Below are 68834 nucleotides of genomic sequence, written 5' to 3'. Positions count from 1 at the left end.
CTTCTTGGCCGCCCGTCGCTGCTAGGCCGACGTTTCCCGTCTGCACTACCGGAGCCGAAGTCTGACCGCCCGTCGCTGCTGAGACCGGAGCCGAAGACTGACCGCCCTGCGTCTGGTGGTCCGATGGTCCAGTACCGGAATTACCACCGGTCTCAAAAACCCTCCGTGCTCGCTGTTGCCTCGCTCGGATTGCGGTGGTCAACTGCGGAACCGCTTCCGCAATGATGTCGAAGAGATCATGTATCTCGGTGAGCTCCTGCTTCTGGGCCACTTGCTCATGCCTGAGACTGGTGATCTCAGCATTGGCTGTAGCAAGCTCCTGGCGAAGCTGCGGATCCTGCATGCGGAATCCGGAAGCCGTGGCGGCAGGACAGTCTCTAATAGAGCCCATCCCTAAGGTTCGGCCCTTCTTCTTCGGAGCAACCTACAAATGGAAAATAAAAACGTTAATTATTTATTAAGTAATTATAAATATAATAAATTTTTAAAAAATTGAAATAGATATCATACCTCTTCAAAAATCTGGTCTTGCTCAGCGACGGTCAACGGTACTTGGATAGTACCGTCAGGTGTGGCCTGGGTCTCCCGCTCGGCGATCCGCTGCATAGCGGCATTGTAGATCTCCTCGGACCGAGCGTCGACAAAGCTCCCGTCCTTCTTCCGGTGAGTGGTCTCGAAGAGCTTCGTCATTGGAGGTAGTTCTCCTCTGTTCTCCTCGGCCTACCAATTAATAAACATTATTAGTCAAAAATATTTAATTAATTCTAGCAATAAATAAAATTAAAATAATAATGAAATAATTTATATTTAATTACTTACCATCATGAGACGTCTTCCCGCAAAAGATATTTGGCCAGAAGTGTGCGGGGTCACTAACTTCTCACCAGTCACCGGATCGACCCGGTTTCGGACGGCCGAACACTTAGCAGCGGTGGTTTGGGCATGCGGGTCCATCCAATACGCCTTCAACCCGTTCCAACACCAAGTGGACATGGAGCTCGGCTTTGCGTCGTCGCCGTCAGTCTCCCATTTCCGCTTCCAATCGGAAACGGTGTTGACTAGGCGTTTCTTCGCCTTTTCCTCGAAAGCTTCGCGGACCGTCTCGTCGATCCCGATGTCCCAGTTCCACCGTTGCTGCAAAAGAAAACAAAAAATTAGATAAACATATAAAAGTAAGATTAATTAAATTTAAAACAATTTAAAATGATATAAATAAGATTTTAAAAATATTACCGCGAAGCACTTGTACCAGGTGTCGCACGTCTCTTGCGACACCTTGCTCCAATTGACGTGCGACTCCACGAAATGACTCTTAATTGTGTCAGAAACGCTCCGCCCGACACAATTATCCAAAGTAAACCTATGAAACCAAAAAAAAAATTATTACATTAATATTTAAGTAAATTAAAGCGTTAATTTAAAAACTATAAAAAACAAAAAAGTTTACTTACCAATAAGAGCCTGGTTCCGCTTTTCCGGGAACCAGACGTCGTAAAGCCCCCCGTCCCGGTAAGGCTAGTAAATCCTCAACCGTAAACTGGGCATACGGATGAGGAGGGGCGGGTACCGGTTCGGCAGCTGGGGCGGGTACCGGTTCGACAGCCGGCGGTGGAGGTGGTGGTGGAGGCGGTGGTGGAGACGGCTCCGCGGTATTCGGAACCTGGGAGGCTCCGGAAGATGAAGGGACATCGGTCCCGGTGTTTCCCGAGGCAGACGCCCGGGAAGAATGTCCGTCCGCCATGAAATTGATGTAATGCGTCCTCCGTCGAGTCATCGTCTGCAAAACCGAAAAAAATTTATTTTTCAAATTAATTACAATTAATTTTTAATTACGATCCTAAATCTAACAAATTCCGATCCTAAATCTAACAAATTCCGAGCCTAAACTAATTCCCGACCTAAACCGTTTGAATTTCTAAACTATTTAAAATTATTATAATTTTAAGTAATTAAAAAAAATTATTTATCTTTTTTTTTTGCGTCAAAAGGAGGAGGTGGGAAGGAGGAAGCAGAGATAAACTATTTAAAATTATTATAATTTTAAGTAATTAAAAAAAATTATTTATCTTTTTTTTTTGCGTCAAAAGGAGGAGGTGGGAAGGAGGAAGCAGAGAGAGAGGAAGGAGAGATGAGCGACGAAATGAGGAAGGGGTGAGGTCCTATATATAGAATTTATATTCGTCGTAAATTCGTCGCAAAGGTCCCACCGTACAACAAAGCGAGTAAGACAAACACACGTGGCTGTATCTGGGCTTTGCGACGAGTTTACGATGATCCGTGCTATTCGTCGTAAAATCGTCGTAATGTTACGACGATTTTACGACGAATCGTATAAATCATAAAAATTAAGACGGCTGTGTATCCACAAATCGTCGTAAATTCGTCGTAACATTACGACGAATTTACGACGAATTATACCAAAACTGATGAAATTCAAAAATTGAAACATCCATAAGCACATACAAGCATGTCTATTCATGATGAATGTGGTCTGTATAACTTTCTAGCATGTTTACATAACTTAATGAAGAATTTAGTAAGATGTAAGATAAATCCATACAATTGTGTAAATGTATATAACACCTTAAGATTACTTGATAAACACATATATGTCAAATTTTGAATTTTTTTTTTTTTGTTTAGAAAGTTGTTTTACCTTATGAGATGGTAAGCCATTTCATTCTCCTCATCAAAATCCCCCCTGAACCCCATAAAAGATTGATTATAAGATTTAGGGGTTACATTTCATCGTATTTTCGATGGTATATTACGACGAATTTACGACGATCACTCCCATTCGTCGTAAATTCGTCGTAATAAAAACCACATTTCTACAAGTTCCTGAACCTTATACTACATACTCTTATATAATACATCAGTTTACTTAGGAAAATGAACCCAAAAACCATTCTGTAAGTTGGGAAAGCTAAACCCTATAGGGTTTAGGGTTTGCATATTACGACGAATTTACGACGATTTCTAAATAATCGTCGTAAATTTGTCGTAATAGTCAACATATGTCCAAGTCAACACTTAAACAAATTTTCATCAACATTTAATTAGTCTTCATTAATTGGCTTTAATTTTTCAAAAATTTAAATTTGACAAATGTTACATTGAAACGTTCAAAGCATGCAATTAAATGTCAAAATATTTAATTAGTCTTCATCAACATTTTCCTCGGTGTCCTCATCATCATTGTCATCATCATCACTGCTTGTTTGAAATTCGTCAGCACCTTCTTCAGTTTCGTCCCCATGTAGATCTTCAACTTGTCGATTACGTGGATCAATTAAAAGAACATTTTCTTCAACATCCGGTTCTGTAATGTCGACACAATCATCTTGTTGCATTGGCGGGAGATCTACACCATCAATTATACCCCTTGGAGCAACTTTGACAACCGCCAGCCATGAAATTCCCGTATTCCGAACTCGAGGATATGGAACAAAGGTGACTTGTTCTGCTTGAGATGCAAGTATAAATGGCTCGAACTTATTGTATCGCCGAGATGCGTTTACATCTACCACTCCAAATTTGTTAATTCGCACTCCACGACCTACCGTAGGATCAAACCAATCACATTTGAATAGAACAGTTTTCATTCTGACTAATCCGGGGTATTCCACTTCAATTATCTCTTTGATGATCCCATAAAAGTTTACTTCACCTCGTACACAAACTCCATAGTTTGTAGTTGCCCGTTGAGTGCCATGACTATAAGTATGAAAAACATAGCCACGTGTGAAATACATAGCTGCAGTAGTTATCTTCGAAATAGGACCTAGGAGCAACTCATGAAACCATACTGCATATGTCATGTCATCATGCTCGACTTGACCTTTTAACCACAATGCATAATGTTGGTCTTTTCGCTTGTTAATTTCATCTTCTGAAACACCGTCAATGCATTCTCGGACTTGACTGACGAAAGTGCTGAAATTTTAAAACATTGTTAAGGATATTTCGTATGTTCAATCAAATTTTAATCACACATGGTTATAATTATGTACCTCTCGTAAGGTGCCAATTCCTCGCAATTCAGAAGTATATATGTATGTGCGCTGTGGTAGTCTTGTTCGTTTGACCAACAAGTTTCTTTTAGTTTCCCACTTAGACGTCCAATTGGTGAGAATATATCAGGCACACCTTCTACTGCGTAACTTTGTCCTACACCCCCATCGTCGTAACGTCTTGGAGCCCGTTTGCGTGTACGAACCTTTGGAGCAAAGTGATAAGACGTGAAATGAGAAGTCTCTTCTGTCAGACTTCCCGCCACGATAGACCCTTCAACTTTTGCTAAGTTTTTGGCATTACCCTTCAAATGCTTCATAAATCGTTCAAACGGATACATCCACCTAAACTGAACAGGTCCTCCCAACTCTGCTTCATGAGGGAGGTGTATAGGTAAATGTTCCATAACATCGAAGAAAGCAGGTGGGAATATTTTCTCTAAATTGCACAACAATATTGGAATATTTGTAGACAGTTGTGCAACTACATCTTCTGATAATGTCCTTGTACTTAGATCACGGAAGAAAGCTCCAATGCCTCCTAGTGCCTCATGGACATGTCCCGGTAGGAGTTCAGCAAACGCAAAAGGAAGTAACCGTTGCATAAACACATGACAATCATGACTTTTCATCCCTGAAAACTTTTGTCCTTTATCCACAGATTTAGCCAGATTAGATACATATCCATCAGGAAATTTCACGGCTGATGATATCCAATTAAACAATGCTGTTTTTTGTTCAGCACCCAACCGAAATACAGGAACAGGTGCTTTCCCATTACTCACCATATGCAACTCAATTCTGTTACATATATCGGGTAAGTCCATCCGTGATTTAACGCTGTCTTTGGTTCTTCCTTGGACGTTCAAAACAGTATGCATGATGTTATCGAAAAAATTCTTCTCAATGTGCATAACATCAAGATTATGTCTAAGCAAATGATCTTTCCAGTAAGGCAGATCCCAAAATATACTTTTATGTGCCAATTATGATGAACCCCATATCCGTCAGGCATATTCGCAGGAGTGTGCCAATTTCCTCCAAGGGGGACCGTTTCAAGTCCACCCCAATGATCTATTTGCGCTTCAAGCTCTACTCCAGTTAGGTACACTGGTGGAGGGAGACGAACCAATTTGTTCTTTATAAACAAACGCCTATTTCTTCTATATTGATGGTTTGGTGGTAAAAACCGACGGTGGCAATCAAACCAACAGGTTTTCCTATCATGTTTAAGCTGAAATGCATCAGTCCTATGAAGACAATAAGGACATGATAACCTCCCATGCATTGTCCAACCTGATAGCATTCCGTATGCCGGGAAATCGCTTATTGTCCACATAAGCACCGCTCGCATCGTAAAATTTTTACCACTCGAACAGTCATATGTTCGTACTCCAACATGCCATAACTGGTTTAACTCATGTATGAGTGGTTGCAAAAAAATATCAAGGGCCCGCTTCGGGTGATTTGGACCAGGGACTAATATACTTAGAAACAAAAACTCTCTTTCCATGCACATATCTGGAGGAAGGTTATATGGCGTAAGAATCACAGGCCATAATGAATATTGCCTACCAGACATACCAAATGGACTAAAACCGTCAGTGCAAAGACCAAGATAAACATTTCGCTTAGACCTAGCAAAGTCTGGATGTACGGTGTTAAAATGTTTCCAAGATTTCTCGTCAGACGGGTGAGTCATTTTGCCATCTGTTTGTGAATGTTCCGCATGCCATCTCATCGACGCAGCTGTCCGTTCGGATTGATATAGTCTTTTTAACCTATCAGTGATAGGAAGATACCACATTCGTTGGTAAGGAATCTTCTTACGCCCAGCAATTTGCGGTCTATATCTTAGCTTTTGGCAGAAACGACATTCTTCAAGCTTCTCATCATCTCTCCAAAAAAGCATACAATTATCAACACAAACATCAATCATCTCAGAAGGCAATCCAAGACTAAAAACCAGCTTCTGAATTTCATAATACGTTTCAGCAGCCAAATTATCATCTGGCAAATACTCTTTAATAAGACCTGCCCAATCGTTCATGCAAACTTCAGATAGATTGTGATCTGTTTTTATTGTCATCATCCGAGCTGCCAATGATAATTTTGATAAACCTTCCCTACATCCCTCGTACAGAGGCTGTTTTGCTGCGTTTAACATATCATAAAAGCGTTTCGCATCTGCATTGGGCTCCTCAACAGTATCAGCATGTGTTTCATGAAATGCATCAGTAATCATTTCATGCATCCTATCATGATCTTCACCCTGAACTTGACTACTTTGATAATCATTGGACGCTTCAAAATCCACATGTTCTTGATGATTACTACTACTCCGTGCAGCCATCTGACCACTACTTTGACCATATCCCTCTCCATGCTGATACCAAATAAAGTATTGGGGCATGAACCCTCTATTCAATAAATGCTGCCAGACAGTGTCAATAAGAATATGTTTCCTATTTTTGCATTTCACACAAGGACAATACATTTTGCCGCTTTCAATTACAGTTTCCAGAAGGCCGGCTTGGTACATGAATATTTCCAATCCGTTTTTGAAGTCTTCAGTCAACGACCCATCACCATTTTTGGGCGTATACATCCACTTTCGTAGATCGTATATAGACATTTCAAAAACAAATATTTGACTTTTTGTTTCTGAAATTTGATAGAAATTTCAACTACTAAAAATTTTACTTAAACATTCAAAGACTCAAAAAATTTGTGTCCTTATATGTTTTTTTGGGATGATGGAATAATGAGAGAAGAAAGGGTATATATAGAATTTTTTGTTTGGTTACTAACATATTACCATTGCATATTTACATCAAATTTACGTCGAAATAAAATTTACATCACATTTACATCGATTTTACGTCAATTACAAGATAGAGGACAATTCGTCGTATTATCGATGTAAATATTACGACAAGATTACGACGAAATAAAATTCGTTCTTTATTCGTCGTAAAATCGTCGTAACATTACGACGATTTTACGAGGGTTATTTTTTACGTCGAATTTACGACGAAATTTTTGATCGTCGTAAATACGATGTAATGTCGTCGTAAATTTACGACGACTACAAATCGTCGTAAATAATTCGACGGAAAAGCCCCTCTTTCTTGTAGTGGTTACTTGATTGAGATCATTTTAATCTCAAAACCCAGTCCCAAGCCAAATGAATTCACTTGATTTGCATGAACATGATCCACTTGAAACTTTAAAAGAATGTCAAAAGGTTGAGGTTAGGAATGCTTGTGAAGGTTTGTGCTTGATTTTGGTTCATTTGGTGACAAGTATGGCTAATTTTTATGAGTAAACCAGTTTGCATTGCAGTCTAGAATTGGTAACTTGAATAATGAGCTTTGAATTCTTTTAATGATGATCTCTCTTTAAAGAAATATGAACTCCCATGCATTCAACCTCTCTCTCCCATTTGTTCTTGTTTGCTTGAGGACAAGCAAAGGACAAGTGTGGGGGAGTTGATATACTCATATTTTGTCATGTTTAGGATTGCATTTTTGTCCAAATATTGAGTCTCATGCATACATTTAGGTAGTTTTACATATATTTGTCTTTGCTTTTGTCTTTAGTTAGGAATTGCATTAGGTCCTAGAGGGTCCTGCATTTTTGGAGTGTTCTCAGGTCATTTGGAGACTTTTGGGAGCAACTTGGAGCTGGGATCATGGAGGAACCCTCACCTGTGTACAGCAACTCGGACAGATGGTTTGGTGCAGACAAAACCCTCACTTTGATCGCATGGGACGAAGGACTTGCAATGCGACTCAACCTCCGGTTTCTTCATAAAGAATCAATAATAATGAGTCTAGTTTCCGGAACACTTGGAATCAGACGATTTTGAGCCGTGAACTAGGAGATATCGCCATCGGAAGGAACACATGTATCGCGGCCCGATCAGGTCTTACGCGATGCGCCTAAAAGAACCGGTGGAACGGAGCCATTGCCGACGTCATCTGAACCCGAACTCTTCATTAAAGTTGGATATGATAGAGTCACGGTCCCAGAACAGGTCGAATCATTGGATTTGAAGTTGTGAGCCGTGAGTTATGGAAGGCGAGAGACAGACATATCAGCCAGATGTCTAAGAGTGGATAAGGTGCTAAGTGTCATGATTTGATACGGTGATAATGCCACGGCCTGAGCTTTCCCGTGGCATAATATGACAACTCTTGGGATTTTACACGGTTACCATGCCACGGCCATGCACTTATCCGTGGCAACCTCCAAGGTTTGCTAAAAGAGACAAAAGAGCATGACACGGCCTTGAACCTGACCGTGGCAATCACCGAATCATCAACACCTTGCCACGCCCAACATGACACGGTCCAGATCAAGAACGTGGCAATCCAAGAAGTTCATCACCCAAACCCAGAAAACAAGAGACACGGCCACTAGACATGGTGTAAATCAAGCCATGGCAACCTTGATCATGAAGAATCTGTCCAAGAACTTTGACACTATCAGTTTGCCACGGTCTGGCCAAGCATCATCTGACCGTGGCAAACCATACCACTATCCAACTGAGCCGGATCAATACCCAGTTTGTCCTGGGCTCACCAGTCCATTAGCACTTAGTATATATAGCTTTTTGGAGAAAACCCTAATCATCTCATCTTCTACTTAGTTTTCTCTCTAGTTTTCTTTCCTTTTTAGAGTAAAAACGTTTTTGATTAAGAGATATCTGAAGGATTACATCATTCTAAGCTGTTTCTTATCAACTACTCATCTCATCTAAACTCCTAATCATGATTAACACCACCTCTTGCAAAGGAAATGGTGTGTTAATCATGATTAGTGAGTAGTCATCTTTTAAGCTTCTAGGTGTGTAGATTAGGGTGCTTAGATGATCAGTTTATGATGTTTAGGTTCTAGATTCTCATTTTCTTTCCTTAGTTAGCTGCTCTTAATGCTAGATCTTTGCACATCACTCTGATCTAGACCTTAGTCATTTCTCCACCCACAAGGTGTTTGATGAAATGTCTGAATGAGCTAAGCTAAGGGTTTATGCCTTTTTCATCATGGGAATGATTTGTTAAATGCATGAATGACATATTAGAACTGTTTCGTAATGCTCACTGATTCATATTTCACAAATGATGATTTGGTTTGAAAGTGGATTAGTGTAAAGATTAATGCCTTCATGAGAGGATTAGTCTAGATTTGAGTTCTAAGTTAATTGGTTTTGAGATCATGTGATTGCTTGTTGCTGCTTTCTGTGTAAGATTCGGTCTCTTTGGAATAGAAACCGTTTGGTCATTATTAGACTTGATACTTTATGCTTGTTGATTGCTTGATCTTGCTTAAGGTGAATTAATCTTGATTAAGTGATTTACAAAGAGATTATTGTCATGATAGTGAATTAATCTGCTTTTGAAGTCTAGACTAAAGAGTAACTTGCATTGCATTATTGTTCTTAGCATCATGAATTGTTATCTACAGCACCCTAATCAATGATCACATCTAGAGGTTTAGCTTTCTCTTTATTTTGAATTTGAGTCTTGTTTTGTTGTCTTGTTGCTTGTTCTTAAATTACTGCTTGTTTTTGTTTGTTTTATGTTTTAGATCACCTTGTTACCAACTCATCTGCTATTTAGACTTAAATTAAGATAGCTCCTCATAGTTCTAGTGTCTAGAATCTCTCCATTTGGATTGATACCTCAAGTGCTACAATGACATGAGTAGTTGAGGAATTGATCAAGGATTGAAAAATTCCTACTATCAAGGTCCAGTATCACAAAGAGAATCACGAAATTTCACTTCCTTGATTGAGAATGGGGCATCAAACTTCTGGGGATCCTTTATCTTAGAAAGCGCCTCCAATGGTGGTTTTGATGTCACCATTAGTGTCTCATCTTTCATGTGGTCTGTCTCACAGTCAAGATGGTAAGGAGCTGAAGGAGAAAAAGGCTTTGGTTCATCAAGAGGAAATGACTTATGATCTTGTATGTCATCTCCAAAACACTTGAATGAATCGGTAGATACGAGACCGTCACTAGGGGTAGAAACAGGTTCTCCTTTTTCTTGATGGCTGGCTTCCATGACGTGATGATCCAAAGAAATTTCATTTGATGGCCTCTTTCAAACAAACTTGATGGAGGATTCTCCATCTACTTCACAAGCTACCAAATACCGTCATCCATAGATTCATTGAGCTCTTGAAGCATATCATCAATCTCAGTTTGGGAGACAGACGGCATATCTTCATCAAAGAGAGGATCATGGATATCTCCGTGGGCATTGTAAGTTGAATAAGGGTCGTGGTCCTTGTAGAACCCTTGTTCCTCTAAAACTTCGCGAATTGATTTGTTGTGGCTGCGAAGTCCTCTTGTGTGGTGGTTTGGAATTGAATTCTGATCCATTGAGGAGAGATCACGAATGTATTATGCTTCTCGGCGTCGAGTGGCTTGAGGAGTGTTGTAAAAACCTCCCTCACAGTAGTACTTTCGTTTCATATGGTTCATCGCTTCATAACCTGAAACAAAAAGAACCGAAAAACGGAAATATGCAGAAAAAAGGTTCTAGAGTCGATTTACCAACCTTTCTTAGGGTTTTGCGGAAAAGAAAACGCGTGCCTTCCCCGGCAACGGCGCCAAAAACTTGATGTGTCTGCTGGTGAGGGTGTCAAGTTTTACCCTAAATGAAATCAATAGCCGCAAGTGCACAGCTGATCGATTGTAGTACTTAGGGATCGAATTCACAGGGAAGGAGGATCTTTCCTGCAAAAGCCTTTGAAAGAAATATAAAGAAAGGATGTCTAGAACCAGGTGATTTTTGTAGGGGTTTTGGTGGTGTCTTTAAAACGTAAAAACTAATCTTAAAGAGAAAATACAGGAAATGACCTAATAACTAAACTTAATGAAATCTACTAAAAACGAGAAAAACGGCTAAACCTAATTGCTTAAATGAAAATCGATTGAAAGAGTAAAATAGTAGACTAAAGCTTGAATGAAAATCGGTGTAAATCTATAGAAAAGAAGGCGCTGTGTTTCAGGAAAGTTTTCTCAGGAGTATGAACGATTCAAAACATTGCTAGAGAGTAAATTTGATAAGATCTTAGCTTAAACTTTTCGAACTAGAGTCACGGACTTATGAATACGCCACTCTCGTGATCATAGACAACTATCTCTCTCAGCCCTGACAAATAGGTTTCCACTCTGGCCCTGGAAGAGAAAAGATGCATTATGTTTAAGACTCGTCAGCATTCACAAATCGCCCATAGGTAGGTTTCCACTCCTATGTTTATTTTGCTCTCCCAAACTAGATCTGACACTGGATGAACACTTTCGTGTCACCAAGCATCTTGATCAGATTGTAGTTCATGACGCTACTCTCATGCAGTAAAAGTAAATTCAGAAGAAAAAGTTCTAAGATTCGGCTTCAATAGCTCATGGAATCCTTATCGAACATATGTATCCCCATCGAAAATCCCTTAGACCCAACAATAAAACTACTAAGACATGATAAACAAAATCAAAAACATATTATTAAAAGTAGAGCAATAGTCGAAATTAGAAAAGAAAGAACAACGGTCCAAGAGATAGATCTCTCTCTCACTAAACCTAAAAACAAAAGCTTAAAGTAAAATTTCATGTAAAGTATTTCCTCTCTCCTAAAAACGACCTAAATGATAAGTATTTATAGTCTCCAATGCTCTCTGGTGTCTAGGGTTCCGGAATTGAGGCTGAGAAAATGATTTGGGCTTCAGAAATGGGCCTTCAAGTTCGTAGTTGGCTGGCCACGGTCGGGATATGCGTGACCATGGGGAATGGATGGTTGGCCGCGGTCGGGAAGCCTCTGACCGTGGTGAATTGGCTGTTGGCTGCGGGTGGAAATGCTTGTCGGCTGGTTTACGGGACATCTTGCTCTTCGCGTATCTTTTGATTGAACAGTTGGATTGTCAAGTTGTAAAGTGTGGTGGAAAGCTGATACTTCCATCTTTGAGATCTCCTAATTTGAGCTGGATGAGACGGTGATAAATCGGGGGTGAACTTCTGACGGTTTGACTTTGAGCTGAAAATCTGGTCTTCTATCCATTTTGTTAAGTTTTTCCCTAAGTTTCCTTAAAAGAGTCTTGGAACTACAAATACTAGAAAAACATAATAAAAGTACTTGAAAGTAATGAAAAACATAGAAAAGTATTTCAAAACGATCCATAAAAGTGGTCAAAATACGGTGTTATCATTTACCAAGGTAGACGACATACAGATTTGTAGAGACGAAGTCATCCGTATCGCCTGTCCATTCTGCATCTAAAAAGGCGTGTAGAGACATTGTGTTACCTCTGCTCAATATAATTTCATGGTCTGATGTTTCTGCTAAAACCATCTCCAACCACTATTCATCAAAACACCAAATTTTGGTGTTGTGAATAGTGTCAAATTTGGTGTTTGGGTGAATATTGGTTTTTTTCATCTTTAACCATAATACCAAATCTCACACCAAAAAAAAAATTATTATATTATTAAATTTAAAATTCTTTTTATGTTTAATAGTTTTGATAAGTACTAATTATTCATATAATAGATTAACAAGTAATTATTTATAACATTACATTCGACGAAAAAAATTACAATCGATAAAATAAAAACAACGGAAAATAAAATACATAGTATTATAAGGTTACTGGGAATTAGAAGATCACTTAAAAGGTTTTATAAGATTTCTTATAAGGATTTATAAAATATTATTTAAATTTATATTATGTCTTTATAATTTATCGTGTTTTAATTAAATTTCATGTTTGTTTGATTTAAATTTTGTACTTTTATTTTTTCAGTGTTTTTAATTAAACTTTATTTAATTTAATAATAGTGTGTATTAATTTAAATATTTTATGTATTTATATTAATTACAATTAAATTTTATATTAATTACACTTGAAAATTATATTACTATAAATGATAAGATAAATCATAATTTGGTATATTAATTCTAGTTATGAAAATTAATCAATTAATAAATAGTATAATATTCATATTATAATAAAGGTAACAATAAAATAATATTATAATTTGGTGTTGTACTATTCACAAAAATCTTTAAAAAAAACAAAAAAATTGGCGTTGCATATGAAGTTCAGTTGGAGAGAGAGGAACGCTATATATGCAGTTATGTCCGATTGGAGAAGCTCTAAGTACCTTAGTACTCGTTTGATTGCACTGTGTTCCGTCGTTGGAGCATGCATAAACTGTGATTAACGGTTAACTGCATATGAAAAACCGGGTCTAGTGAATGACAGATACTGAAGGCTCCCGACAACTCCTCTGTACTTGGTTGGATCAGACAATCGTGTACCAGTGTGTAGAGAAATTTTTGGGGTTGTCGCCATTGGTGTTGTAACTGGCTTTGCAGCAATCATGCATGTTCGATCCAAAAGATCAATAATGTATTTCCTCTAGCTTAGGTGTAATCCCAAAGTGCTCTTTTTTACCTCAGTACCCAAGAAATAATGTAGTTCTTCATGATCCTTAACTGAAAAATGATTCTCGAGTGCCTCTAAGGTGGTATAGAGCAGGGTTGTGTCATTTCCAGTCACAAGGATATCATCCACATATACAAGCATGTAGAGTATGCCAGTCTTCAAGATAAACAACGAGGTGTTAGAGACAGAGTTAATGAATCCAACAGTAAGAAGATAGGTTTGTAGTTCAACATACCACGCGTGTGAGGCCTGTTTTAGACTGTATATCGCTTTCCGAAGACGACACACATGATTTGGCCTGTCTGTACCAATGAACCCTGGTGGTTCAGACATAGACTTCATCAGTTAGTGTTCCTTTGAAGAATGCGTTATTGACATCCAACTGTCGAACCGTCCAATTGGACCCCACTGCCACTCCAATAACTATTTGAATCATTGTCGATTTGACTACTGGACTGAACGTTTCAGCGTAGTCTAGACCAGACTTTTGATTGTAACCTTTGGCAACAAGACGAGCTTTTAAGCGACTGATGGAGCCATCTGGGTTGTATTTCTTGCTAAAAGTCCACCTGCATCCAACGATAGTGGCATTCGATGGTGGTGGTACAAGATCCCAGCTATGATTTCCTACTTGGACATTGAACTCGGGGGTAACAGCTTTTCACCATCGTTCATCCTGAAGTGCTTGCAGAGCCGTTTGTGGTTTACGATCTGTGAGAAGGAATAAGTTCCCACAATATTTAGTGTTGGGTTTGGCAATTCCTGTTTTGGCGCGGGTGGACATGGGGTTTTTGTTTGCTGGATTGATTATGGTGTTTGGTTGTGGTGGAGGTTCATGATGCGAGCTAGGGTTGCTGTCGCAAAATAGTTTTAAATTTATAAATCTTAGTGTCTGCAAGTGCACAGCCGTACGTTGTAGTACTTAGGGTGTCGATCCACATGGAGAATTGTCTTTTCTGCAGAAACTTCAAACTGGATTAGTAATCGAACTCAAAAACCAATAGGGGTTTTTATGTGGGGTTTTAGTATCACGATTTCTAAGCTAAACAAGAAATAAAAATATATCAAAACAAGGATGAAAAACGTGCTGGGTATTAGGGTTCATGATCTACGACATAAGGAATTTAGGTAAGGATTTTCTATAATTCTGAAACTATGATAGACACTTGTAATATTAGCCAACTCTTGTCACCCTAATCATCTAATCACTTATTCATGGCAATTAACTCTCGCTCTCATGCCAGAACAAGATCATGCGTTGTAGCTCGGAATCCATCTCTGCTTACGTATCCTCCGTAGGTAGCTTTCGTCTCCTACGAGGGGGACGTCTATAAGATCCAGTTCGGACAACCCAGATACAACACTCTCGTGGCTCGGATTTAACCTAGGATCGGATACTGGTAAGCTACTCCAGCGTTACCGCTTTGAGATTTGGATGAATGAGAGAATCATTTAAAATCGAAATCTTTTAACCTAAAAAACCTAGATGTCATCGGTCATGGGGTCCTTTTCGATGGCCCTCTTCACCCAGCAAGGTGACTACTCAGACATGGCTGAGCTTGACAACATCATCATTGGTTTTGAAATAGAAAAGCAGTAAAGTAAAAGAGATTGCAGAAACTGAATAGATAGATGAAAAGAAAGAACAAATGTTCAAGAGAAGAATCTCTATCTCCCTAATCTAAACCTAAGAAACAAAAGTTTGGTGCATCCCTATCAAGGGGAAAGGAGCACACACGAAATAAGGTTTCTAAAATACATATTTATAGGTCTCCAAGTTTTTCTGGTCGTTCTTAGGGCTTTTTTGGCAGAGAGAATGAGTTGGGCTTGAAAACAGGCTGTTGGGCTGCTTATTGGCTTGTCGCACAGTTGGGCTTCTCCAAGTCTGGTAAATGCTGGTCCACCATGGCTGGAGGCTCTGAGGCGTGGCCAGGATGTTGTTCACCGTGGTCACGAGCTCCTGGGCCGCGGTGGTTGGTCTATGATCTCCAAACTTCATTCCTTCTCTTGCTTCATTCGAGAGATTGCAGAACATGTCTTCAGTAAATTAGAAATAACTTATGATCCAACCGTCAGATTGCTTTGATTCCACTTGTATTGGAAATCTGGTTGTGTCCGCTATCTTGTGTCAGAAATTTGAGCTTCATCGGACAGTGAGAAGGTCTTAGTCGGATGTGAAATTTCTGACGGTCCAAAATTGGCCAAAAGTGGATTTTTCTCCAATTTGCATTGCTTTTTTCTAAGTAACCTGAAAAGTCTTTTAAAATTCCAAAACATGGATAACATTTATAAAACCTTCAAAACTGATTGAAAACACCTGCATAAGATACTGAAAGTGATCCATAAAAATGGTCAAAATCAGGTGTTATCAACTCCCCCAGACTTAAATCTTTGTTTGTCCTCAAACAAAACAAAAGATCTAACTACAGAAAAGAGGTTTGAAAATCACAGGAACTAACAAAATCTCAGAAACCATGCTTCTAAACCAAAGTTAGTCATTCTGCTCAGATCAGGTATAGTCTAGAAAATTCTCACCAAAATACAAGCATAACTAGTCCGTTGATCCGTCATGCAAAAGTCTAGACACTTAAACCTATCTTCCAGTCAACTAGCTCTTAAAATTCATTCAAAAGTTCAAGTGGTTCTCATCAAAAGGATTTTAGTAAAGCAATCAAGGCTAGGTATTCAAAATAGCTCTTTTAGGGGTGAGTTCTTAGTGTTTAGGGTTACCTTTTTCTGAAGAGACAAGACATTATGCAAAACAGCAAGAGAGGATGGAGCTGTTGATATCCACAGTTTCCAGTCACATTCTTCTTGCCTTAAGATTCTTGATCTCCTTTCTTCAGGTTCTCCTCATGAAGTCCCCTAGAATTAGATTTTTTTCCAGGTTTAAAACCAATTCTCACAAATGAATACTTGTAGCCTTTGCTTTCAATGATTTCGGCCATCCTAGACTCTTTAGGCTTTTGGTTTCCTTTCCTTTCATTTTTTTTTCTTTTTTCGACTTTTTTTTGTTTTTGAAAAGGGGAAACCGCCTTTTGACATAGAGTCTTAGGAATACGAAATTTACCTTTATGAATGAGCTTTTTGATGCACCATTAAGCTTGATAAGATTGCTGATACTACTCTTTCCCAAATTCCTTCAGTCTTTCTCTTGAGTGACTGAAAACTATGTTGTTCCTCCCTCTCCGGCGTTTTGTACATATCTGCCGAAAGAGCTAAAGAGAGAATGCATGAAGTTTGAAATGATGGTTTTTGGGTAAAGGGTGTGGTACCAGCTAAAGATGAACTGGCCATCTAGGACAAAGAGTGGTAACAATGATGTAAAGATGTCCTAGATGTATATCATGGTGCCTGCTAAAACCAGTGATGAGAAAATTAGATGTCAAGATTATGTTCAAGTGAAATGAGCTAGTCTATCCTGGCAGAAAAGATCTCCATGAATAGAAATCCTCTGGTGGGAGTTCGTAGTGCAAGTACTCTAACTACCGCCTAGTCTAGTACTAACCACAAAAAGAAACTACCATTAGAAGCACATGGGTCTTATTCATCGCAGTTTTATTTTTGGTGTTCCTGTTTTGAAATCAGTGTTCCTGTTTTTGAAAAACTTTTGGAAACCTTTTTAAAAAAAAATTTATGAAAGACCTTTTTATGAAAAACAAACTCGAAACAAACCAAATTTTATTAGTAAATGATGAACATCCTCCCCCAGACTTAAATCACACTGTCCCCAGTGTGAAAAAGTTGGTGAGAATATGGTAAATTAAAACAAAAAAGTCTAAAGAAAAGAAAAGAAAATGATGAAGAACCGTGGGTATGATGAGTTGATGGATAGGCGCCTATGTCTCATGGCTGTCGTCTATCTCTGTGGCAGAGGAATCGTCATCATACTTGTGGTTCTTCACATGAGCTTCTTCAGCACAGTGCTCATGCGAAGTGCTCAGGTAAGTTCCATGACCTGCAAAACAGAATTCTCGAGACCAAGAATGAATGAGGTTGTATTTTGAATCAATTTTTATGAGCAAATATGTTCATACAGCTATCTCAAACACATTCAAACGACAAACAAACTGTAATTGCATCAAACATTGCAAAATCTGGGAATTACTGGTCAAATTCGATATATTGATGTCCAACACATGAAATTTCTGAATCAAGATGATGTTAATGCTCACTCATGTGTAATCTAATCTGGTTTTCTATCAACAAGGACCAAACAATCCAGACTTGCTAAGTTGAATCAAACAGTTCTTCAAATTTTGACTTTCTCAAGTGTTCAAATTTCAGATTTCGAAAATCACAAATCTATGGGGTCTAGGTGTTAAATCATGCAATTTAACTACCTAAAAGTCTAGTCTTGAGCTCAAAGACAATTTCCAATCATCCTAAGGTAAATTTCTACTCATTCTAAGAAAATCCTTAATTTGAATTCATAAGAAAAAGTGAGAAATTTGGTACCATACGTTTGATGAAAGTGTGATGTGATGACAGATTTGGAATCTCTTTTGAAAAAAAACGAGACAGTTCAAAATTTTGAAAGGAATTTGTCAAGTTTGAAATCTGGTCTTTCTTCAAAATCTCCAAACATGTTGGAAACATCTGCATAAGATACTGAAAGTGATCCATAAAAATGGTCAAAATCAGGTGTTATCAGTTCATCGGAGGAAGACGATAGCGGTGAGGTTATGGAGAGTGTGTAGGTGATTGGGTTTGTTTGGTGGAATTTTGTTGGACTGAATTTGATGCAGATTGCGTATTGTTTGTGTGATTTGTGTGGGCTGTAAGGGAAAGCAATTGAGAGGGTGAGTTATGTGTCATGGGTTGCGGCCCATGTATATTTGGTGCAGTGGGCTCAGAGGAGGGAGGAATATATTTAGTGAGGGAGTTAGAAAGGGATGATACATGCGTGATCGGAGAGGTTTCCGGTGGCTCGGTTGGTGACGGAGGTGAGCTTGGGTGAGGATCTGAGCGTACGGGTGTTTGCGGCAAGACTTGTGAGACGAGTGGAAGAGATAATGGACCCAACCATTGAGCAACTGAAGAATTCATGTCTTCATTCTGCGAAGAATCTTATCTTGATTGAGAAAAATGGAACTTCAATTCATCGAACTGGACATGTCAGGATATATAGAGGCGACTAGTGGGGATGTGATAACAGAGATATGCACTCTGAGTGGCTGAATATCCAAAGAGGACACACTCTTGTGATCGATCTTCCAACTTATGGTGATTGTACGGTCGTAGCCACGGGTAACATGCACAGCCAAAAACTCTCAATTTATCATAATTTGGAGATTTCCCAAAGATTTTCTGAACGGAGACTCCATGGAGAGAATCGGCGCGGTAGTCGATTTAAGAGGTAAACCGCGACAGCAAACGCAAAGGGCTAAAATTTCTTCGGAATGGATGCAGTGGAGAGAAGTGTGAGTCCAGTTTCATCCACATGACACTTTTTTCTGATGCGGGCAAAGGGTTGGTGTCCCAAGAGGAGTTTAAATTTGTAAACCCTAGTATCTGAAAGTGCACAGTCGTGCGTTGTAGTACTTAGAGTGTCGATCCACAGGGACAATTGTTTTTCTGCAAAAACTTTAAATTGGATTAATAATCAAAGTCAAAGACCAATGGAGATTTTTGTGGGGTTTTGGTGTCACGATATCTACTAAGCTAAACAAGAAATAAAACTAATAGTAATAGACGATAACAACAGATAAAAAACATGTTGGGTATTAGGGTTTCTCTCTAAGGTTCATGATCTATGGCACAAGGAATCTAGGTAAGGATTTTCTATGATTCTGAAAGTAGGATAGACACTTATAATATTAGCCAACTTTCATCACCCTAATCACTTAAAATCGGCAATTAACTCTCGCTCTCATGCCAGAATAAGATCATGCATTTCAGATCGAAGTCCATCTCGGCTTACGTAACCTCCGTAGGTAGCTTTCGTCTCCTACAACGGAGACGTCCAGAAGATCCAGTTCAGATAACCTAGATATAACACTCTTGTGGCTTGGATTTAGCCTTGGATCGGACACTGGTTAGCTACTCCAGCATACTGTTTTGAGTACAGGATGAATGGGAGAATCAAATAAAATCAAAATCCTTTAACCTAAAAAACCTAGATGTCATCGATCATGGGTCCCTTTCGATGGCCCTCTTACCCAACAAGGTAACTACTCAGACATGGCCGAGCTTGACAATATCATCATTGGTTTTGAAATATAAAAGCAGTAAGTAAAAGGGATTGCATAGATAGATGAAAAGAAATAACAAAGGTTTAAGAGAAAAATCTTTATCTCTATAATCTAAACCTAAGAAACAAAAGTTGGGTACCTCCTTAACAAGAGGAAAGGAGCACACACCAATTAGGTCTTCTAAAATCCATATTTATAGGTCTCCAAGACTTTCTGCTCGTCCTTAGGGTTTTCTTTGAAGAGAGAATGAGTTGGACTTCAAAACGGGCCATTGGGTTGAAAATGGGCATGTCGAAGAATAGGGCTCTCCAAGGCTGATAAATGTGGGTTCACCGCAGTTCGAGGGCTCTGAGGCGTGGCCAGGATAGTGTTTGTCGTGGTCATGAGCTCCTGGACAGCGGTGGTTGGTTTATGATGTCCAAACTTCATTCCTTCTCTTGCTTCTTTTGCGAGAATGCAGAACATGTCTTCAGTAAATTGGGGGTAACTTATGATCCAACAGTTAGATTGCATCCATTGCATTATAAAGATTGTTGTCTCCTCTATCTTGTGTCCAAATTTTAGGTTGATCAAACGGTGAGAAGGTTTTCATCGGATGTGAAACTTCTGACAATCTAAATTTGGCCAAAAGTGGATTTTTCTCCAATTTGCATTGTTTTTACCTAAGTACCCTGAAAAGAGTATAGGAACTACAAATATGGGAAAACCATGATAAAAGCACTTGAAAGTAGTTAAAACATTTAAAATAGCATAAGAAAACACTTATGAAAATGGGTACAAATATGGTGTTATCATTTTCTCTCCGCCAGTCCATTATGCTCCAGTGTATGCAGAGGAGATGTGAGATGTGTAATACCACATCCGCTGAAGTAATCTGCAAGGCCACAAATTCACCGCTATTATCGGAATAGAAGGTACCAATTCGTTTTTGAAAATAATTTTCCACGAGATTCTTAAATGCCATCACTGTAGTTTTTACATGTGACTTCTGTTTAAGAGGATAAAGCCAAGTATAGCGTCTGAAATGGTCTATGATGATAAGATATCTGAGGAGAGAATTGGAGAGCTCCAAACATCAGAATATAGGTACTCGAGAGGTCTTGTAGAGGTGATGGTTGATTGGGAAAATGAAGCTTATGACTTTTATTGGTTAAACACTCAGTGCAGGACAATAATTTTTGAGAGGAAGAAGATATGGGTAGAGAAAAATGGGAAATAAGAGTGTTTAAAATGGATGACGACGGGTGGCCTAAACGAGAGTCCCATGACTTGATTGTGTCTTTAGAGTTTGGTGTTGCAAACATGGCGTTGATCTGAGGTGTTGTCAATGGTCACTCATATAGCTCATCTCTAGTTTTGCTGCAGCGTAACGGGGCCCCCGTGCTCAGATTCTTCACCTGAAAGGAAGCCGGAAAAAATTCCACAGACACTTGACTAGTGTTACATAGTCGATATACGGAGATTAGATTCTTTCGTATATTAGGGACATAGAGAAATTTATGTACATCAAGAGTACGAGTTTGAGTTGGAAGGAGTTTTGAACCAGTATGAGTTATCGGAATGGTGGAGCCATCTGCAATCATTACATCATCTCATCCATGGTATGGTTGGTGAAGAGACAGGTTGTTGAGGTCGGAGGTAATGTAATGAGTGGCTCCACTATCTAGGAGCCAATTATTTGCATTATACGAAATTTCCGCTGCAAAGTTTTCCCTCAGATTTCATGGTGTGAACGGGCTTTGATGTGGTTGGTTCATCGAGGCTTGAAACATTTGGAGTTGTGGACAGCGTTTGGCGTTGTGACTTTGGACCTCGCAGTTCTGGTACCGACCAAGGTAAGGTCTAAAACTTATTCCATCGAATCTTTGTGGCTGCATCGACTGTTGCCAATTTAACTATTGTTGTTGTTGCGATTGCCAATTGTTGGTGTTGTTATTGTTGTTATTGTTGTAGTAGCGCTTCTGGGATCGATTGTTGTTGTTGTTGTTTGTGTGAACTGCATTTACAGAGACGGGAATCAGTGATAGAAGGAGTGTTGCAGACGAGAGTAGCTTTGTTTCTTGATTTAGAAGACGTTCATGGACTTCTGCAATGGTGGGAGGTGTGTCACGACCAGCAACTTGATCAATTATGGGTTTGTACTCTTCAGGAAGACCGTCCATGACATAGTCGATGTGGTCTTCATGATCCACTGGTTTGCCTAGGATCAAAACGTGTAACAAGTCCCTGGATGTAGAGGTCAATGGTCTCCTTCTCTTTCTTTCAGTTTTGGAATTGTGTGTGCAGTTGTTTCTGGTGACCTCGACTGGGCTTTGCATATGTCGAAGCTAGTGTGCTCCAGACTTCAGAGGATGTCTTCGCATGGGAGACTAACGGCTGGAGCGGTGAGGAAATTTCTTCAATAAGGGCACTCTAAATGAGAAGATCCTGGCGTTTCCATAGCGTGTACGCCGGATTCGGAGTGGTTTGATCAGCGGTTGTGAGAGTAGTAGGTGGAGCAGTGGTCGATCTATCAATAAGCCCGGTAAGATCGTATCCATCCAGGAGGGCATGGATCTGGAAGCTCCACATCAGATAGTTAGAAGCAGTGAGTTTGATGACATTCGACATGTTGATGGTGAGGAGTGTTTGGCTGTTGGTGTTGACTATATCGGTAACAGTGGCTGGACAGGTATTCTCAGAGATGCTCATGATGAATCATTTGATTTGGAGGAAGAAAGAGGTAAAGAAAAGAAAAATTTTGTATGTGTTTAGAGATCTATGGCTCTTGATACCATGTAAATGTATATTGAAGTGATGTCTATTATAATACACGATTTGCAAATATATACAGAGAAGCAGCTAGGGTATTACAATTGCAATTAATTTGGATATATTCATTAACATAAATAGATCCATAATTATCTCAATTAGCGATCTGATTGATCTCCTATACAATGTATGAGGTTGTAATGTATGTATATTATTATTGACAAAGAGTACACGATATATACAAGACGGGAATACACAATTAAGGAAACAGAGATATCGTACAATAAGTGAGAGTGATCACAGGGAGTGATTCACGAAAGTCAGATCTTCATCTTCTTAAATGTGTATCACTAATACACCCCCTCAAGATGGAGGGTTCTTGAAGACTCCAATCTTGGAACATGCTCTTTGAAATAGTGATCTTGGAATAGGTTTAGTGAGTGTGTCTGCTAGTTGTTCATTTGTTGAGATGTGAGACACTCGAAGCATTCCAGCCTGTATTTGATCTCTGACAAAATGATAATCCAACGATATATGTTTCATTCGGGAATGGAACACAGGATTTGCACCTAAATATATTGCTCCGACATTATCACAGTAGATCACCGGAGTTTTCGAAAGATGAATGTGAAGTTCAGTGAGTTAGGAACATAACCAACGCACCTCCGCTGCAGTATTTGCGACCACTCTGTACTCAGCTTCGGTTGAGGACCTTGCTACGCCTCGTTGTTTCTTTGAAGACCAGGAGATTAGATTTTTAATCCGTTTGTTGAGACGAAATCGTCAATATACGCCAGCCCAATCTGCGTCCGAAAAAGCATGAATGTTGAGTGGGGTATCTTTGTGGAGTTGAATGCCATGAGTTTGTGTTCCCGCTAGGTAGCATAACACTCTTTTAGCCGCTGTCCAATGATCTTGTGTTGGCTTGTGCATAAATTGCGATAGACGGTTTACCGCAAATGCCAGATCAGGTCTTGTGAATGCCAGATATTGTAAACTTCCAACTAGAGAGCGATATTGTGAAGCATCGGTGAGTAAAGTACCACCATGGAGAGAAAGTTTTCGTGAAGAGGGTAATGGTGTCGTGACCGATTTGGCATCACACATATTGTGCTTTGCCAGAAGATCAGCTATATATTTTCATTGCATTAAGTGTATACCAGTCGTCAAACATGTTACCTCAACACCAAGGAAATAATGCAGATCTGTTGGGTCTTTAATAGAGAAGCGATTCGCAAAATTAGCTAGTACATGGGAGACGTGAGATGGATGCTGCCGGTGACAATAATATCATCGACGTATACTAGAACGTATGTGAGAGTAGAACCCTTGGCATAGACAAACATAGATGTATCTGCATGGGAAGGAATGAAGCCACTATCGAGCAAATGATGTCTGAGAGAAATATACCAGGAACGAGGCGCTTGCTTGAGGCCGTATATCAGTTTGCGCAAAACATTAGACGGTCTATCAGGATCCACGAAACCAGGTGGTTGTGACATGTAAATTTCTTCAGTAAGTTCACCTTGTAGAAAAGCATTGTTTACATCTAGTTGTTTCATCGACCAAGACTTTGCTGTTGCAACACTGAGTACCAGGCGAATCGTCGTCGTCTTGATAACTGGACTGAAGGTTTCCGCATAGTCTAACACATATTGCTGTGTGTATCCTTTTTCCACGAGACGTGCCTTGTATCGTTCAAGAGTTCCATCCGAGTGAAATTTGGTTGTGAAAATCCACCGACACCCGACAAGGGATTGGAGGGAACAAGATCTCATGTGTGATTAACAGTATGGGCATCGAACTCAGCAGAAGTCGCACGACTCCAGTTCTCGTCCTTCAGGGCTTGTGTTATGGTTGTTGGTTCTTTGATATCGACTTTTGGACCTGCGACAGAGAGAGAATATTTTTGTATCGGTTTTTAGATATTATTTTTGGCTCTGGTTTGCATCTTGTGGATGTTTTGGTTTGGTGGTGGTTTGGTGATTTGTGACGTTGTTTGGGATTGTTGGTGTATATCTTGGTTTGATGAACTGGTTTGGTGTGGATTGGGCTGATTTGTAAGTAGTTGTGTCTGAGTTGTGGGTTGCAACTCATTTTGTGGGTGAGCAGTGGGCTCATTTGTTGTTGGGCTTGACTGAGCTGTGGGTTGCAGCCCATTATTATTTGGAGCAGTGGGCTCAGAAGATTGTGAGGAAGAAGAAGAAGTGTTAACGTTAGAAGATAATAGCTGGTCGTCACCGGCGTGGACAGTTGGAGACAGCAATTGGTGAGATGAGTGAAGGTCTGAGTGCAGGGGTCCGTTGCTCGGAATCACTTGCCGGAGTGGAATTGGTGTCACTGATGGTAATTGAGGCGAACTTTGATCACTATCCAGTTCTGTAATCCTCGAGAAGGAAGATTCATCTCGAAATGGGAATCGAGATTCTTCAAATTGCACATGCCGTGATGTATAAACCCGACCTGTGGGTATGTGAAGGCAGTGATATGTGCTCTGTGTCGTTGAATATCCCAAAAAGACACACCGGAGCAATCGATCTTCCAGCTTGTGAGCTGTATACGGTCTTAACCAAGGGAAACATAAGCAGCCAAAGATTCTCAATTTCTGATAATTTGGTGACTGATTAAACAGCTTCTGGTAGGGGGGAAACCATGGACAAGACTGGTGTTGTCATTCAGTTTATAAGATACACCGATGTAGCAAATACATACGGCCAATAGGCTGTCGGAATCGACGTTGTCGTTAACAAGGTAAGTCCAGTCCCGACTATATGTCTATGCTTTCTCTCGGATAGACCATTGTGCTCTGGTGTGTGTGGTGGGAGATCCCACTATAAGCAAGAAACTCACGCAGAGCTATATATTCACCACCATTGTCGGAAAAGAGAGTGGTAATCTGGGTTTGAAAACGATTTTCGGCCAGAGATTTGAAAGCAATAAACGTGTTTTTGACATCAGATTTTCTTTTCAAGGGAAAAAGCCAAGTGTAACGTGTAAAGTGGTCGACAAAAACAACATAGTATTTGAAATTGTCAATGGAAAGAATTGGTGATGTCCATACATCGGTGAAGATGTACTCAAGGGGACGTTTGGAAACAATGGAAGAATCAGAAAAAGGAAGTTTATGGCTTTTATTAATCAAACACTCTGAGCAAGATAGTTGTTTTTGATTTGACGAGGAAACAGGAATTGAAAAGGTAGAAAACAATAGAGTTTAAAACCGAGGAAGATGGATGTCCTAATCTTGCGTTCCATGATTGCAGATTGGTTTTCGGGCCTGATGAGGATAATAATGCCATGGCTTGAGAATTCGACACCGGCCACTCATATAGTTCATCTTTAGTCTGAACCTTGGAGCAACGGGACTCCCGTACTGAGATCCTGCACCTGAAAGGAGGCAGGAAAAAATTCAACAGAGACGTCATTAGTGTTACAGAGATGATATACCGGAGATTCTTTCGTATATTAGGAACACATAAGATTTTATCCAATTGCAATGGTCTCGTGAGAGAAGGGAGAGATTTGGAACCAGTATGTGTGATGGATATATTGGATCCATCTGCAAGTAACACATCATCTCCACCGTTGTAAGGTTGATCTAGGGAGAAGTTGTTGAGGTCAAAGGTGATGTGGTGAGTGGGTCCTGAATCCACCAGCCAGTTGTTTGCCGTGTACGGTGTGTTGGAGACAAGATTCGCACGTGGTTGCCAGGGTCGGAATGGAGACGGTGGCATCTGAGGTGGATTTGATTGCAGTGACTGAATCTAAAGACAGCGACGGGCACTATGACCTTGTGTGTTGCAAAATTGACATTTGCCCAAATATGGCCGTAGACTTTTAGAGTCATTGTGATTCTGATTCTGAGATAGCGACCAGGAGGAGTTGTCGTTGCGAGGCTGAGTGGATCGATTGTATCGATTCCCATAGAATTGATTATTGTTGTTGTTTGCATACGGCTTGATGTTGGTGTTGTTACGTTGCTGCACGTTATTCGCTGAGACTGGAAATGTAGAATTGGTTGCAGTGAGAGATGACTTACAAAGCAATTTTTGCTTCATGATTCAACAGGCGTTCATGGACTTCAGTGATTGAAGGTGGTGTGTCTTTGCCTTCAATTTGATCAATGACCGTTTTGTACTCTTTTCAGGGAGTCCCTCAAGAATCCGGTCGATAGCGCCATCATGGTCGTATGGTTTACCGAGGAGAGCAAGTTGGTCTAGGTGTGTCGTGATGCCTTGAAGATATTCATCGATGGATTTTTTTCCCTTGTTGGAAGTTTTAACTTGCATCCTCAATTGGTTGATGTGTCCGCGTGTGGGTTTCGCATAGGTGGAGGCAAATTTCTCCCAGATTTGCGATGATGTGGTTGTTCGAGAAATAATAGGTTTCAGCGGCATGGAGATGGTTCCGATGAGAGCGCTGTAGATGAGTTTGTCCTGTCGGTGCCATTTGGTGTATGCAGAATTTGGGGTAACGGTTGTTCCAGTCGTGACGGTGGCCGCAGGTGTTTGAATGGAATCATCGATGTAGTCAACAAGTCCGTGGCCATCAAGGAAGGAACGGACTTGAAGACTCCACATGATGTAATTCGTGCTTGTAAGCTTTGTAACATGAGATATATTGATGGTAAGAACAGATTCAGAGTTAGAGAGCAATGGATTCTGGGTTGGTGTGATTTTGAGCCATGTTTGGCGGCTAGGTATTGCAGGGAAAGAAAGGAAAAAAAAGAAAAAAAAAATTGAGGTCTTTAGAGCGAGAACTCTGATACCATATGAGGTTTTAATGTATGTATATTATTATTGACAAAGAGTACACGATATATACAAGACGAGAATACACAATTAAGGAAACAGAGATATCGTACAATAAGTGAGAGTGATCACAGAGAGTGATTCACGAAAGTCAGATCTTCATCTTCTTAAATGTGTATCACTAATACAATGATCGTGCCTAAGGATCCAATCTAGCTTCTAAGCTATAGAATTAGTCGCATGTGATTACACCATGTGTATAGAGGACCACTACAATGCATATTATGCATACCTGTGACATCCATACAATGGCGATATCTCTCAAAGAAGAACTTGAATTAATTAGTATTCTTCATTTGTACATTTAAAAATAATGGTTATGCACACACACACACATCAATTTTCTTACACGAGCTGTATTTCTAAGATTTCGCACATAATGATCTTAATTTTAAAATTAGCAATTGGGCATAGTGGGAGATTAGTAGGTGACTGGCAGAAAGTTAAGAGTCATTATTATTGAAAATCGTTAGCTTATCTGTCATTTGACTCTTACAAACAATGAAGACCGATTTGGTCTCAGGTATTTGTCTGCCCATTTAGAAATACACAATTACTCATGCACGCCTAATTTAGAATAAGAGAACTACATGCGCAAGCTGTATCCATTTGATTCAAACTAAGTGACTATATATAGTATAAGAAGTTATAATCAAATTAACTTTAATCATTAAAACTAGTAAATTAGTAATGTATACTGTATACGATACACGTCCTCATTCGAGCAAAACCAACAAATCTGTTACGAGTTAGAGCAGAAGAGAGAAAAGATTGAATTATGTAGATATTTTCATTAAGGAAAAATGATTTACAAGTGTTCCTATTTATATACACGCTATACATTCGATTAAGTTAACCTGTTCCTAACAAACATTTGAACCAATACAAACCAGAGGATAACCGGGATCTATATACTCTAATAAAATCAAACATGCTAAACCAGAATGTATGGATATCATCGACTCTTGATATATATGTTTAGGTTCGGTTTAATATATCAGAAATGTTAATTTTCTAGTTTATATTGGTTTAGCTGTTTACTGGAGATGTATATAAACAATGAAAGATTCATCTTCTTCCTTCATTATCGACTTAAATTAATTGTAATTATATTTTTTTCGTCAACAACTGCAATACCCATGTCACTAAGCTCGAGGTTTTTCACGTCCACGGTAGATGATTAGTCCTTGCCATGATCAACAAACTAATATAACGATACTGCAAAGCTTGTTGAATTCTTAATATCCACCATAGAAGTGTCCAAATATTTTAGACGTGATTTACATATAATTTATGAGATTGGTATACTAAGTTGTTAGAAGACACAAAACTTGCAATACATTTTTTCTTAATATTTTTCGTACTAGTTTGAATAGTCAGTAACATGTATATATCATGAGACTGGTGACTCACGCAGCTTCAACCTTTATGAAGGGTCCGACTGCGTCCGGGGTGAGCAAGGCTCCCGTCTCACTGATTCTTTGATGCGCATCTGCTTGGTCTAGCTGCGAGACAAGTTCATCTTAAAACGGTCATAACTTTCAGCTCACGGCTCCAATGATTTCAAATGTTTTGGAAAGGTTACATTCTCCTCTACAAACTTTATGAAGACGGCAAAGTCTGTATCGAAGTGTACGACTTCCGTCCCGGGCAATCTTTCAGACGCGTCATCAGGTGAAGGTTAGGCTGGCCACGGGTGGGAAGATGGTGTGGCCGCAGTTTGACAAACTTTTGGATGTCAGTTTATTGGCTTCTGAAAGAATGTATCAAGAAAATTGGTAGCATATGATCGGCGTTTTTATGGTCTGGACTGAATTTAAATCTGCGAAAGTGATAACACCGTATTTTGACCACTTTTGTGGATCGTTTTTAAATGCTTTTTAAATGTTTTTTATTTCTTTTAAGTGTTTTAAGTATGGTTTTCTAATATTTGTAGTTCCAAAACTCTTTTCAGGTAATTAAGGCAAAATGTGTGCATTTTGGAGCAAAATATCATTTTGGATAAATTCGGGCTGTCAGAAGTTTCACATCCGATAAAGACTTTCTCACCGTCCGATCATCCCCAAAATTGGACATAATATAAAAGAGACAACTAGCTTTCAAGTTCAATTGGTTTGGAGGCAATCCAATGGTTAGTCTCTGGATATCCTTGATGCCCTGAAGACATGTTCTGCAGTCTTGCGAAGGAAGCAAGCACAGAATGAAGATTCAACCTCAAAGACCAATCCCCGCGGGTCCAGGAGCCACGACCGCGGAGAACACACTCTCGACCGCGGTTACGAGTCTCTGGCCGCGGCCAAACCCCAATTCACCGCGGTCGGAAGCCTCGCGACCAGTGCCGACTAAAAAGCTGGCCCATGACCCTGTTTCAAGCTCAATTCGTCTTCTCTTCATAGAAAACCCTAAGGACGACTGGGGAGAGTTGAAGACCTATAAATATGTATCTTTAAAGACCTATTTTCGTGTGCCTCAGAAGAATCCCTTTTGGGAGCCACCAAATTTAGTTTTCTAGGGTTTTTATGCTTTTATGTTCTTAGTTCTTAGTTTAGGGAGATAGAGATTTCTCTTGAACCCTCTTTATGTTCTACATTTATTTTAATTCGGTTTTTACTCTTATGCATCTTTCAATTTCGTTTTTATCTTCTTCATATTAGATTAGTTGTTTAAAGGATTTGAAGAGAAGTTCTTCTCCGAGCCCAGCTCTTAAAATCGAGATGCTTCTTCTTCTTCTCCTTGTCTGTTTTTCTCTACTTCTTTCTTCTTATTAATCTATGCACGTCTTTTCTATTTACTTTATGCACGTTTGGAATGATGAGGTATGATTTTAAAGGCTCGATCGAAGGGAATCGACTATGTTCGATAAGGATCTTCGCGAGATAAACCAAAGCCGAATTCTAGAAATCTTTCTTCTAAACTTATACTTAAAGCATGGATCTAGCGTCGCGAACTAGAGACTGATCTAGGTCCTTGGTCTTGCGAAAGTATTTATCCGGGGCTAGATCTAGTTTGAGAAGAGCAGATCAACCATAGGAATGGAAACCTACCTATAGGCGAGCTGTGAATGTTGACGAGTCTTAAGCATATTGCATTTTTTCCCTTCCAGGGCCAGAGTGGAAACCTACTGGTCAGGGTTGCGAGAGATAGTTGGTTATGATCACGACAGTGGCGTAGTCATATGTCTGTGACTCGAGTTCTAAGAATTTACTAGGATCAATATTAAGAGCTTTGTTCATCTTTTAGATTTATTATCGATTTATTCACTTCTAGTTTTCAAAACCCTTTTTAAAACCCTTTTTAAAACCCTTTTTAAAACTCTTTTCAAAACCTTTTCAAATCCCTTTTTAAAATACATATATAGAAATCGCACAACCTATCCAAAACACGTTTTTCGTCTTAGACTTCGTTTGCTAATTCTGGTTCTAAGGTTCTGCAGGTAAAGCGTGGATTCTCTGTGGATCGACACGAGTTACAATGCGAGTTCATGGGCCTGGAAACAGATTCTGAAAGTCAGAGATCAGGCGGCTTCTTTTCTGAAGATTGAGATTGAAAATGGTGAAACTGCTCTGTTTTGGCATGATCGCTGGTCGACGTTGGGGAATCTGCTTCAGTTAATTGGTTCGCGAGGATTTATCGACATGGGTATTAGTGAAGCCTCTACTCTTAGAGATGTCATTCTTTCTCATCGTAGACGAAGACACAGAACTCAGTTACTAAACAGGGTGGAAGATGAGATTGAGAATGCAAAAGCTCGACACCAACCAACTGTAGATGATACATACTTCTGGAGAGCCAAGGGAGAGGACTACAAAAAGGTTTTTCAGACTCGAACAACTCGGGATTTGCTGAGAGTCACTTCACCAAAAGTACCCTGGGCAAACGGAGTTTGGTTTGCGCATCACAACCCCAAATATGGATTCATTACATGGCTCGCTCTGCATAACAGACTCAGTACAGGAGATCGAATGCAACTTTGGAATGCCAACATTCCGACAGCTTGTGTTCTGTGCAATCAACATCTGGAAAAACGGTATTATTGATTATCGATAGGCCAAACGGTAAACTAAAGCGGGATGATATTACTACTACTCTTTCTTATTTCTTTTAACTATTCCGCAATCTTTAACGACTATTCTTATAGTTAAGAAAAAATTCTTATTGATTTATGTCATCAGTTGGATCAGATTTTTTTTCTTTTTTTGTGTTAACCATCAGAGTTTTATTTAAAATCAGATCTTCCTTTTAAGGAGAAGCACAATAAAAGTTTGTGAAAGACAAGCGAACGATGAACAACTCGTCATTCTTTTAGACGAAATGTTCATTAACAAAATAATATTATCAGATTGGACCACTCTGCTTACTTTGATTTGATCAACAACAAAACACCAACCCAAAAAAAAAGACATATCAATATTTTAGCCTCAACGAAAAGACCATCTAACATTTTCTTCACAAAAATAAATATATATTTTTACAAACCAAAGACTAAAACTATTAACTATTTACAATGGATTTTAAAAAATAATGATTCAAGAGTAGGTAAGACCAGGAAACTTAGTACCGTTCCCCACCTACCTCACTTCTCAAAGGCGAATTCAATCCATTTCTCAAAGTTCTCCGGTGGTTTCCTCCGCCTGGCGACTTAGCCGTCGGCGACTTAGCCGTTGGAGACTTCGCCGCAGTCGGAGACAACCGGAGATGATTACTTTCTCGATGATGATGACTCTTACGAGGCTTATTAACTTCCTTACGACGGCCTTCCTCATCTCTATTGTCTGACTTCTCGGGAGTGTTTGGAACCGTGTAAGTGAATGTCCCCATGGGAATGTCATTATAGTCCTTAAGATCGTTAAGAATAGAGACGACAGCACTCATACAAGGCCGGTTCTTGGGTCGATGGCTTAAGCATAGGTAAGCCAAAGATGCTGCTTTCTTTGCTGCTATCTCTGAGTACTGACCTTCAAGCCTCGGGTCCATGATTCGACAAAGTTTACGAGCATCGTTGAGCATTGGACGAGCCCAATCCACAAGGTTCTGTTCCCTCGAAGATCTTTTCTTGTCAACCGATCTCCGTCCGGTCAAAAGCTCAAGCAGCACAACTCCAAAACTGTACACGTCGCTCCTCGCCGTTAGATGGCCAGTCATTATGTATTCAGGAGCTGCATAGCCTTGCGTGCCCATCACGCGCGTTGAAACGTGCGTGTCGTCTCCTTCTGGTCCGTCTTTGGCTAACCCAAAGTCAGAGAGCTTAGCTGTGTAATCCTGAAAACAAGATTTGAGATTTAAACTTTGTTAGAACTCAAGAATTGACATGGAGTATTATTATACAACAAAAGCCAAAAATGATCTAAAGTAATATACATATGTATAATTCACTTATTGTAAATTGGTTTTGAGTTGAAAAATTACTTACAGAATCTAACAAGATATTGGAAGCTTTGAAATCCCGATAGATGACGGGATTTTCTGCTTCGTGGAGAAATTGGAGACCTGTTGCCGCTCCGTGAGCGATTTTCATCCTCGTCGACCATGGAAGCGACGCCGAATATCCTGAAAATCAAATTTAAAATCATCCCAATTTAGAAACTTCTTGTCTGAATTTGATCATTTATAGAAAAATACAAAAAAAAAATATAGCCAAAGAGAGGGAGAGAGAGGCTTACTTCTAAAAAGCTGATTCTCTAAGCTTCCACGAGGCATAAACTCATAAACAAGAGTCCTATGTTCTTCCTCGCAGCAATATCCGATCAATTTCACAAGATTTTTGTGCTTTAGTTGTCCAAGAAACATGACTTCTGTCTGAAAAAAAAAAAGAAAAAAAAATATTAAGAGACAGAACGAATCAAGAAGATGAAGGAAACTGAAATTGAATGATATTACGAACCAGCCATTCACGGTGACCTTGAAGACCTTCAAGATCGAGCAATTTTACAGCGACAGGTTGAGCTTTAAGACCAGGACGAAGCTTATCATCGACGAATCCTTTATGAACAGGACCAAACCCTCCTTCACCGAGGAAGTTGGTCGAGGAAAAGCTCTGTGTAATGACTTTAAGCTCGGCGAGGGTGAATTTGTGAAGATCCGATCCGGCGAGAGAAATCGATAGATCTTCTGACAAAGTATTCGAACTCGGGTTGCTCAAATCAAGAATCGACAGTCTTTGAAACGAGCTCTGTTTCTTGATGACGTCATCTTTTCTCTTGGGTTTTTCTGAAGGTGCCATTATGGTTTCTGGATCTCCTAAACAGCCGGCGACTAATGATCGCCATGAGAGTTTCTTCTTCACCGCCATTGTTTGATTTGTGTTTTCTTGTTTTTCTTCTTTCTTTCTGATTTCGTGTTGTCTCTCTGGTTTTTGGTTTGGAAAATATTAGAAAGGCTTTTTAAAGGTCACGAGGAGAGAGGTAGAGAGAGGAACAAGACTTTAAGAATATTATTGTTATTTATCAAATTTCAATTCAAATTTACCAACAACTATTACTCTTTTTCAATTTTCAATTTTTATGTGTAGCTTTATATTTTGATGTTTTCTAACCGCGGTTTGACATTGTAAATGTTTATTGGTTACACACACACTTAGTTTTTTTTTTCAAACATTAGATTATAAAATAAATTAGTTTATGTTAATTTTTAACCGCACACATTGCAAAATTTTAATTACACGCACCTTAGTTTTATTGTGTTAATTCTATGACTTGATTCGTTCCTTCCTATACATTTACGACTTGATTCGTTTCTTATTTAAAAGGAGATAGTTTAATTCTTCTTTCTTGTCTATATTTTTGTTTAAACAACAAAGATTTTTTTATCTGCAAAACTATAGATAAGTTTTACAAAAAAAAAATGTAGATAAGTATAATTTTTATTTCTTGTTCTATTTTTGTTTAAACAATTTTCCAATGTAGTAATAAATATAATGTTTTTTCGATAATGAGATATTTTAGATAACATCACTCTATTTATTAATATTCTCTAACAAAAACTATATGTCATTAACGTTTTTGTCACTAGTTACCACATGTTTCGTCTCACAAAAAAAAACATACATTATCATAAATTTGGCTATCTAGTAGCTTAAACCCTCATAGAAAAAGGTTATATCAAGCCCTAATTTCAATTCAAATTTACATTTTGTTTTAACTCAAACATACTCATAGTCTCATATTACTTCGAATACGATACTATAATTGTTTCTCTTTTTCCACCATTATTTACCAACTACTACTCTTTTTCTTATACAGTATATTTTTATTTTTTTGGTCAAGAACTATTACCACTACTCTTTTTCGGTTTTCAATTTTTGGGGGTTACTTTATATTTTCTAACCGCGCTTTGACATTTTAAAATGCTAATTACACATGAACGCGCTAAACGCGTGTGTGCACACGCGTTATTTTATTAGTCGTTCTGAATTTTTGTCTTTCTAAGAAGATCAACAATTAAGTGGTGGGTGCTGCAAATTCTAGATGATGATAGGTTTTGCTCTTTTCTCTGACGAAATTACAAATACGTGTTATCATCTTTTCTACCATTGGACCATAAAAACTTTAAAACATGTGATTCACATCGCATGACGCCAAAAAATGCCAGAAAAATGATAATTCAGATAAAATAATATTTTAGATATTTTGAGTGTAACTTCAAAAACAAAAACAAAATTAAAGCTACTTTTATTGGTGCTTATTTCTGTCTTGTCATTTCTAGTATTACCTATATGCAAGCTAGATAGGGTGGTCTGTCTCGGTCAAAATTGACTACTAGTTTTCGTAATAACCACCATATCGTTTCAGTAAAGTTTTAAAATACTTTTGTTAATATTTGATCGTCTCAAATTGAAGAATTCATTGTCAAATGTACAAAACAAATTTCGGTTAAAGAAAGAGAGTGATTAAAAATTTATTCTCTCCTAATCAAACTGTTATTATAATTACATATAGTTTCAACTTATACTAATTTCAGAAGTTTAATGATAGTTATTAATTAATATTTTGAGACTCCATTTCCATTTTTCTGCCTGTTAACATTCCTGTATGTTTTGTTTATATATTCTTTTTATAAATCCTATCTATAATTGTAAACGCAAGAATTTCGAATTATAAAGAGACTATTTTTTTGTATTGGTTTAGTGTTCCCTCTGGCTTTTTGAAGTACGAATGACTTATAAGCATCTCATACCCCATATTTGATTCACTACTCTCAAAGTTGGATACCTAAATCGCATATATATATATGATGTTATAGTGGTTTAACAATTTAGCATCTTTGAAGTAGATATAAAGAGAAAATGTATCTATATGTATATTTTGGTTTTAATGTTCAAATTTATATCAATAGTGAAAGAGGTTACAAGCTACTACTATTATACTTACAATTGATTACCTTGCAACTACTCATAATAGAAATCAAACAAGATATAAATGTTTCATAACAGATGAGATAAACAACCAAATTAAAATTTAAGGAGAAGGTGAGGTACTATCCCGAGGCAGAAATAATGAGAGACGATAACATTACGGTTCACAAGTACTTTGATTGTAGTAAGTGGAGAGATTTTGGTGGTGAAGAATCTTGAATTTCTATCTCTCCATAGCACATAAGCAATGGTTTGGAGAAAGAATTTTAAACATTGAGGAGTTTTAAGGGAGTTACCTAGCGCGGATTAGATATTTAAGAACTTGAAAATTTCCAAAATGGCCGAGAGCATAGTTGGTGGAAATTCTGTCTGCAAACACACTCCAAATCTTCTTAGAGCAACCAAATTCAAAGAACATATATGCCTATATTTATTTGTTAACATGATAAATATTTATCTCTACAAATGTATAAATTTGATGGTTAAAAGATGTAGATAATGTTTCTTCAAAAAAGCTGTAGATTCTCTTTGGATTCCAGATAGAGACTTTGAAAAATATCTAGGTTGTTACAAACTCAAAAGAGTGATTAGGAAGAAGACTTAAATTGTAAGAGTTTTGATTTTATTTTAAAGTTTTTATATAAAAAAACTTAGCTAATCAAAATAACTATAGTGTCTTAAAAATCGTTCCAAAAACAGTCACAAACATTTTTTTCATTATTGTTCAGCATTTTTCATTTTCGTTCTTCCTTTTTTTCATTATACTTTATTTTTTATTTTTCTGTGACTGGGTTTTCACTATCTACAGTATGTATCTTTTTCTATACTAAACAAAAACCTCTATTTTACTAAAACAGAAGCACTTTTAGTACTTGCTTTCAAACACTTCCAAAATATTTTAAAAATTTTTGTTTGGATACATATTTAATATTATTCAATTTGTTGCAAATTTATTTTTTTAAATGTACTTTATTTTAAATTTAAAATTAATTCCGAAAATAAAGATAAAATGAAAAAAATGAATTTTTTTCCTTGAATATTCGTATAGATTAATTACCAAAAATCACAAAATATAGATATTAAGTTAGATTATTTAATGGATAATTTATGTGTAATTTTTTTAAATAAAATATAGAATTAGAAATATAGATAATATAACAGGTCAGAAACTTTGGATAGTTGAATTAATAATTTCGAATCATACATGTAATGCCAAAAATATATTTTTTTTCCATACAACATAGAATACATAAAAGCCAAAAAAAATATAAACTTTTTTTCTTGCTTCATTGTGGACTAAAAGTTTTGCAGACTATATAATATATTTTAAATCAAAAATAAATTTGTTAACTTATCTCAAACTTTTACATGCACAAATATATTTTGTCTAAAAAATAGAACTAAATATCAGAAAACAAAATTAAAATTTATTCTAATTCTACAAAGGATTAGAAAAATATTACATCTACATAATTAACTCCATTACTTTTTATATTAATTCCTTGTTTATAGCGGGTTAGAAAAAAATTATGTTCACATAATAGAATTTCATTAAAAAAAAGTTATTTTAATATATTATATTTATAAAAAAAAATATCCCACACAGATGCATGGATGAGAATCTAGTTTTACCAAAAAGAAAAACTATCCATATATAGTAGGATGTTGCAATAAAAAAGGAAATAAGTTCTAGAAAGATGGATCAGTACTAAGAACTTATGAGCACGTTCGATAATATTTGAAAGAAAAATTTATATCACACTTATAACAATAAAGTTGACAATTAAAATATGTGATGACATACCTATCTACGAATAATATGATAACGATATTACAATTATTTAAAACGATTCTAGAAGAATGACACTCTCTCTTGCCCTTCTTCTCCATGCAACTTAGTCAAGTAATGGTTTTGTCAAACTCACCGAAACAAACACCCAATTAAAACAAAGATGAAAAAAAAAGATGACATAAAGAGTTCGGTAGAAATGCAATATATTATAGATAATAAATGTTTACACAGCGTCAAGCTTCTAGAACACATCAATTGTATTTGTATAGATATCAATAATAATAAAAAGAAGAAAAAATAATGAGAACAAGGTGAAGAAGATCTTAACCGCGTTGTCTGAAGACGGCGACTTATTCGTCTCTAAAATTATTATAAGTATCATATTGAGAGATTCGCTTTGTTTTAGTTTGAGTTGACATTTTTACTTGGTCACACGGAGTAGGTCCCGTTTGATCATCTTTGAAGTTTGAATTACTCGATTTTTTATTTTTATATAACGTATTGTCATTTTTATTTTTTTGTATTGAATTTCGCAATGTTTCCAGATTAGAACCAAACCGGCCCGTTGACCTGGTTAACTTGTGACTCAGTTGCTGATTCGGTCGATTTAATGCATAATCAAGCTAAGTGCGAAAAAACTATTATTAATAGGTATTCTAGTTGTTCAGACCTTCCCTTTAATTTTGTGGTGGTGGACAGATTCTCCAAAATGACATACTTTATATTTTGTGCTAGAATGATTCATCAAAAAGTGATATATTCTTCAAAGAAGTTGTGCGCTTACATGGAGTATCAAGGACAATTGTATCTGACCGAGATAGCAAATTTTCGAACAATTTTTGGAGAAGCTTATGGAAAAAGTTTGGAACCAAGCTTTTGTTTTCCACAACTTATCACCCCCAAACAGACATAGAAACAGAGGTGGTGAACCGAACATTATCTGCATTGCTTCAAGTGATCATTGGGAAAAACTTGAAGAACTGGCTAGAGTGTATTCCCTTCATAGAGTTTGCTTACAACAGAGCTCAACACTCGGCAATAAAGATATCACCTTTTGAGATTGTCTATGGTTTTAATCCTACTACGCCATTAGAACTCACCCCACAACCACCAGCTGAAGCCGTGAGTCTAGATGGAGAAAAGAAAGCTGAGATTGTCAAGAAACTGCATCAGAAAGCAAAGGAAAACTTGGAGAAACAAACCGAGCAATACGAGAGACACGCCAACAAAGGCTGCAAGGAAATGGTGTTTGAACCAGGAGAATGGGTTTGGCTGCACATGAGGCACGAAAGATTTCCAAACTAGAGGAGTTCCAAGCTTGCACCGAGAGGAGATGACCCATTCAAGATCCTAGAGAAGATCAACAACAATGCCTACAAGCTTGAGCTACCAGGTGAGTTCAATGTATCTTCAACTTTCAATGTATCTGATTTATTCCCATATCTTGCAGGTGAACCAGTTTTTAGGTCAAAACCTCATCAAAAGGGGAGGGAATGATGAGGACATTCAAGCTGAACCAGATTTAACCGAGCTTCAACTCCAAGACATTGAAGTTCCAGCATTACATGAAGGACCGATAACAAGAGTAAGGGCTAGAGTACTTCAACACAAGTATAATCAAAGCATACAAGCCGCAGCCAAAGAGATACCAAGAGAAGAACAACTAGAAGAAGGCTAAGAAAAGATGGTTAAAAAGGATCATGGTTTACAAGTTTGGACCGAGACATTTCAAGAGTTTTAATCAACTTCAAACAGCCCAAAGAATCAAGACTTCTGGCCTCTTTTACCAAGTCAAGCCCAAGTCCAAATACTCTCCATTTTGAGAATGAATCAAGAAATCTAGAGGAGAACATTCAAGCTCGGTCAAAGACAACTCAAACACACGACAATCTCACCTAAACCACTAAGGTAAGTCTTTCAAATTATTTCAATTATCTTTTGACTAACCGTGTGTTTTTATTTGTGTCTTTTTCCCGAGAATCTTTTCATAGACTTAAGTTTAGTAGTTTTGAATTTCTTTTTTTATGTTCCCTTTGATGTTGCACTTTCCTTTTCAAGTCCTGTCGCATTCAGTCTTTTATTTTCTTTGAGTCTAAGCCGCTTGGACGATATATAAGTCCCTTTACGGCCGTGTAACCTTTCAACCTTTTTCATATTAATAAAGTATAACTTTTCTTAAGCAAGTTTTTTTAGCAAATAAGCCTATTTTATCCTTTGTTCTATTCGAGACCAGTACCTCCTAGACCAAAGAAACTCGTGTTATATCACAAGTCTTTCACAATTGTGTGGTTCACTTCATTCCATCTTGTTACTTAGTCGCTCCATCACCGATTCATTTGAAACTCCAAAACCAGAACTAGAAAGTTTAATCAGTAAAACAAAAACACTTGATCTCAAGAACAAACCAGAGACTAATGCTAAATCCACACTTTGGCAACGGTGCCAATTGATAAACAAGAGTTTTTTTAGGCTCTTAGGGTATCAATCCCTTTGTCTATTGTAGCACAAAGAGTATCAATCCAAAAATGTGGTTTAGTTCACTAATCTATGTGATCTATTCCTAATCCAAGCAAACATAGTAGGTTAGTTTTGTAACAAATGATTAAAAGAAACTAAATAAGATTGACAAGATGATTCAAAAGCAAGCAAAACAAACAAAGACAAGATGATGATGATATGAATATGATGTAAACAAAGGTTCTAGACATGATAGTTGATCAGGGTGCATTAGTGTTAAACTAGAGAGCTAATGACAAACAATAATAATTCCAATCAACTTAGAACTCAAATGTAAACTAATCCTCTCATGAAGGAATTAATCTATATACTAATCCACTTTCTAACCAAATTCCCATTTGTGAAATATGAATCAGTAAACATTATTAATCAGCTCTAATATGTCATTTATGCATTAAACAATCATTTATATGATAAACAAAGTATAAACCTCTAATTAGCTGGTTTAGGCATTTAATCAAACACCTTTTGGATGGTGAAAAGCCTAAACTCTAGACCAAAGTGATTATCAGAGATCTGGCATTAGGAATAGCTAACTAGAGAAAGGAAAATGCATGATCTAACTCCTAAACTCCTTAATCTAACACATTTGCACCCTATTGTACATATCTAGAACCTTATGAAAAGACTACTATCTAATCATGATTAACACACTGTTGTTAATCATGATTAGAAGCTTTAAATGATGAGATAAGATGATAAGATTGCAAGAAATAGCTTTAAATCTGATTAACTCAAAGATATCTCTTGACAAAATATGAGGTTTTCACAAAAGAGGCAAGTTCTAAAAGTAGATAAAGGATAAGTAGGGTTTTTAGACCCGTTTTTTTGGGTAAAAATGGGTATGCCTCGGGTCAATGTCTAGATCTCCAAGCCGAGGCCTCCATGTCGAGGCATGAAAATCTGGGTAAATGCTCAAGAACACGTGCATGTCTCAGCTTGATCTTCCCGAGGCATATATGTCAAGGCGGATATGTTCTTGCTCAGGATGTGTGAAGAGAGGAGGCCTCGGGGTAGAATAGATCGAGGCAAGAGGTCGAGGTTTTGAGCCTTTGTTTCGGTAAAGCTTGCCTCCTCTCTTTGAGGCGCATTGAATTGATCAGGGAAACGGTTCCAAGACATGTCGTTCTTCTGTTTGCGATAACTTTCAGCTCACTGCTCCAAATCTCCTGACTTCAAGTGTTCTGGAAACTGGACTCAATGTTCTCAAACTTTCATGAAGACACAAGAGACTGGATCGGACGGGAAGGCTTTCCGGTATAAGTTTTGGTTGAGACTCATGTACTGCAGTACAATATTTTAGCCGATAAAACTTGTTTTCCGCGGCAAGAAATCTTAGCCGGTACTGCTTGATCCGGTACGTGACTTTGGCCGAGAAAAGCTTCCCGGGAAGGATTCTTAGCCAGTAAAAACCTTCCCGCGATAAAGTAAAATATCGATAAGCCTCTAAACTTCATTTTCACTATTTTTGCTCCTTCTTTCACCACTTCTTCACTTGGTTTCACCTTTTCCACTCCAAGTGACCTCCAAAGTACCTAATAGACTCTCCAAACATGCAAGACTCACTTGAACCTAATGCAAAGTCCTAAAACTCTAAAACAAGGAAAAAACATGAAGAATCTAACTAAAATGCATACATGAGACTCTATTTTTGGACTAAAAATGCATCCCAAACATGAAAAGATATGAAAATATCAAAGCTCACCAAAGCACTTGTTCTTGTCTTGCCAGACTTCAACAAAACATTTGAAGTAGAGTATAGGAGCTGTATTGACACAAGAGGGGAAACCAGTGACATTTTTCAGTGAAAAATTAGGTGGAGCACCACACTTAATTACACTACATATGAAAAAGATTTATATGCTCTAGTTTGGGCCTTGGAGACTTGGCAACACTATCTCATGTCAAGAGAATTTGTGGTGCACACTGACCATGAAACACTCAAACACTTGCGAGGACAGACTCATTTTAAGAGAAGAAACGCCAGGTGGATGGAGTTTATTGAGACTTTCCCATACATCATCAAGTATAAGAAGGGTAAAGACAACATAGTGGCTGATGCTTGCAAGGAGGCATGCACTAATCGCGACAATGGAAGCCAAGGTTATAGGTTTTGAGTTCATCAAAGATCAATACAAAGAGGATCAATAGCTAGGAGAGAACTTTGAGGAGTGTAGCAAAGGAGCTCATGGTAAGTTCTATATCTTCGAAGGTTTCATGTTCAGAGATAAGAGTTTTTGCATACCGCAATGCTCTCTTAGAGACTTGATCGTCCGAGAAGCACATGGAAGAAGACTCATGAGGCATTTCGGAGAAGGCAAAACATTAGCTATGGTGAAAGAACACTTCTACTGGCCAAACCTCAAGAAGACCGTAGAAGTTCATTGTGCAAGGTGTGTGGTGTGCAAGAAAACTAAGTCAAGAGTATATCCTCATAGGTTATACATACCACTGCCCATTCCTACAGCACCTTAGGTTGATTTGTTAATGGACTTTGTGCTGGGATTGCCAAAAATCAACCACAAAGACTCCATTTTGTGGTGGTGGACAAATTCTCCAAGATGACACATTTTATACCTTGTGCCAAGGTGAATGATGCATCAAAAACTGTGGATTTTTCTTCAAAGAAATTGTGCGCTTACATGGAGTACCAAAGACAATTGTATCTGACCGAGACAGCAAATTTCTGAGCCACTTTTGGAGAAGCTTATGGAAAAAACTTGGAACCAAGCTCTTATTTTCCACAAATTGTCACCCCAAAAAAAAACGGATAAACAGAGGTGGTGAACCGAACATTATCTGCATTGCTTCGAGTGACCATTGGGAAAAACTGGCTGGAGTGTATTCCCTTCATATTGTTTGCTTACAACAGAGCTCAACACTCAACAACAAATATGTCACCTTTTGAGATTATCTATGGTTTCAATCCTACTACGACATTAGAACTCACCCAACTACCACCAGCTGAAGCCGTGAGTCTAGATGGAGAAAAGTTAGCTGAGTTTGTCAAGAAACTGCATCACAAAGCAAAGGAAAACTTGGAGAAAGAAATGAGAAATACGAGAGACACGCCAACAAAGTCCAAAAGGAAATGGTGTTTGAACCAGGAGAATGGGTTTGGCTGCACATGAGGCACGAAAGATTTCCAAACCAGAGGAGTTCCAAGCTTGCACCAAGATGCGATGGCCCATTCAAGATCCTATAGAAGATCAAAAACAATGCCTACAAGGTTGAGCTACCAGGTGAGTTCAATGTATCTTCAACTTTCAATGTATCTGATTTATTCTCATATCTTGCAGATGAACCAGTTTTGAGGTCAAAACCTCATCTAGGGGGAGGAAATGATGAAGACAAACAAGCTGAACCAGATTTAACCGAGCCTCAACTCCAAGACATTGAAGTTCCAGCATTACATGAAGGACCGATAACAAGGGCAAGGGAAAGAGTACTTCAACATAAGTATAATCAAAGCATACAAGCCGCAGCCAAAGAGATACCAAGAGAAGAACAACTAGAAGAAGGCCAAGAATAGACGGTTAACAAGGATCATTGTTTACAAGTTTGTACCGAGACATTTCAAGAGTTTCCATCAACTTCAAACAGCCCAAAGAATCAAGACTTCTGGCCTCTTTTACCAAGTCAAGCCCAAGTCCAAATACTCTCCATTTCGAGAATGAATCAAGACATCTAGAGGGAAACATTCAAGCTCGGTCAAAGACAACTCAAACACAGGACAATCTCGCCTAAACATCTAAGGTAAGTCTTTCAAATTATTTCAATTATCTTTTGATTAACCGTGTGTTTTTCTTTGTGTTTTTTTCCCAGAATGTTTTCATACACTTAAGTTTAATAGTTTTGAATTTCTTTGTTTTATTTTCCCTTTGATGTTGCACTTTCCTTTTCAAGTCCTGTCGCATTGAGTCTTTTATTTTCTTTGAGTCTAAGCCGCTTGGACGATATATAAGTCCCTTTATGGCCGTGTAACCTTTCAACCTTTTACATATCAATAAAGTAGAACTTTTCTTAAGCAAGTTTTCTTAGCAAAGAAGCCTGTTTGATCCTTTGTTCTTGTCGAAACCAGTACCTCCTAGACCAAAGAAACTTGTGTTGTATCACAAGTCTTTCACAACTTGTGTGGTGCACTTCATTCCATCTTGTTACTTAGTCGCTCTATCATCGATATATTTGGTTAGAGAAGCTCAACCCTTGAAACAACCCTTGGCCGTATAATCAATCTTTGCTTCCAGGATCATACAAGCCTTGAGACAGCCCTGTGCTTGTATCATGAATTCCCAAGTCTGATCCCTCTGGTGAGGATGTGTCGACTGATGTCTCTTTGTCGAATAGGAACTCTCAGTCTTCTGTTTCTGTAGTCGATTTAGCTATTCAAAAAATCCAAAATGAGGTCAGATTTGATCCATATCTGTTTCAGACCTAAATGTTGCTCATGTGATCATTGTCTTCCTAGCTGATCCAGAACCAACTCAAAACCAGACCATGGGTGTAGGAACCGCAAATAAGCCAGCTACTTAAAAAAATTCTACAAAGCCTTGAATGAGGCTAACACAGAATTCCAGAAAAAATCAATGTGCCAACAATGGATTCTTGGTGCTCCCTGGTCAAAGGGAAGCATCTCGAAAGAAAGGAGAAGTCTTCACCTTATCATCTGGTGAAGCCTGCGTGAAGATCCCTAATTCAGTGGTTGAGAAGAACAAAAAATTATGGTAGTGCTTTTATCTTAGGACAATTCTATTCTGATTCTCTTTCTCAAAGAATTATTCATAATATAGTGAACAGATCTGGATTAGCAATACAGAGATGTCTCAGTGTCCAAGATGGAAGGCAATGCGTTTCTATTCATAAATCCAAACACATTCACGTGTAATCGAATTACGCATAATTAGTCAGCAGTTATGGCAAATTGAAGGGAATCCAATGTTCATTGCTAAATAAGAGCCAGGAGTGGTGCCTGTCAAGCATGAGCTAACGTTGGCGCCAATTTGGCTCGAGTTAAAGCTCTCTTCTAATTCTTCAATGATGAGTGTCTTGATGAGATTACAGGGATGGTGGGAGACTCAAAAGTTCTTCATCCTTCCACAGAAAAAGAGACTAACCTTGAAGTAGCAAAGTTCTTTACCATTATAGATCCAAGGAAGCCTATGCCTGAATCAGGGAATGTTCAGTTTCAGTCAAGTGTGAATAGCAGCATTCTTGTATCTAGCCCATGGATACCACCAGTATGTGAGCATTGTAAGGAGATAGGTCACAACATCAAGAGATGTTAGAAGGCTCCAAAAAGTTATCACGTGTGCAGTTCTTTGAGTCACGCCAATTGAAAATGTCTAAGAGCCAAATTAATGCGCAGGGGCAGGTCAAAGGGTAAATTTTGGATTGAGCCTCAGATGGTAATGATACCCCAACTGTTTCAGATGTTCAAGTCATAAAGAATGTTGAGACTAAACTGGGTATTGTCAAAGATTTTGAGCAAGGAGGATCTAGTGGATCAATCGTTGTTGAACCGGCAGTGGTTGTTAATCATAAAGGGGTCATAATCATGAGTAAAGATCCCTATGATGTTGAATCAGACTCTTTTGATATCTCTTCAAGTGAATTTGAGGAGAAAGGTCAAATAGTTGAGCAGGAAAATTTCACAAAAATCTTGCCTAGAAAGCAGCTATCTGGATCAAAAGGTACTAGAGGCAAGAACTCCAAAGCCTAATATATTTATGTGTATAGATATTTTTTTTTTTTGCTGTAACATTCGTGGTTTCAATATACATAGTCATTGAAGCGGTTTAAAAAAGTGGTTTAAGCTACATAAACCCATTTTGGAGGCTGTAATAGAAACACATATCAAGCAGCCGAAGAACAAACAGTGAGCATTCCAGGGCTATTAGCATGAATGTCGACAGGAGAACAAGGGAATTTAGACGTCCTCTTGATGCAGACATGACTGATTTAAACTACTCAGGTAACACTTTTACCTGGTTTAACAGGTTGAAGAGTAGTCCTGTAGCAAAGAAGCTTGATTGTGTGCTATTTAATGACCTGTGGTATGACAACTTTTCCTCAGTGGTCGCTTCTTCTGGTAATCCTGATTTTTCAGACCATGCTTCTTGTTCTGTTCAGTTGAACCCCAAGACTGAGAAGCCTAGGAGAGCTTGCAAGTTTTACAAATATCTCTTGCAGAACAAAAAAATTTCCTACCTCTGATTGCATCTTAATGGTATTCAATCAATATTGTGTGCTCTGCCATGTTTAAAGTCTCCAAGAAACTAAAACTATTTAAGCAAGCAATTCATGAGTTTAGTGAAGAGAGCCATTCAGATTTTGAAAAAAGAGTCAAAGAAGCCCATGAGGTTTTCATGATAAGGCAGAATACGATGCTGCTGGCAAACCCTACTACTAACAATGCAGAGCTTGAGATGGAAGCTCTTCAGAAATGGCAGACTCTTGCGCATGCTGAGGAATACTTCTTTTGTCAAAGGTCAAGAGTGTGGTGTGGCTTGGACTTGGTGATAGTAACACTGCATATTTCACAAAATGGTTGCCACAAGGATGTCTTTGAATCATATTCACTATCTTATCGATGGTGGTGGTTCAAGAATCAAAACCCAGTTGGGAATCCAAGAGCACTGTATCAACTATTTCTCAAATCTGCTCGGTAGCCAAGTTGATCCTCCTTTTTTGAACAGAGCAACCTCAACTTACTTTTACTTTTCAGTTGCTCTTCAGGTCAAAAAGGAAATCTAGTGAAAGATTCACCAATGAGGAAATCAAAGCTGCTTTCTTCTCCCTTCCAAAAAAAAATAAGACTAGCGGACCATACGGTTACTCCTCCGTATTCTTTACTGCGTGTTGGGATGTGTTCAGGCCGAAATTAATTGAAGTTGTGACTGAATTTTTATCTCAGGTCGTCTTCTAAAACAGTGGAATGATATCACCCTTGTCCTAAATCTCAAAATACCAAACGCTTCAAGCACCTTTGACTTTAGGCCAATATCCTCTTTGAACACAGTTTACAAAGTGATCTCAAAGATGCTAGCACCCATATTAAAGGAAATTCTACTTGGGATAATCTCGCATTCACAATCTGCGTTTATGCCTTGTACATAGCTTGCAGAAAATATTTTCTGGCCATAAATTTGGTTCAAGGCTATAAGGGAGACGAATGGAGGCTAGGGCAATGCTGAAAGTAGATCTTAGGAAAGCCTTTGAATCAGTAAGATGAAACTTCATTCTGGATATGCTGAGAGCTCTCAATATACCTGAAAAATTCAATAATTGGGTCTCTCAATATATTACAAAAACTAGTTTCGCCATTTCAGTAAATGGTTCATCTGGAGGCTTTTTCAAGAGCACTAAAGGCATTAGGCAAGGTGACCCTCTTTCTCTTTACCTTTTTGTACTCGCCCTGGAAGTGCTCTCACAGCTTCTCTTATCCCGGTTAGAGACATGTTCTAACTCCTATCATCTTATGACTTCTGAGCTAAAAATCTCTCACCTTGTGTTCGCTGATGATGTAATGGTATTTTTATGGAAGTAACTCTTCTTACATGGAATAAACGAATGTTTGGATGATTTTGCTTGCTGGTCTGAGTTGCATATGAACAAGGATAAAACATAGCTATTTCATTCAAGATTGCACCCTAGTGAATCTATTGCTATTGCTAGCTATGTATTCCCAATTGATTCCCTTCCTATTAGATACTTGTGTTTGCCTCTCATGAGCCGGAAACTGAAAACCTTTGAATACGAGCCTATTTTGCACAAGATTACAGTCAGATTCAGTGTTTGGGCCATCAAAACCCTGTCTTTTGCGGGAAGAGTGCAATTGATAGCGTCAGTTATTTCAGGAATGATAAACTTTTAGATTTCTACCTTCATGCTACCTCAAGGCTGTATCAGGAAGATTGAGTTTCTCTGCTCAAGATTCCTATGGTCAGGAAAAATTGAAAACTTCAAATTGGGAAAATGGGCTACAGTCTGCCTGCCAACAGAATAAGGTGGCCTTGGTCTAAGAAGATTTTCTGTTTGGAACAGAGCTCTACGCATCCATTTCATTTGGCTCTTGTTTTCAAATAGCAATTCATTATGGTCGCTTGGCAAAGGAACCACCACCTCAGAAACAATAGCTTATGGGCTTTAGAATAACCAAACCAGGATTCATGGACTTGGAAACGTTATTAAAGTTTAGACCAGATGCTTTAAGATATACTATAGCGGTTATGGGTGACGGAAAAAGAATTAGCTTCTGCTATGATATTTGGACTCCGCTTGGGCAGCCTATAAATTACATTGGGAGTATGGGACCAAGAAGCTCTGAACCTTCATGCTCGCATCTCATGACGGTAACTCCTCCCAGTTGTAATTCACCTATTGACGAGTTTGATTGGTGTACTGATGGTGTTAGCAACTCTTGTTTCTCGTCCGCCCGAACTTGGGAAGCTATAAGACCGAGGGGTGAGAAAAAAGTCTGGGCTGATCAGGTTTGGTTTAAGGGTCCTATATAAAAGCACTCTTTCACAATGTGGATTGCTCAACTATACAGATTACCAACAAGGGTTTGTTTGGCTTCTTGGGGTCTTTAAATTCAGACTGCTTGTTGCCTCTGTTACGGGTTAGAGGAGACCCATGATCATCTCCTTCTAAGTTGTGATTATAGCTTAGAGGGCTGGAGGCTGGTGCTCATGAGGCTTGCTCCACCACAGCACATGTTCAGAACCTGGTCTGAGCTTTTGTCCTGAATAAAGGATAATTCTGTTTTGGGTCCTTCCATTTTGAGAAAGCTGGAAGTTGAGGAATAATGTGCTCCACAACCAGGTTTCGCTTCCTACTCTTGCCATCTACAAGGGTATCAACAGAGAAATCCGAAACACAATAACCGCAAGAACAACATAGAAGGCATTTTCGAAACTTAATGGATCTTTATAGCTTAGATAACCACTTGTATCTTACCCGATCGTAATATTATCTTGTTTTGCTTTCCCTCATTTTGTAAAATTTAACTTTCATTTTAATGATATTTTCAGTTGTAGCAACAAAAAAATATAGGTAGTCTGGTGATTTGGATCAGATTAAAAATATTGGAATTATGTTTCATTTGTGTACTCGCCATCGATGAGAAGACAAAAATATGTTTATGCTCTTTTTTTGTTAATGAAAAATTGTATGTAGATTCTTCTCGATCAATTTTTTTAAAAAGAGATTTCTGTCTTTTATATTTGTTTAATGGTGATTGGAGAGAGAGAGACACACAATTCGATAACAAACCACTTGTATAACAAAATTAGCATACATCGAGAACTAGTATTTTAGAAATTTGTTCATGAGAAGAAAGATGATGTCTATTACATTTCTTTAGATCAGTAGACTTGCAAATTAAAGGATATGGTCAGTTGTTGTAGGGGAGAGGTATGGGAGTCAACTTGGAATGAGGTAGGGTCGTCCCATAGTCTGACCATGAACATAATTTTCTTGCTAAAAATTATTAGAGAAGTTTTATTTTTTGTTGTAAAGATATGTCCGCTAATCCAACTCACCCGTATCAGTTACTACCTCTCATGATGAAAATAACAAGGTTATCTGAACTATAACTTTTGTGCCTTATACATTATTTATTTCTTAAATTCTTTGGATAGTTTGTGTTGTGATGCATTGATATGATTTTTGGGGATTGCTTCATTGCACAAGTCATAGTTCATGGGGACTTAAATCCAAAAACTTTGTTCAAAAAATTTGATGGAACGACTTTGATTGCAAGGATTACTGATATAGGCATATAAGCGAGGTAGACTTGGGTAAGTTCCTTTTTGTTGTTTTTGTTTGATTTCATTTTGATATTGATTGAACTTATATAGCTGAACATCTATTGTTTGCAGGTTAAGGTATTTCAGTTTAGCAACCACCAGCACTCTCGAATGGGTGATGAAAAGTTTGCGGTCCATATGGTTGGTTTCCCCGTTATAATGTAAAACAGTAGATAGTCTTAGCTGTACATGTCGACCACAAAAGTTGAAAGAATTACAGAAAGATGTGAGATCGTTTTAAGGAGTACAAAGAGGCAAGATCTTAACAAAGTATGGATAACTATGAAAAGAGAATCTTGAAACTAAAAAACTAATGGTGGTTGTGTAACTGTGGATGCTTCTCAATTTTGTGGGTCATCTGTGTTTTTTATAGAGTATATGGTCGACTAGGGCTTTTAAAATTGAGCTTCTTTTTGTTTTTTTATATCTGGATATCGCACCTCAGAAAGTCAAAATTTAATTATTTGACATGTATATTTTAATTTACACATGAGTAGGTTATAAATCTAATTTTTTAATTGTTTTTATGAAATCATTATTTAAATAATTTTTGTCTATATAGTATTAACTATTTGGACTAGCTTCTAAACTAAATAAGAATTAAAAAACTATAACAAATAACTAAATCCAAAATAAAACTTTCTTAGAAAAATGTACATATATAAATTTAACTAAACAAAAATTAAAATACCTGAGATGCTTCAGCGTTGAGAGAAAGTGAGTGAGAGGAATTTGTTTTTTTTTCATTACAAAAAAAAAAGTATATTGTTACAAAAAAATTCGTTACAATATTCACATAATTTCGTAACAATAAAATTATTGTGATAAAGATATATTATTTTTTAACAGTCACAATAAAATCGTCACAAACTTATTTTCATAGCAAAACCGTCGCATCATTTGTGACGAATATCTCCCATATCTATATCGCTATTAATGACAACAAAAACTAACAATATGAAAACCGTGTCAATTATAGACTATAAAAAACATCTCCAAATAGTCATATTTTGCAATACGTATAATGTCTAAAATCTGTCACTCGTTTTGATAGAATTTTAAATCGTCACTAACTGTGACAAAAAATTAGTTACAGTTTAAGAACGTCACAAGATTATGACGAAAATGCTATTTATTTGTGACAAAGAAAATTAGTCACGTTATTGTATCTAAAATGTAACAAATTTGTGACGAATAATTTCTATATCAAAATTTCATCACAATAACTCAAATTTCTTGTAGTGTTTCTATTCTTTTTCTTTAATTATGTATATTTGTTGATAGAAAGTACTCATAAATAGAGTAAACTTTAATCAGTATGTATAAAATTATAATTTCTTTTTTAAAAAGGTCATCAGGATACAAGATCATCCTAATTTTCAACTGCAGTTGCTGGTTTGCCCATTGAATAGAGGTCTGAATGATGACAACATATTTGATGGTGCAAGAAAACCAGATTTATAGGGCAATGCGTTTCAACTGTGGCACATGCAGTGAAAATTTATACGCAGGACAAATAAGGTTAGTATATATATAACAAGTAGTATGAGATAATGTTTGGTAAGTGCAAAAATAATTTGTAGTACAAAATAAAATATTTGTATGGTAAATATTTATTTTTTTACTTAATTTTTAAATTAATTAATATTTTCAAAAAAGTATAACATGGAAAAAAACCTATGACAAAAAATTTTAAAAAAATGTGATTACTTATGATTTGCTAATTTTCTAGAATAAGATAAATTCGATCTTTGTTATATGTATGAACCGCGTGCTTGTACGTGGCGTCCATGACTTTTTTGCAGGTATGCCTCCTAGGCCAAATTGGCATTCGTATTGGGTTTACGACCCAATACGACCTAAGTATATAGCACCGGACTTCAAATCCTTTGGATTCAGAAGATCCGGCATGAGACGCCACCTGTTCCTCGATTCCTCGTATCTGACAGCGCAAACTACGCTAATGTAAGTTTTTAATAAGTTGATGTGGGTGCAGTGGATAACTACAAGTTTTATCCTAAACAAGCTGCAAGTGCACAGCAAACGCATTAGTACTTAGGGATCAAATCCACATGGATTTGTGTGTTGAGGACTCCTAACTGATACTAAAATCAATTATAGACCTAATCAGATTTAAAGGGGGTTTTATTTGTCACTGAATCTAAATAACTAAGTAGAGGAATTAAAGGCTTAAAACAAAATTGATTTAAAACTATATAAAAAACGGTGCTGGGCTTAGGGTTCATCTCTAGGGTTCATGATCTATGACACATGAAATTAGGTAAGGATTTTCTATGATTCTGAAACTAAGATAGACACTTATAAGATTAGCCAACTCTCGTCACCCTAATCATCTAATCACTTAATCTCGGGAATTAACTATCGCTCTCATGCTAGAATAAGATCCTGCATTTCAGATCGGAATCTATCTCATCTTACGTACCTCCGTAGGTAGCTTTCCTCTCCTACGATGGGGACGTCCATAAGATCCAGTTCAGGTAATCCAGATACAACACTCTCGTGGCTCAAATTCAACCTTGGATCGGACTCTGGGTGAATAATCCAGAGAACCGCTTTGATATTGGGATGAATGGAAGAATCATTTAAAAACTGAAATCCATTAACCTAAAAACCTAGATGTCATTCGAACATGGAATCTCCTTTGATGGTCCCTTCACCCAACAAGGTGACTACTCAGATATGGCTGAGCTTGACATCATCATTGGTTTTAGAATGAAAAAACAATAAAGTAAAAAAACAGAAGATGCAGAAAAACTTCTCTTATTGAAGACAGTATTGGCGATGAAAAGCTTCTACAAATGCATAAAAATAAAACCTAGAACTAAGATGAAGTTCTCTCTCAAAGAGATGAAAGAGGCTTGGTTACAAAAGACCTAAAAATGAGTATTTATAGTGTTTCCTCTCTTCTGGGCGTCTAGGGCTTGTAAAACGAGTGCAGAAAATGACTTGGGCCTTAGTTGGGCTTCTGAGGCTTCGATAGAGGTCTACCGCGGGTGAGAACTCCTGAGCCGCGGTAGGGAAGAGTTTGGCCGCGGCTGAGATCTCTTGTTCTTTTCCGGACTGTGTTGATTGGCTTTCAGTGCATTAATGATATCTGGAGATCTAACCGTTGGACCGCATTGATTCCAATTGCGTTGGAAATCTGGTTATCTTCTCTATAATGTCTCAAACTTTGGGGATGATCAGATGGTGAGAAAGTCTTCGTTGGTTGATAAACTTCTGACAGCCTGAATTTATCCAAAAATGTACTTTTGCTTCAAAATGCACTCCAAGAATCTAAGTTTCCTGATAAGTCTTTTAAAATTCCAAAACATGAAAAACACTTACAAAAGCCTTAAAACTGAGTGAAAATACCTGCATAAGATATTGAAAGTGATCCATAAAAGTGGTCAAAATCAGGTGTTATCAGAATTTTTATGGTGGACGGATCTACTTTAGAGAACCGGATATCTTTAAGGGATTGACCACTGGATATTATTAGATTAGCAGGGCAGCACCCCCTCTGGGACCTGCCCGATGGTCAGATATTGTGTCACTTCATATTGTGATCCCACAGCTTTAGGTCAATTTGCCCATGGTGTTTGACTCAGCCAACACGTCCTTTACTTTGGGCTCACGGTCCTAGGTTATGCTGCCCATGCGTGCCTTTCATCAAAAAGGAGTCACGCGCCTCAGGTCAAAAGGTAGACTCAGGAAATGTAACGCGCCCTTCATCGAAAAAGCATTACGCGCTTCAGGTAGGATGTCCAGTTAGGTACGGCTAATGAGGGGAGGGTGGAGTGTTTATCTCCAGCAAAGATAACTTCCACTTTGCGAGTTGGCCAATTTTTGGGGATAAATTTGATTTTTTTGGACAAACCTCATGCTTGGATATGGCGTCCATAAATTTTTTGTAGGTATGCCCCCCTGAGCCAAATTATGATTTGTATTGGGTCCAATACGACCTAAACATATAGCACCGGGCCTCGAATCTTTTGGATTCGGGAGATCCGGCATGAAAGGCCACATATTCCCAGGTTTCTCGTATCTGATAGCGCAGACCACGCTGTCAGAGACAAAGAGGTCGAGAACTGAGTGGTCAGGAGGAGGAGGAGATGTTATATTATCTATGTCGTAGGTCCAATCTCATTGATCTGGAAGAGTCAGGATATAAGGAAGTGTAACCCGTACAGGTACCCGGAGAAAGGAGTCAGCCAGCAAGACAATCTCGACAGTCCAGATCCAGTATCAAGGGATCCGAGCGAGGTATGAATAATCTATTAAGCGGGAAACACTGTTCAAATTTCCCTTCATTCGATAATTGGAATATGCCTTGGACTGATTTGATTGCCCATACTCTTTACAAACCCACGAGGCCGGAAATTTAATGTACTATGCTTACACTTGTCAGGTGACAATGACAATTCACAGCAGACAGAAGAAAAAGCAGAAGATCAGCGAAGACCATACCACGACTTAACTGCCGACCCAACCCGTACGTTGAGAGTGAAAGGGATGCACCAAGGAAAGGTCTCGCAGCAGAAGGAACACGTAAAGAAAAGTTGGTGAGACCATCAGAGGCATGATGCAAGAATAAGATTCAAATCCAACCATGTCGGATCACAGACCGACCCGCAAAACCCACGACCCGAGGACCGGCCTGGTATACTATTCTGGGTAAGGTTAAATTCTATAAATACTTAACCCTTTCCAACAAGAAAAGGGTTCATTCTCTTCGCTATCTTAAGGTGTATGTTATCTCTCTAGATACTCGTGTACTTTAAGCTTCAGTACTCTCACACTTGAGGTCATTATTTCGACCATTCAGTACTTCCTCTCCACGGTGGTTCCTAAACCATGGAACATTTCCACCCTTAAACTCTTACATTTCTTCTCTTTTCACCACAGAAGGCACACCACACAAAGATGCGAACAGATTCCACATTTCTCAGGAACTCTCGGCCCAATTTCTTCTCTTCATTTTCTGATTTCTTGTCTCTCTCTGATTTGTCACTTAGTGGTCTTTCTTTCACTGTTTTCAGATTTGAGCGTCGGAGAACCATCGAAAAATATCATTCCATCATGTTTTCCAAGCCTTCACATATTTGTTGGTTTTGCAGGAGACTTGCCTTCAAAGAAAATTAAAAATCCCCTAAACATTATACATAGTTAGCACGAAATATCTCAGTAAATTGACTTATATAATAAGAAAAAATCATCATCCTTAAATATGTCATGGTTTCTTCTACTTTTTGTTGATCCACGAGAGAGATGAAAAGAAATGTGCAATTTTTGTTTAGTTTAAATGGTTATTTATTTTAAAATATATGCTACATTTTTTTATCTAGTGGATTTGTGATTTTCCATTGGATCATTGGGTTTTACATGTTGTTCAAAATTGGAGTGCGTTTTGTTTACCCTCTATGTGTAATGTGTCTATCTAAAAAAATATGTGCGGAATTGCTTTAGCATTTTTTTTAAAAATGCACATGTTAAAAATAAGTGTTAGATTTGGTGAACATTTGCCTGTTTTTATATATATATATTTTTTTAAAATCCGCACCACACTTATGTCTCTATTCAAAGCCTTATTTCCAAATGATGACAGCGTATTTGGCTGTGTAGGAAAAATGGTTTGAGAGTACGATATGATTAAACTGCAGTATGTACGAAAAAATATGTTTGTCGATTAGTACAGAATAAGCGGCACAGAATAATGTTTGATTGATTTAAAAACGAATTACGGTTCACAATAAAATGTTTGAATGATAAATAATGTTAAAAGTGGTGTGGATTACAGATTGTAAATAAATATATTAGAAATAAATATATGAAATAATTACAATAATTGTAAATTATTGTTTAAGTCTTTTGATTTCAACCAAATCTTAAACCAACATCTCTTTTAATATCATTGTGCTTACATATCCGTAGAAACATAGCCACACTTTCGGCAATGCTCATATTTAATATTGGTTGTAGACTGTAATGTATGATTGGTATTAAAAACACTAATGTATAAAAAATTATACCTGAAATGTTGTGAGAGAGATTGAAAAAAACTTGATTTTGTTTTCTTTTTGTGTGTATAGATGTAGGCTTAGGTACAATAAAACCTCTATAAACTAATAATGTCGGAACTATGATATTTTATTATTAATTATTAATTTATAAAGAAAATTTGATTTTCGTCTATAAACTTCTAAAAATTTTTGTCAACTAATGTAATATTAAGAATTTAAACAAAAATTTTAATGCAAATTATGATTAATAACCATATATATCGCAATAGAATATTGCGTAGTAGCATATTGGATTGTCCATGTTCATGTCTACATGTTCATAAATTCAATTTTTATAAGAAACTGTAACTACTATCTTTATTATTGATGATGAAATTAAAAAATACATTTAAAAATATTTATGGGTACTATAATCAATTATCACATCAATTTTTTTCAGAAATTTTGATTGCATATCGAAATACAACAGTAATAGCTGCTAATATAATAAATTAATAGATAAACTCCAATGAGATTAATACTTTAAGTAAAAACAAACATATTAGTCACATTTTAGTATATTATATATATTTTCATATATTTATATAATTATTAATTTATATTTTTGTTGAGACCATATATTTACATAGGAGTTTCAAAAACGTTATTATCGAATTTGATAGATTTTTATACAGGCCCAGCTTGAGACCGACAAAATTTCTTAGTTTATAGTGATTATTAATTTATCGATATTTAATTTATGAGGTTCAACTATATATATATAAAATAAATTGTAAATTTAAGAAATAAATTTTCAAATTAAAAAGAAAAAGTCTAGTATTCTTTGCGTTTTTCAAAGAACCGTGGGGTAAATGAAGTGGGCAATTTTGAAATGCGGCTTGATGGTTTATTCACTGAATAAAACCGCAAATTGGTAATGTTTTTAAAACTATTTTTTTCAAAAAAGTATGTTGATTAGAAACTTATGTGGTTTCAATATTTTTTAAGGAAAATTTTCCTTTTCACATTCACCAATCAGGACTTAAATTTGCGATTTGCTCTTCAAAAATAATAAAAAAACAAAAATAATAAATCAAATGCTTAACTGGCTATAACATTGTGGTTTTGAATTCTGATTTATGAATTCTGCTTTTTTTTACTCCCAATCAAAGCCCTAAGGGGTTTAACATCATGTGGATGAACTTACTGAACGTGATGTTCTGTCCTAGGCATTAGATTTATCATGCTTTACTCGATCATAGTAACTCAATCTATTATAATTAGTTATCCAAAAGTGAAACTTTGTATGTATTAGTGACAGAGACAACGCTAGAAACATACGTGAGAACTCAGCTTCTATAGAAACTGACTAAACAGCACCTATAATACGTGGGAACTCAGCTTCTATAGTACATTCTACAACAGCACCTAAAATACTCGCAAGATCATTAGCTTTTTCGTCTATGGCATACACAGACACAGGTCTTGTCTTGCTTCATGTTCTAGTCTTCGAGTCTATATCACATTAGACCTTGAACAGCTCTGCTTCTTCTGTCATATCTCAGATCATATGACATTTGATGTAGTGGCTTTATCATTAACGGTGTCATGAAATATATAATCCTTGTCTTGGGATATTAAGCTTCTACAAACCAGTGAAACAATACTTTCAGCTATAGCACAATCTTAGCTATAGTGTTTGATTTTTGACAGATTATAATAAATTTGTGTACTTGCTTGTTTAAAGTTTAAGAAAATCAAAATATTCAGAATATTACAGCATAAGAAAACCGATTCAGGCATTCCAAAAGAGTACTAAATTCTAGCGAATTTTGAGACTATTTTCGTGATTAAAATCAATTTATGATTATTTTTATGATTAAAATCCCAGCAAATTGCCAAAACTTATGAGAAATTATGAGAAATTGTCCCATATCGAGATGGATCCATCTGAGATCTCTGACGGTGCTTCCCAAATTTTAGTACTTTCTACAAATGAAATGATCAAGGCTGTTTTCAGTCTATATGGGCATAAGTGAAGAAGACTTGGGGAGTTCCTTTTTGTGTATTTGTTTGATCTTAGCGGAACATCTTATGTTTGCAGGTTATGGTATTGCGGATTGCCTATCACCAGAGCACTCGAATGGGTGATGAAACACCCTGAGTCACAACATACAGCTTTATTAAGCAATAAAGGTTTATCCTCATACTCAAATCGTTCAAAAACTACAAATAAGCTTATCCTCATACTCTCTCATATCACTCTTCTACTCCCTGTTCTTCTTTAAGCGAGTCTCTGTTCTCACGTTATAAGAGTGAGATTGAGAATGAAAGACACGTTGCAGTTATGTATGGTTAGCTAAGAGTTATAGACAAAACCTTTGCCCTAACTATAATCAAACCGAAGTTGCTGCATTTGCTAATGACTCACCTTGCTAATTAAAACTAACACACCTAACTCTGAATATAAGTATAATTCATAAGAAGAAATGAAAGCTTTACAATTAAATCGCAGGTTTTCATCATCATATGATTCAAAACCAATGCCCTCAAAGTATTTTTCATTTTTCCTTGATATGAATATACATATTTATCTTCCAGAAAGGAAACTATTATATAAGTATCAGACTTCAACTGGAGACAATGGAGGAACATCTACTAACCGTTCAATTGTTTCCAGCTGATCATATGGAGCAATCTGCAGACAATAAAACATATTTAACCAAAGCCAAGACTCATAACCTCACATATATTGGTAACCGAAGATTTCAAAGTTATATCAGTTTATATACCTGGCTAAACCCGTCAGGCCAAGTTATCGAGACAGCATAGTTTCCCATTGGTCGTATTTCCTCAGGCTCGATATCTTCTGCTACATCCCCGAACTGAATCTTCTGTTCACCAGTCCATTCGTCCTGTTTAAAAAGGATTAAAACAAAATTTGACACTTAAATTTAGGACAGCGGATTCTCGGTAGAATGTCTTGCATACCACGCTTTGGGCAGATCGATCATTTCTTCTGACAGTTGCAGGGTGCAGTAAGAACTCTTCATCTGAGTTTGGCACCTTCACTCTAATTGCCTTAAGATATTTGTCGTACGTCACAGCTGTTGAAACTGTTTTTCACATACAATGCACAAACACGAAAGAGTTTTTTTTTGTTTTAACTTACTCATGCCTTGAAACTATAAAAGAAACATGGTTTTTGCATGGCTTTATATGCGAATAATGGGGTTTTCTTTTACCTTGCTGGCGTATCTTGGCACATTGTTGCACAACACATACTCCGAGATCCTGGAACGTTCTTGCGACTTCACTTAGAGGATCTGACACAACTTCAGGGATTCCGCTATCTCCAGAAGCAGATAACTAACACTCACAAAGGAAAAAGAGAAAACTGTTTAGAACAATGACATCAATATTAAAAATGCATTTGTGTTGTTTCATAGAGGTCTATAAAATTTGTATATTACCGTCGATCTAATGGGGAGGTCAAAGAGGTGAGGTATTCCGAATTGCTCGACAACCTGCAGCAAGAGACGATGTTTCAAAAGTTATCTATATGTGTGCTGCATATACATGTGGCTATTGAAGTTTTCTTTTGTTTCATTATGTGAAACTAAGAGAGTGGGATAGATAAGTCAAGCTACCTGAGAACCAGAACCTTTCCCAAAAGGGTAATAACGTTTCCCATCAGCGTCAAAATGGCACATATTCTCCACAACAGCAACACAAGGTACCTACTCCGTAAAACCAAACAGGAAATAAATCTCGGGTTTTTGTTCATATCTGTTGTTGCAAAGTAGGGAAAGAAAAGCAAGTTCTTCACAAGCTCCATAAAAGGCAAAAAAAAAGAAAGAAAGATATTTATGATGAAAACTTGGGATAAGGGAAATAAAAAACCTTTAGCTTTGAGAACATTCGTACACCTTTGGCAACATCGATAAAGGCCAGCTTTTGAGGTGTGGTGACAATTACAGCTGCTGTTAATGGCGCAACCTGAGTTTTTGATATTCATATTTTTGCATTAGTTTCATCACGAAATGATTAAATAATGCACTCAAAACAAAACTAGTCCAAAATGCGAATAAACTACAAGTATAGAATCTTCAACTCCGAACCTGGCATAAGGTTAATTGAATGTCACCGGTCCCAGGAGGCATGTCGATAATAAGATAATCTAGCTCTCCCCTGCATCAATTTCCGGTGAAGAATTATGAGTATTACTGAAAAAAGTTTCTCAGTCATGATTTTAAATGTAAACAAACAAACCATTCAGCTGTTGTAAGGAGTTGATTTATGACACCAGACACCATTGGACCTCTCATTATGGCACGCCCTTGTCCTGCAAATCCAAATGAGACTAGCTTCACTCCCAAGTATTCTGTTGGAATGATAGTCTTCTTCTCCGGGTCCTGTTGAACATATAAACAACTCGAAAAACTTAGCCTTTTCGTGTTATTGGTATCACAAGATGAATAGTTTAGAGAATGTTTACCATTTCAAGAATACGGCTCTCGGGATTAACCATAGTTGGTAAACTTGGACCATAGACATCAGCATCAAAGATGCCAACTCTTGCACCCATACCAGCCAATGTATATGCAAGATTTACAGCTACTGTTGATTTTCCAACACCTCCCTGAAATTTTTAGCTAACACAAGCCTGAGAGCATGTAACATTCAATATGGCATAAAAAAGCACATTCAATATATACGATAAAATGTGTACAAGCTAAAGAATGAAAGTTTATTGGACGATATTTGTTGTACCTTGCAACTTGAAACAGCCACAATGCTCGAAATTCTTGATAATCCAGGTGGAAGCTGCCCAGCAAATATGGGCTTAGCTGGTTGTGCTGACATTGTCACGTTCACCTTCTTCACCCATGGAAGCACTGCAACAACTTCATTTGCCGTCTGCTCAAACTACAAAACAATATTGTATTATGTAAGAAATGATTCGTTGCTTCCATAACTAAAGTATATAACTCCAAAATCCTCATAAACGGATTGTTTGATTTCAAAACTATTCAACCTAATTCCAGTTGCTAAGTTCCTAATTGAGAATTTATCAAAGAAGAGTGTAATGGGCTACAAAACAATATTGTATTATGTAAGAAATGATTCGTTGCTTCCATAACTAAAGTATATAACTCCAAAATCCTCATAAACGGATTGTTTGATTCCAAACCTATTCAGCCTAATTCAAGTTGCTAAGTTCTTCATTGAGAATTTATCAAAGAAGAGTGTGATGGGCTTTGCCTTCTGCTCAAATTACAAAACAATACTGTATTATGTAACAAATGATTCATTGCTTCCATAACTAATGTATATAACTCCAAAATCCTTATGAACTGATGATTTGTTTGATTTCAAAACTAGCCAGCCTAATTCAAGTTATCAAAGAAGAGTGTGATGGTTTAGTCATTTACCATATCTTTGACTGGACATGCCGGTGTTGTCAGCTCCAAACGGAGTGAAACCTACAAACATGTTTCAGCTTTTTAACAAGAATCTAAAAACAGCACTAGAAAGAAAGAGATAGATGTTAACAGTGTTTTAACATTACCTCTCCTAGAGCTTCATCAATTACCAAATCTTTTACAAAACCACATGACACTATATCTGTCCCGAAATCAGGATCAATGATCTGAGACAAAGCCTTCAACACATCTTTTTCTAAAGTTTTAGCAACGCTCTTACGGATACTACTGGCTGTGAAATGCATAAGTCAGAAGAATCATATACTTATTATATTATAGAGTTAATAAGAAAATAGAAAAATATATAACTCTCAACGCAATTAGCTCATTCTCTACGAAACCTGAAAATTTGGTTCTAAAAACACAATTGAGACAAAATTTCACCTTGAGCGGAAGCAGCTTTAGCTACAGAGAGCTCGCGTTTGAGGATTCGTGGATTGAAGGAGGAAGCTTGAGATTGGAGAAACTTGTCATAAACTTGGAGCAATCCAAGAGTAGAATTGCTTTTTCTGATGTGGAAACAAGGATAGTGCCGCAACGAGTGAGGATGAAGGAGAAGCGGCATGCTAGAGAGAGAGAGAGAGAAGCAAGGAAATCAAACGCCAAACAGAGATATGAACGATTATGAATCACACAAACGAAAAGGAAGGAGACTCATTGTAAACGCCGTCGTTTATATATATATATACATTTTGTTATGTACGAATTCGCAAAGAGTAAATTTTCAATGTCTATCATGAAAGGCACTGACGTGCCCACATAAGAGAAAACATGATTTTGACTGTGAGCGTTTCTAGCTAGTTAGAAAGTCTGCTTGTTTATTCCTAGTTCTCGGCTCAAAAACAACGTTGATATCTTGGGATATAGGACACCAAGGTCCTCAAGTTTGTTGAGCTTCGCTGTGAATACTGACCATTCTTTCGGTCGTTCAACCATTTGTACTAGTTCTTGAGAGTCAGTAACAATATAGTCATAATATTGATTGTGTCTACTGAGACTTCTGACAGCCCATATTAAACTAACGAGTTCAAGGTGGAGGGGAGAGATTCCTTGACGACTCCCTTGAAGTCCTAGAAGATCTATAGTCCCATCTTGTAATTAAGAAATTCAACCTACCCCATTTGTGGGATTATCTCCTTTGCAAAAACCATATATTCGGCAGGTGAATACTGGCAGATCTATACTTTGAAGACCATTGGCCTCCGATCAAGGGTTCCAGAAGGGGATCGGTCATAAAAATTGAATATCTTATTGTTGTGTGCTTTCCAGATGTACCAAGAGCCGTGGATTGATCCAAATAGGTTTAATTATATTCTCTCGGCTGGGAATTCTTGATAATAAGTAATCCACATTCTCATAGAGATTTTTTGATGGAAATACCCCTGGTGCCTAGGGAATTGCTGATAAGGCCCAGCATTGGAGAGTTGGAGGGCATAGAAAGATAAGTATGGTTAATAGTTTCTTCGGCCGCTCCTCATCTAGGAAAACTGTGGTCCGTCCCTAAATGTTTTTTGGTCATTCATCGCCACCGCACCTGATAGCATTTGCCAAAGGAAATGGCACATCTTTTTGGTACTTGTAGCTCCCAAATTTGCTCATTTAGTGCTCTAAGCACGCTAATTTATACCCCGATTTTACAGAATATGTTCCCGTTTTGAGAGATTCCAACAATATCCATCCTTTTTTGGCGTTTGACTTAGGTGGATACTGAGTACCAGCGGTATATTGCTAGGGTCTATGATATCCCGGATGAGGTGCAGATCCCATGATTTTATTATTGGATTAATAAGGTCTGATTACAATAAATGAGGATTGGTCATTATGGACGCACCTTTCAGTGGACGTGCAAAAGTGTCCGGTAACCAAGGGTCTTCCCAAACTAGATTTTTGGTTCCTGTTCCAATAATTCTACAGGCACCCTTAATAACTACATCTTTGGCTGCACTCATACTTTTCTAGCCATATGATGGTCTGAAAGTTTTGGAGGCTTTAAAAGGGTGTGAGTTCTTAAAATATGTACCTTTCACTACAAGAAATATGTAAATTCTTAGCACGAAAAATCTGCTAACATACGTTTTACATATCGTTTTCATAAATGTTATGTCATCGGCAGCTATGCTAGGTGCCACCTATACGATATAAATTTTTTTGTATGCTACGATAGGTTAATAGAACATAGCAATATTTGTATGTGTTTATTAATTTTGTTATAGCACATAAAGATGAGAATACATAATTAGTGCTATGATAGTCTGCAATAACAATCAAATATTGTTATAGCGTTGTTATATGCTGTAATACCCTATTTGATAACTAAATTACATTATTTAACGAGTCATGTTTCGTGCTGTTAAAAATGCGTATACAATAATATGAATTGTTGTGCTTATTTCTGTTATTCGTGTTGCAAAAGTATTCATCCGGGACCAGATCTAGTTTGAGAATAGCAGATAAACCATAAAAGTGGAAACATACCTATGGGCGAACCGTGAATGTTGACGAGTTTTAAGCAAGCTTGCATCTTTTCCCTTCCAGGGCCAAAGTGGCAACCTACTGGTCAAGATTGTGAGAGATAGTTGGTTATGATCACGACAATGGCGTATTTATATGTTCGTGACTTGAGTTCTAAAAGTTTTAGCTAGGATCTTTTAATTTACTTTTTTAGCAATGTTTTGAATCGTTCATCCTCGGAGAGAATTTCTCTGAAAACCTAGCGTCTCATCTTTATAAGTTTTTTGCCGATTTTCATACAAGCTTTAGTCATTACGTTATTTTCTTTATTCCAGCCGATTTCATTCAAGCAATTTAAGTCTAGTCGTTTTCATCATTTTTAGTCGATTTTATTAGGTATAGTTATTAGGTCATTTTGATTTCCGTATTTTCCTATTAAGATTAGTTTTACGTTTTAAAGACACCACCAAAATCCCTTAAAATATCACATGGTTCTAGACTTTCTTACTTTATATTTCTTTTGAAGGTTTTTGCAGAAAAGAATCCCTTCCCTTGGATTCGATCCCTAAGTACTACAATCGATCAGCTGTGCACTTGCGACTTATTGATTTCATTAGGGTAAAACTTGACACCCTCAACACAGACCACATCAACGGGCTAGCTTTGCTAACCCACGAAATATGGGGCAAATTGTTGGGGATAAATTCGATCATTCCTATGTGAATGAATTGCATGCTTGCACATGGCGTCCATGGCTTTTTTGCAGGTACGCCCCCCCCTCCCGGGCCAAATTAGGATTCGTATTGGGCTTACGGTCCAATACGACCTAAGCATATAGCATCTGATCTTGGATTCTTTGAATTTGGGAAAAGCCACTTGTTCTCGGATTCCTCGTAACTGACAGCGCAGGCCACGCTGTCAGAGATAAAGAGGTCGAGAACTGAGTGGTCAGGAGGAGGAGAGGTTACATTCTCTATGTACTAGGCCCAAACTCAGTGATTTGGAAGGGTCAGGATATAAGGAAGTGTAATCTGCACATGTACCCGGAGAAAACAGTTGATGGGCCTCAGGGTTGCAGGTCTTTGCAAGCCTGTTGGTCTGGAGTTTTAAATTTATAAAATTCTAATGTCTGAAAGTGCACAGATGTACATTGTTGAACTTAGGGTGTCGATCCACAGAGAAAATGTCTAATCTGCAAAAACTTCAAACTGGGATAAGTAAGTGCTCATGGGTGTTTTTGTGGTTTTTGGTTTACGGGAACTAAAGCTAATCCTAACCTAATATTTACGGGAAACTAAATGCAATGCAAATAAGTTTCTAAAGGAAATCTAAAGGATGTTCGATTCAAACTAGGGTTCTAAACTCATAGGAGGCGACGCAGACTTCTTTGGTTTACCGTAATCGATGTCTAAGCATCTTCCAACTAATCTTCGGGCGAAATGTCTTAATCTATTTCAATTATCTTCATTGAACTAGAATAGGCACATGTATGGCTAACCAACTCTCATCACCTTAACAAACTAATCACTTAAACTCGACAATTAACTCTCGCTCTCCTGCCGGGAATAAGATCATGCAATCACAACTGAATTCATTTGCTCACATCTTCTCTATAGGCATCTTTCGACTCCTATAGCGAATATGTTCTTCTGAAGCTAGGTACGGATGATCTGATACAGCACTCTCGTGGCTCTGATCGATACTAGGCTCAGAGATTAGGTCATAAATCTAACCTCATGCAGTATAAACAACTTAGAAGAGATGAGATCTAGAATATGGTTGTAGAAAACTAGAAATCCTAATCGAACATATATCCCTATCGATACTCTTTAGAAACTTGACTCTCTTGGAATAATCTAACATAATGCATGAAATGATAAAATATATGAAATATGCATCAACTGAAATGGAAAAACTAATTAGATAAAAAGGAGAAAGAAAAATGGTTCAAAGAAAGAATCCCTCTCTCCATCGCCTAACCCTAAGAAAAAAGTTTGGTGGCTCAAAAAATCATTACAGGAGCACACCCGATTAAGGCTGTTAAAAAATGTATTTATAGGTCCTAAGGTCTTCCAAGTCTTAATTAGGGCTTCTCTGAAGAGAAATGATGAAATGGGCTTTGATGTTAGGTCTTGTGGCTCGGCATAGGTCCACCGCGGGTGAGAGTCCTCCGGGGCAAGTGGAATGCACTTTTTCCGCGGGTGAGAGTCTTCCGAGACTGGTGAAATTAGTCAATTTTTTCTTCACGTATCTTTTGATTACACCGTTGGATTGTTCTAATGTAAAGTGCTATGGAAAGCTTGTTGGTTCCTCTTAAATGTCTCCAAATTTGAGTTGGATCAGACGGTGAGAATGTCTTCATTTGAGGATGGACTTCTGACGGTCTGACTCTGAGCTAAAAATGTGGATTTCTTCCATCTTGCCATGCTCCTGAAAAGAGCCTTGAAACTACAAACATAGAAAAACTATAATAAAAGTTCCTAAAACTAATTAAAACCTTTGAAAAAGCATTTGAAATCAATAGTCAGAATGGTTACAAATACGGGTTATCAAGAGTCAGTCCGCGAAACAACCCCGAAAACGCGGTCTAAGTATCAAAGGATCCAGACCAGGTATGAGTAATCCTTTAAGCGGGAAACACTGTTCGAATTTCTCTCCATTCAACAATTAGAATATGCCTTAGTCTGATACGATTGACTATGCCCTTACAAACATACAAGATAGGCATTTAATGCACAATTCTTACACGTGTCAGGTGACAATGACCATTCACAGAAGGCAGAGGAAAAGCAGAAGCTCAGCAAAGGTCATACCGTGCCTGAACCGCCGAACCCAACCCCTACGCTGAGTCGCTGAGGGTGAAAGAGATGCAATAAGGAGCGGTCTCGGTGCAGGCAGAACACGCCAAGGAAAGTTGGTGGGATTGTCAAAGGCATAACACAAGTACAAGATTTGGATCCAGCCAAGCCGGATCACAAACCGACCCGCCCGACTCACGACCCGAAGATCGATCCGGCATATTAACCCGGATCAGGTAAAACTCTATAAATACTTTGCCCTTTCTAACGAGAAAGGGCTTCAATCCTTCTACTATCTTAGGACTCAGACTATCTCTCTAGATACTTGATAACACCGTATTTTGACCACTTTTATGGATCGTTTTGAATTAATTTTTCTATGTTTTTAATTGCTTTCAAGTACTTTTATTACGTTTTTCTAGTATTTGTAGTTCCAAGACTCTTTTCAGGTAACTTAGGGAAAAGCTTAACAAAATGGATAGAAAACCAGACTCCAGCTCAGAGTCAAACCGTCAGAAGTTCACCGCTGATTGAAGGTCTTCTCACCGTCCGATCCAGCTCAAATTTGGAGACCTTAAAGATGGAAGTATCAGCTTTCCAGCACACTTTACATCTTGGCAATCCAACGGTTCAATCAAAAGATATGCGAAGAGCAAGATGTCCCATAAACCAGCCGGCAAGTGTTTCCACCCGCGGCCAACAAGCAATTTCCCGCGGTCAGAAGCACCGCGACCGCGGCCAGCAAGCCATTCCCTGCGGTCACAGCCATCCCGACCGCGGCCAGCTAACTCCGAGCTCGAAGGCCCATTTCTGAAGCCTGTATCATTTTCCCAGCCTCAATTCCGGAACCCTAGACACTAGAGAGTATTGGAGACTATAAATACATGTCATTTAGGTCGTTTTTAGAGAGAGAAGAGGAGAGACGAAATACTTTACAGAAATTTTACTTTAAGCTTTGTTTTTAGGTTTTAGGGAGAGAGAGATTTGTCTCTTGAACCCTTGTTCTTTCTTTTTCAATTTCGGTTTCTATTCTACTTTTTAATACTATGTTTTTGATTTCGTTCATCATGTCTGAGTAATTTTATTGTTAGGATTAAGGGATTTTCGATGGGGATTTATATGTTCGATGAGGATTCCATGAGCTTTTGAGCCGAATCTTAGAACTTTTTCTTCTGAATTCGTTTTTACTGCATGAGAGTAGCGTCATGAACTACAATCTGATCTAGATGCTTGGTGACACGAAAGTGTTCATCCGGTGTCATATCTAGTTTGGGAGAGCAAAACAAACATAGGAGTAAAAACCTATCTATGGGCGATTTGTGAATGCTGACGAGTCTTAAACATAATGCATCTCTTCTTTTCCAGGGCCAGAGTGGAAACCTACTGGTCAGGGTTGTGAGAGATAGTTGTCTATGATCACGACAATGGCGTATTCATACGTCCGTGATTCCAGTTTGAAAAGTTTAAGCTAAGATCTTATCAAATTTACTCTCTAACAATGTTTTGAATCGTTCGTACCCCTGAGAAAACTTCCCTGAACCCCAACGCCTCTTTCCTTATAGATTCACACCGTTTTTATTTCAAGCTTTAGTTCAATATTCTCATTCCTTTTTAATCGATTTTCATTTAAGCAATTAGATTAGCCGTTTCTCTCGTTTTTACTCGTTTTCGTTAAGTTTAGTTATTAGGTCATTTTAATTACCGTATTTTCTCTTTAAGATTCGTTTTTACATTTTAAACACACCACCAAAACCCCCACAAACCCGTTTGGTTCTAGACTTCCTTACTTTATATTTCTTTCAAAGGCTTTTGCAGGAAAAGATCCTCATTTCCTGTGGATTCGATCCCTAAGTACTACAATCGATCAGCTGTGCACTTGCGGCTATTGATTTCATTTAGGGTAAAACTTGACAACCCTCGACACACACCACATCAATACTTGGGATTCTTAAGTCATAAGCACTTTACATTTCCGGTCATCATTCCGATCACTTCTCTATTTCTTCTCCACGGTGGTTCCTAATACTTGTTTTTCGTTCAGATCCATAGTTATTTTTTTGTTTAAATGTTTCACCCCTAATACTCTATATATATGTTTATCGAAAATACACAATAGCAGAGTACATGTATTCTCCATATAAGACTATGTACATTGATTTCAATATTCAACACCTTACTTTTTCTTTTTTAACACTCCACATTATCATCTCTTTTCCACCTAATATTTCAACACTCACTTAATTTTTAATCTCTACCATGGTTCTGATGAATAATTTTAGCATCTTCCCGACCACTTATATAATTTATATTTCAATATATTTTTCAAAAAACATTTTTTTTTCTGTGTCCAAATTAAATAAAACAAGTCTATATTTATAAAGTACAAAAGTAATGAATTTTGAAATATTT

At 37.6% G+C, this 68834-nt stretch overlaps 2 protein-coding genes across 2 annotated transcripts; both read right to left on the bottom strand.

The window, feature by feature from the left end:
- Positions 1–31610: 31610 nt before the first annotated feature.
- LOC18013742 (serine/threonine-protein kinase RIPK) lies at positions 31611–33558 on the bottom strand. The gene is made up of 4 exons (XM_006396063.2): positions 33102–33558; positions 32881–33016; positions 32631–32767; positions 31611–32479 (listed from the first exon to the last, which is right to left on the bottom strand). The coding sequence occupies exons 1-4, from the start codon at positions 33507–33509 to the stop codon at positions 31772–31774; spliced, it is 1389 nt and encodes a 462-aa protein (XP_006396126.1). The 5' UTR covers positions 33510–33558; the 3' UTR covers positions 31611–31771.
- Positions 33559–58151: 24593 nt separating this feature from the next.
- On the bottom strand, positions 58152–61812 carry LOC18013755 (fe-S cluster assembly factor HCF101, chloroplastic). The gene is made up of 14 exons (XM_006396062.2): positions 61561–61812; positions 61263–61408; positions 61126–61176; positions 60464–60619; positions 60189–60332; positions 59963–60105; positions 59812–59881; positions 59594–59689; positions 59341–59430; positions 59164–59217; positions 58936–59059; positions 58682–58806; positions 58483–58605; positions 58152–58388 (listed from the first exon to the last, which is right to left on the bottom strand). Exons 1-14 carry the CDS (start codon positions 61739–61741, stop codon positions 58314–58316), a joined length of 1578 nt encoding a protein of 525 aa, XP_006396125.1. The 5' UTR covers positions 61742–61812; the 3' UTR covers positions 58152–58313.
- Positions 61813–68834: the final 7022 nt, after the last annotated feature.

Source organism: Eutrema salsugineum, unplaced genomic scaffold (genome assembly GCF_000478725.1).
Source record: "Eutrema salsugineum unplaced genomic scaffold, Eutsalg1_0 scaffold_4, whole genome shotgun sequence".
In the NCBI taxonomy this organism is placed as follows: Eukaryota; Viridiplantae; Streptophyta; class Magnoliopsida; order Brassicales; family Brassicaceae; genus Eutrema; species Eutrema salsugineum.
The sequence above is the reverse complement of the archived record's forward strand: the minus strand, read 5'-3'. Positions and strand labels throughout refer to the sequence as shown.

Coding starts and splice junctions, on each gene's coding strand:
- LOC18013742 (XM_006396063.2), bottom strand. CDS start 33,509: ATGGCGGTGAAGAAGAAACTCTCATGGCGATCATTAGTCGCCGGCTGT. Junction 33,017..33,101: donor AAGGTCACCGTGAATGGCTG/GTTCGTAATATC, acceptor TTTTTTTTTCAG/ACAGAAGTCATGTTTCTTGG. Junction 32,768..32,880: donor AGAGAATCAGCTTTTTAGAA/GTAAGCCTCTCT, acceptor TTTGATTTTCAG/GATATTCGGCGTCGCTTCCA.
- LOC18013755 (XM_006396062.2), bottom strand. CDS start 61,741: ATGCCGCTTCTCCTTCATCCTCACTCGTTGCGGCACTATCCTTGTTTC. Junction 60,620..61,125: donor CATGTCCAGTCAAAGATATG/GTAAATGACTAA, acceptor ATTGTTTTGTAG/TTTGAGCAGACGGCAAATGA. Junction 58,807..58,935: donor TGCCAAGATACGCCAGCAAG/GTAAAAGAAAAC, acceptor TGTGAAAAACAG/TTTCAACAGCTGTGACGTAC.